At 36.3% G+C, this 61,438-nt stretch overlaps 4 protein-coding genes and 2 long non-coding RNA genes across 6 annotated transcripts; 3 read left to right on the forward strand and 3 right to left on the reverse strand.

Annotated features, from left to right (window-relative positions):
• The first annotated feature begins 3,197 nt into the window (after window positions 1–3,197).
• Window positions 3,198–4,786, forward strand: LOC141655812 (protein ACCELERATED CELL DEATH 6-like). Its single transcript, XM_074462855.1, has 2 exons — window positions 3,198–3,716; window positions 4,114–4,786. Exons 1-2 carry the CDS (start codon window positions 3,198–3,200, stop codon window positions 4,669–4,671), a joined length of 1,077 nt encoding a protein of 358 aa, XP_074318956.1. The 3' UTR covers window positions 4,672–4,786.
• Window positions 4,787–19,469: 14,683 nt separating this feature from the next.
• On the reverse strand, window positions 19,470–30,203 carry LOC141656473 (uncharacterized). Its single transcript, XR_012548509.1, has 5 exons — window positions 30,125–30,203; window positions 24,492–24,625; window positions 23,710–23,764; window positions 23,529–23,606; window positions 19,470–22,549 (listed from the first exon to the last, which is right to left on the reverse strand). It is a non-coding gene; the product is annotated as an uncharacterized LOC141656473 (long non-coding RNA).
• Window positions 30,204–38,075: 7,872 nt separating this feature from the next.
• On the reverse strand, window positions 38,076–39,143 carry LOC141655813 (uncharacterized). The gene is made up of 2 exons (XR_012548192.1): window positions 38,923–39,143; window positions 38,076–38,770 (listed from the first exon to the last, which is right to left on the reverse strand). It is a non-coding gene; the product is annotated as an uncharacterized LOC141655813 (long non-coding RNA).
• Window positions 39,144–39,256: 113 nt separating this feature from the next.
• Window positions 39,257–40,759, forward strand: LOC141657972 (protein ACCELERATED CELL DEATH 6-like; the record flags this gene model as incomplete). The annotated part of the gene is made up of 2 exons (XM_074465361.1): window positions 39,257–39,787; window positions 40,175–40,759. Coding segments are annotated over 2 exons (1,089 nt in total), but the record flags the coding sequence as incomplete, so codon positions are not given.
• A 4,135-nt stretch (window positions 40,760–44,894) lies between these two features.
• LOC141656474 (protein ACCELERATED CELL DEATH 6-like) lies at window positions 44,895–48,898 on the reverse strand. The gene is made up of 5 exons (XM_074463383.1): window positions 48,167–48,898; window positions 46,855–47,466; window positions 45,936–46,444; window positions 45,288–45,833; window positions 44,895–45,167 (listed from the first exon to the last, which is right to left on the reverse strand). Exons 1-5 carry the CDS (start codon window positions 48,804–48,806, stop codon window positions 45,114–45,116), a joined length of 2,361 nt encoding a protein of 786 aa, XP_074319484.1. The 5' UTR covers window positions 48,807–48,898; the 3' UTR covers window positions 44,895–45,113.
• Window positions 48,899–54,576: 5,678 nt separating this feature from the next.
• On the forward strand, window positions 54,577–56,882 carry LOC141657973 (uncharacterized). The gene is made up of 2 exons (XM_074465362.1): window positions 54,577–55,725; window positions 56,058–56,882. Exons 1-2 carry the CDS (start codon window positions 54,577–54,579, stop codon window positions 56,880–56,882), a joined length of 1,974 nt encoding a protein of 657 aa, XP_074321463.1.
• The last annotated feature ends 4,556 nt before the right edge of the window (window positions 56,883–61,438 follow it).

Below are 61,438 nucleotides of genomic sequence, written 5' to 3' on the forward strand. Positions count from 1 at the left end.
AATTTCAACTGGACCCCGCTTCACGCGGCTGCTGTGAGGAGCGATTGTAGTTACAATATTGTTAAGCTTATGAAGGGGGTGTACGAATCATTGGCATTGTCGTATGAGGAGGAAGATGGTCTGGTCAAGCCGTGGTTGGCGTTGACTGCAGAGAATATGACGGCGTTGCATCAGGCTATGAAAGGTGAGAATGAGAATGAAAATGAGAATGAGAAATGTGCGATTGAGATATTGTTAATGGATCCCGAGTTTGAGAGTTGCATTGTTGTTGATGAATATGATAACACGCCGCTCTTCTATGCGCTTAAGAACGGGTTTAATGGTGTTTCTGAGATGATCTTGATGTCTTCATTAGCGTCTTCAGCTCCTTCTTCCGTTTTCTGCGCCAAGGATATCTTGACTCCTTTTAGTTATGCCTCCGACTGCTCAGGTCATTACTTTTCCCTCTTTTTTGTTATTCCCTGTACATGTGATGTAATTAGTTAGAGTATTCCCACCATATATAGGTACGGTTATTTCATAACAATAATCAATCCTATTGGTGGTCTGCAATAATCACTTCATGGTATCAATAATCCCAATTTAATCCAACCTAAGCACCATACATTCTAATAACGAACCATCTGATATTTTTTGTAAGTTTATATTGGAATATTTGATAGTTTTTTTGGACAACCTAGCTGGTATATGTGATGTTTATGTGTAATATTTTTAAGTGATGAATCAAGTACTTAGTTTATTTGATACACATAAACATAAAAAAATATCAACTGGTTCGCTACTAGAAGGTATGATGCTTAGATTGAATTTAATTGAGATTATTGATATGATGGAGTGATTATTGCATACCACCAATAGGATGGATTATTGTTACGAAAATAACCCCATATATATTAGAGTTTTGCTCAAGGTATATTAATGTCTAGACCAACGACCAATAATAATACGTCCCAACTAGGGGTGGTCAACAGTGCGGGTTGGCCTTGCTAACCCGGACCCGATCCGCCTGTGACCCGCTGATGAAACCGGCCCGTCTGACCCGGACCCGCCCTAGATTCGGGCCGGTTACGGGTCCCCAAATGTTAAACCCGGCCCGCTCAAACCCGGACCCGCCCTAGATCCGCCCTTGACCCGCCTCACGGGTCACTTTTGACCCGACCCGCCTCAACCCGGCCCGTCCCGCCCCTTACCCGGGCCGGTTCCGGGTCTCCCAAAACTTGACCCGGCCCGCCCCCGACCCGGCCCGGACTCGGCCGAACCGCACTGTTGACCACCCTTAGTCCCAACATATACTTATTCTAAACCTTGTTCAACCTATGTATTCACTTAAGTTACGTAAATAAGTATTTTCTTTTGTTTGGTCATTTGTTTACCTATTCCATTTTAGAGTATTTCAGTCATTTATTTACCTTTTTATATTAGATTGGTTTTTCATGAGTAATGGCAATCGTGCGCATCCATTATAATCCACTTGTTATCCATTAACAACCACTATAAATGACTCTCCCATTTTCTTAGTCTTTGTGCAAAAGTAACGTAAACAAATAATCGGGTCATGAGAGTATTTAGGAGTATAATTTTGTAAAGAATAAACAATATGGCCAATACTGGGGGTGATAATAAGACGAGACAGCTCGCAAGAAACTCGAGCTTGGCTCGGTCGAAGCTCGACTCGTGTGAGCTCGACTCGGGCTCACTCGAGAGCTTAACAAGTCAAGCCAAGCTAACGCTGACTCGACGCGAAGAGCTCGCGAAGAGCTCGAACTTGTGTAATTAGATACTATATTGCTCGTATATAGTTTATAAAAATATTTTGTCATGATTAATCATGACAAAATATTTTTATAAACTATATAATATTATATATTATATATTTATATCACACTTATCAGATGTCTCATTTATTTTCCAAATATTTGTATATATAACCTCCGAGCCTTGTTATTAAAAATATCGAAAGAAAAAAAAACGAAAATTCAACAATTATATATAGGCTCGATTTGCGCTCAAGTTTGGATCGAGCTCGCGTTAAAGATCACAAGCTTAATAACGAGCACAATTTTTTCAGGCATGTGGGAGCTCGAGAGCTCGCGATAACGAGCACAATTTTTTCAAACATATTCGGGGAGGGAGGGAGGGTTCAAACCCGAGGCTTATTGTCCCCTAGACAATAAATCTATGAATTTCGAATAAAATAAATTCTCCAAAACTAATGTACCTCGTTTCTCACAAATAACATTATACCTTCAGTTGTATAATAGCATTATACAACCAAGTTATATTTTAGCGAGCTTATGTGTAATTTTTTTGAGCTTTTTTAAAGTTAATTTTTTTTTATGTTTAAGTGAGTAGCTCAGAAATTTTAAGATATAGCTCGACTTCTTTAATACAAAACTCGAAAACTTTATTATATAGCTCGGGTTCTAGAGCATACAACTAGGTACAACTGGTTGTAGGATCTATTAACTGCTCGTTTCTTGGCTTCTTATCAAACTCACAAAGTTTGTTAAAAACAGAGGTTGTATTAAGGTTGCTGTTCAAAAAATTTGGAGAATGGTTGGACAAGACAGACGACAATGGATTCACAATACTTCATAAATGGGCAGAGGACGGGGTAGCAAGGCCATGTAAGCTACTTTTAGAAGGCGGCGATGTTGGTGAAGCGAGAACCAAAATATTTAAACACAAGATTTCCGAGAAAGAAAAGAAGGCATCCGACACTCCATTGCATATAGCCGCGAGGAAAAAGGATTCTGAACTCGGCCAAATCTTGATACGTGGTTATCAGCAACAAGTAAATGTAAACGAGGGTGAAAACCAAGAGTCGGTAGCGGCTGTAGAAACACCTCCTTGGGGAGTTAAGAACAATTACGGAAATACACCATTACATTGCGCCTTGTATGCAGCAGCAAAACATCAAGAACTTGCACTAGAGGCCCTCTCAATTGATCCATCTTTGTGTCAGATTCGCAATAACAAGGGCGAGAGTCCTTTCTTTCTCGCTGTCAGGTCAGGTTGTGCTCGAGCTGTGGATGCGATTATGAAAATTGAGGAACCTCGCTTTCAAATGCTTCGTCGTAATGATGGAATCACTATAGTCCATAGTTTATCCTCCTGTCCAGGTACAATTCTTCACTTTCGTATAAAAATAGTTCATCATCGGTCTTCATGTTTCTTTTTGCTAAGATAAGTTAATCATGAATGCAGAGAAAACCGGTAGAAAGTTGCTAGAGAAATACTGGTGGCTAATCAACTTGCGAGATGATTCAGGAAAGACGGCCTTAGACTATGCGAAACAATCAAACGCGTTTTGGCTAGTAAATATGCTGAACAACCCTTCTCTTATAAAAAAGGAAGAGTTTGATTGGATAGAAGCTTGTAAACGAGAAGAGACAGCGGCTGTTCTTGCTTTCGTTGACAACTGTCAGGACCTACAACAGGCTTGTCGCCGAGAAAATGACACCCCATTACACCATATCAAACTACCCACCTATAAAGAATACCTTAATTTCCTCAAAATTCCGTCAATAGCAGAGCTGAAGAACACAACTGATCATGAAGGTGCTACTCCTTTGCACCGTGCAATTGAGAGAAAGGATAAGCTCTTTGCTAAGGTACTATTACTTGATGAAGGGGTCGAGCGGATCATTCAAGACCATTATGGCAGGACTAGCATGGACTTACTCGCCAGGCTTTGTAAGGAAAATGACGACTGGGTATGTTTAAGCAACTTAATTTATGTCTTGCAGAAAAAAATACTGATTGGCGTCACCAGGTAACACCCAATCTCGGCGCCACCCTCTCACATGCAATAAGTGGGGACCCTTCAATAAAGGATGCATGTGAAAGGGTGGCACCAAAATATTTGGTGCCACCCGGTGACGCCCTATCATTATCCGCGTATAAAAAAGGTCTCATTCCATGTGGGATAGGCGGGTTTAAAGGCTCTCGAATCAAGTATTGAAGTTTGAGAAGTAAAAAGTTTCCACATAACATTTTGATAAGACGGTCTTACATGTCAGATCAAACCATCGACCATATTGTTAAATTTAGTACACACGTTAGTATATACTCGGTGTGATTGGAAATAATGATGTCTGAAACAATTTGCAGGAGAAAATGTGCAAACTAATTAAGGTAAACCCGTACCTGAAAACATCATATATTCAACCCGGAACTAACTTGGATCAAATTAGAAATACCCTCTCTGTCGTCGCTGCACTTTTGGCGACGATTACTTTTGCAGCAGGATTCACTCTTCCCGGCGGTCTTGACAATACCACTGGAGAAGCAATTTTTGCAAAGAGAGTAGGTTTCTTAGTATTTTTACTGGCGGATGTATATGCAATGTGTACTTCCATGCTGGTGCTGTTCTGCTTGATCTGGTCTATGGTTTCCGAACCTGACATGTCTCGGCTATTGGTCGATCGAAGTGTGTTCATACTAATGCAGTCTCTGTATGGCACCCTGTTAGCGTTTATGGCTGGCATTTACACTATGATAAAACACAGTGCCTTATGGGCAGCCATAGTTATCTTCGTCATGTGTTCAATCATTGGAGTTTCGGCAAATCGGTCCATTTTAAATAGGTTGATTGTCAAGTTGGTTCCTGCTGCTGCAAATCGAGAAAAACCAGATAGAATGCGGTTGCTCGAAGAGGTAAGAAAATAATAGATTTAAAACAATTCATCTTGATATACAGAGTTGCATTGATGATGATAATAATACATTATTTTTCTCTTTAATTGGATTATACCACTTTCAGGGAAGTGCTGGTGCATCTCCAACAGAGGACATTATCACAATTAAAATAGAGTAAGCCCATTTCAACGGATTTACAAACCCGGATGACGATATCTCATTTACCATAAAGTAAAGAATATGTATCATTTGTATGTTGTACTAAATAAGTGGTACTCCGTATATGTTGTATATATTACGTTATACGGAGTACCCACTTTTATTTTCATCTGCTAGGCCCATGTCATATTACCAGAACAGAGAAGAGGTAGACACATGATTTTGGTCTATGCTATATGTGTGATTTTAGTTTGTAAATGTAAGGCATGCTTTTATAAATAGTTATGGATTTTGAGTGCACACAATCTTATCTTTATTAATTCAGAATACAATACTCAATTCAGGACGTGCCACCTCATTAATTCGGGCTTTTTTCTTTTAAAAAATCATGTTATGGTGGGACCCGTTAGTGTGCAAGGAGTATATTTCTTCAGAATTCCGCTAATACAAATATCCTACAAATTCCATCGTAGAACAAATACTATGAAATAATTTTAAACATTTCGAATAAATGAAATTAATGACACATAAGCGGTATGAATTACAAATCGGAATAAATGAAAATAATACTATGAAATAATTTTATACATTCCGAATAATTTGATAAGACTATATTTATACATATGCAATAAATTTACAGACAACGAGTCCAAAGCGATAATAGCCCAAGCTTTACACTTTGATTTTATTTGTATACGGATTATTAATTTTATTTTAACAATTCAAAATTTTATGATAAATACGGCATTTTTGAATTTCTTAGTTAAAAATAAAAAATATTTAATTATGGAAACAAAATACGAAATATTATTTATCGATCCATGTACTTCATGGTATATGGGCTTACTAGCACACACTAATTTCACCAATAAATCATATAAGCTTTGACATTCTGATGTTATACTAAGCTGTGTTAAAGTAGATTATTAAATTATATTTCTTTATTCGGGGTGTAAAGTTTTTTATGTATGCAAATTTTATTTACAATCCCCCATATAACTAAGAGAATAAGAAGTCTTGTGTTTTTCCCACCCAACTTCTACCAGCCCATATGCTTATTTCACTAATGGCCCATATTCTAAGATACTACCATCCATCATACGTTTCATACAGTTGGCCCATATTTCAAATCTACCCTACTCAATCAAATAAAATCAGAAAATAATATCTGAATATAAAATCATCATAATCCGAAAATAAAATCAGAATATAAAATCTCATACGTTTCATACTGTTTCATTATTGAAGAAAGTGATCCCACCTAAAATTACAATAAAATCAGAAAATAAAATATGAATATAAAATCATCATAATTCGAAAATAAAATCAGAATACAAAATCATCATACGTTTCATACAGTTTTATTTTGAAGAAAGTAGTCCCACCTAAAAGTACAATTATAAATTAAACACTAAAAATTGACTTAAATAAAATAATACAATAAAATTAAATTTATACTCAAATTTACTTCCAAAAAAAAAATCCTTTCCCACGTTCAAACAAGCTCCATATCAATTTAAATATAATCTCAAATTGTTTTTATATTGTTCTTTTAAATATTGCGTACACTTTTAAATTTCATGTTACTACTCCACAACTGCTTTATACTTACATTTCTAATTCGGTAAAACTCAATATACCATAAACTCGGAAATACAGTGCTTTAGCACGGGATCGCCACTAGTAGTATATTACGTTATTTCCTCTTAAACCATTGCATTTGAACACGCATTTGAAACAAGTGTAAACATTAATTATGTAGATCGCTGATTTAGACCAACTAGATAATTACAATATAAATGTAAAAAAAAATCATTAATACCGGCCAAATACATACACGTGTAATTTTGCATGGGTTTAAAACTAGTTTAATTTATAAGAACATCAGATCTCCCTGGAAAAAAGATTCAGGAATTCGGTGATCCGCCTTGTAATGCCTTATTCTTTGTACCACATGGATTCCATTTTTAATAAATGGTAGTATAAATTCCACATTTAGGTGTGTTTGGATAGGAAAAATTGAGAGAAAGGGAGGGGAGGGGAAGGAGGGAAGAGAAAGGGAGAGAAGGGAAGGGGAGGGGGAATGAGGTGTGAGTGTTTTGATACAATTTCTTTCAGATTCTTGCCTATTGTGGAGAGATTTTGATTAGGTTTGGAGGAAGAAAATTGGATCCCTCCAAATATCTCCCCCTACATTTCCCTACACTCTCATTTGCTATCCAAATAAGAGATTTTAAATTCCCTACTCTCCCTCCCTTTCTTTTCCCTCAATCCAAACACACCTTTAGTTAGGCTTGATGACCCATTTATGTAAGTGGGTCAACACGAACACAACACGATATTTAATTGGGTCGGGTTTGGGTTGAAGGGTTTGTGACCCGTTTACATGTGACACGGACACAAACTTGACAGGACCCGATCTATTTACCAGGTCTAGATAGAACCGATTTCCTTCTCCTTTTATTTCCTGAACTAGTTTGAATGCCCGTGCGTTGCAACGGGGTAATTAACTTATTTATAATGAAAAAAAAATGTTATAAGAGTTTAATATTTACATTCTATGTCTAATGATTTGTTTATATATTATTAAAATATCTCTTTCAAAAAAATAAAAGATTAATATATGTGGGTTAACTCTTATTTATAATCATATAATCACCCCACCTTATACTAATCTTTCGATGTGGGACAATTTTACTATTTATAAGTAATATATTCACCAAACTTGGATTATGTTTCTGATGTGGAACAATTCTACTATTTATACGTAGTATATATTCATCGAACCTCCATTGTTTTTCAATGTGGGACAAATAACATACTCAGAATTAGACCATCTTTTTTGCACTTAGTTCGACATCCAACCAGATCCCGAATACCGAATACGGACAATTGCTACTCATTATATATAATAGTTATATTTAAATTTAATAATATGATCAAGTACTCTCCATTAATATTTGTACGTTGTTTTTCTTCATTTTTTTTTTATCATAATTGAGATATGGAAATTTCCCATGGTACCCCTTAATTTTGTCAGATTTTCCATGTTACCCCTATTTTTAAGAATCTGCCTATGACACTACTACAAATACAGGCAACCACAACGGCCCTTTAACAACGCTTATTCACGAAAATCATCAAAACACGTTGTAGAATTTATTCCGCGAATTTTACCAAACTTAATGACAACGGTTATGTGTTGTTAACCGTTGTTATTGCTTTTAACAACGGGTCATACTTAAACAACCGTTGTTAATAAAAAAACTAATAACAACGGTTAAATTTTAACCGTTGTTAATGGTTTGGCGCCAAATTAGTGAAAAGTAATCACAACGGTTATATTAGAACCCGTTTTTAATACGTTTTAACAACGGTTGTAGACTCAATAACCGTTGTTATTAATATTATGAAAATCTTAAGAACAACATATTGCTTTATTCTGCTATACGCTACAAACACAAACACAAGCTAATATTGCTACTATATCATCCTCCATTCCTCCCTGATCGTCTCTCTCTCTGTCTTCATCTCGTCTTTGTTGTCACGTCTTCTCTCCCTCATCGCGCGTGTTTATCAATCCGGTATATATATGTTTCTTAGCAACGCTTATTATAACTAGATATAGGATTTTTTGGGTTATTATCTAATTTGTTGATAATTTAGCTTAATTGCTTTCTTGAATTTCGTTTATTTGTTTGCCTATTATTGTATTTTCTGAATTAGTTGCCTATTATTACGAATGTAGAATAATGACTCGAACTTGGATGATTGATGCAAATATGAGTGACCGCACCTACAAGGATGGTTTAGCTGAATTTTATGAATTCGTTTAGAACAATTTGAAAGGTTCTTCTAGTATTGCATGTCCTTGTGAAAGATGTGGTAATATTAGCTATATGGCTTTTATGGACGTTAAAATACACCTAGAAAAGTGGAGATTTAGTCGATCCTATACACTTTGGATTTTTCATGGGGAATCATTAGAGGAAGAGAATAACTCGGAAGAAGATGATGTTGAGGTACACGAAAGGCTAACTGATGATCCCGAGTTTGCCGAGTTTTTGAGTTGGAAGAGTTGGAAGTAGAGAAGTTGAATGTTGGGTCTATAGATAATGAAGAGAATGATGATGAGTCCATTGCTTTTGAAGATGTAGGTGATGACACTAGTAATTGGGATGACCTTAACAACATGTATGAGAAGTTGTGTGAGTCTGAAGCACCTCTTTATCCTGGTTGTAAGTTCACAAAAATGTAATTTTGTGGTGAAGTTGTATAATATCAAGGGGGCAAATGGGGTGAGTGACACGTGTTTCACTAGTTTTTTAGCCTTGATAAAGGAGTTGCTTCTAGATGGTAATGTTCTACATGTTAAGACATATGAGGCGAAAAAACTAATAAGAGGAGTGGGTATGAAATATGAGAAAATACATGCATGTCCAAATGATTGCATATTGTATCGGAAATTATATCAAAACTTAACCAATTGCCCTAAATGTTTGGAGTGGCGTTATAAGGATAAGGAAGGGATCCGGCTAAGGTGTTGTGGTATTTTCCATTGATACCAAGAGTCATAAGGATTTATGCGAATCCCGATGATGCAAAAATGTTAACTTGGCATGAAACGGGAAGAATAAATGATGGAAATCTAAGACACCGTGCAGATGGTAAGCAATGGAAATCGTTCGACGCTAAGTATCCCGAGTTCGGCAATGAACCTAGAAACTTACGTCTAGCGCGTCCTTTGATGGAATGAACCCACACGGAAACATGAGTAGCCAACATAGTACTTGGCCGGTAGTGTTGGCTATTTATAACTTACCTCCATATGTGTGCATGAAAAGAAAGTATTTGATGTTGTCGTTGTTAATTTATGGCCCTAAACAACCTGGAAATGATATAGATGTATATTTGGAACCTCTTCTAGATGATTTGCGATTGTTGTGGGATAGTGGGATAGAAGTATTTGATGCATATAAGAACGAAACTTTCAATTTGAGAGCGATGTTATTGTGTACAATAACTGACTATCCGGCTTATGGCGACCTTTCTGGGCACACAGTTCATGGGAAAGAGGCTTGTCCATTGTGTGGGGAGGATATCGAGTCTGAATACTTGAAGTCTTCTCGTAAGTATGTGTATATGGGAAATAGGAGGTTCTTGTCTCATGACCATTGTTATCGCAAGATGCAGAAAGCATTCAATGGAAGACAAGAACTTCGTCAACCTCCTAGAATTTTGAGTGGGCATGAAGTTTATTAGAAAGTAAAGCATATTGAGATAGATTATGGGAAGAAGAGCGGCTTTAAATTGTCTACTCGTGGGAAAGTAAAGCATATTGCAGTATGTATTGTTACAGGTTTGGACTGTAATGGAATTACAGTAATTTTTTTAAAAAAAAGAGGTTTAACAATAACAACGGGTATATTTAAATTACCCGTTGTTAATACTTTCAACAACGGGTGTAGTACCTCTACCCGTTGTCAATTATTTTTTTTGACATATTTCATTTTGGCGCAAATTTGGTGAAACTATATTACAACGGGTATATTTTAACCGTTGTAATAAAGTTTTGACAGCGGTTGACTTTTATTGACCCGTTGTTATTAACATATAACAACGGTTCTGCTTTGAGAACCCGTTGTTAATAGTTTGTCTTAATAAAAAACTAATATAGAAACCCATCCAGCATGCCATACACAAACACACACAACATTATTACTCCAACCGTTGGTATCCTGTGTTAATCCTTCTCTCTTCCTCGCTTTTTACATTCTCGTCGCCGGCCGTCGCCCAGTTTCCGGAGCCCAGATTCCGTTGCCTTCCCTTATCATCCTGCTCGTTCTCTTTATCATCATCATCAACAGGTATGTTCACTTTAATTTTGTGTTTCGTCATTAGGGTTTTAAGACGATCATCTTGTTTCTTTTTTCATGCATCTGTTTGTTTTTCGTCTTCTTTGTTATCTTTATCATCCCGCATCATCTACTTTACTCCTCTTATCAGGGTTTAGGATTTTAGAAGCTCAATCTGTTGTTTTAAGTTTTCATTCCTATTAGGGTTTAGGGTTTTAGATAATACTCTGCATGTACGTTGTTAAGTTGTTCATATCCAGCTATATCATTCATATTTGGTTTTTAGGATTATCATGGGTGAAAAACGTAAAAGAAGTCAAAAGAATAATGAGCCTGGTGATAATAAGCCTGGTGAGAGGGGTGCTACGAAGTGCAAGAAAGTCCTTGCAGCTATAGCCGCTAAACAGCCGTTCGAAATAACATGGAGTGAGAAGGGTTTCCCTCTTTTGGTCCAAATGCGGGTCTTTTCTCCAGTTGGATTGGTGCTTGCACAAGACAGTTTGTGCCTATCCATTTAGAGGATGTTAAAAGTTTGAATCCAAAATTGGCGGAGTTATACTTGGCTCGTATAAAGGAAGGCTTTATTATACCCGATGAAAGTCATGATGAGTATTTAATGCATAAGGCGGTGATGTCCTGAGCGGTGGAAGTGTGGCGTTGCTAGGGATTGGTTGTATGTGGACAAGGCAACGGGGGAGATGCGTAAGAGCCCACCGGAAAACAAGTGTCCCACCATCAAGCAGGAAGAATGGGATCTTTTCAAAAAGATGAGAACTACTGAGAAGTTTCAGGTTAAATATCCTCGCCTTTTAACGATTTACCTATCATTTTTTAATTAATGAGTCCTTTATATAATGTTTTTATTATCTCATCTACTTGCGCTTTTATATAATTATTTGAAGGCCGTTAGCAAAAGAAATCGTGCTAACATTTCATGCAAGAAGGGGAAATTCTATGGTTCTCGAGGCGGTTCTGAGAAAGATAGAAGAGGACCTCGTAAGTAGCATGCATTATTGCCCTGTGAGACTTTATTTTTTTAATCACACTTGGACTTGCATTGATACACATTTACGTGTATAAATGTTACCATGTTAATGTGTAGGTGGCAAAGGGAGTGAAAGAGGTGGATCGGCATGTAACTTATAAACATGGGCACACGCCTAAAGGATCCCGATCGTCGCATGACAAATACGATGAGGAAGTTTTGGCCAACATAGTAAGCATTATTTTATTAAGACGAGTTCATTACTAACTTTATTATTTTAGTCACAAATATAATTTGAAGTTTATTTAATATATTATAGGATAACGTATTGAAAGAGGTAGAAGAAGGGAAATTCACTCCCGGTGGTCGTAATGACGTTCTTGCTAGAGCGATCGGCCGACCCGAACATCCAGGTCGTTTGAGGGGCGTCCCCGTTACAAAGTGGAGTAACGAAATATTATGGGAAAACTGCCCAGATAAAGAAGAAAAGGAAGACTAAGTCCGAGAACGCTGACATGGTAACATTTATTCTATTATTTTCATTTAAGTTCAATTCACATGTTATTGTTGGGATAAAAAATTGACACATTACATTCTTGGCAAGCGGCTTTGATTAATGGCATCCGTACTACTAAAGTGAATGCTGGAGGTAAGCTTTCCGAAGAAGAAGTGAAGATGATGGAGGATGTCATTTCTAAAGGGGTAATAATAAGGTACAACAGATTGGTGAAGAGGCCGCTACTACCTTGGCAATACATGAGAAGGAAGTATCGGTCAACGAGATTCAGAAAGATCAGGTACCTAATAATGCTTCGGAAGTTGTAACAACTAAAGCCGATCAGGTACCTAATATATACTTCCTTATTTTTCTTTTGTTTTTTTTTTGGGTAAGATCGGGGGTGTGTTCACCGCCAACTTCTCGACATGGTGCCATTGAATTGGTTAATTTTATTAGGTAAATAATGGGTCTGAAAAGGAGATGCAACTTGATGAGAAGACGGCTGATGGAAAACAAAGATACATCCCCTTCAAGTCGGTTCCCTGTTTTGATAAGGTATGCATGAAGTGTTTAATTAGTTAAATTTATATGAATTTGAAGTTTGTGCAAAAATCGGCCCGAGACAGAAAGCGTTTTTGCAAAATCTTTTGAATTTTGAAGCGTTTTTGCAAAGATATAATAATGTATGTATGTGTATATTCTTCAGGCCGTAAACAATAGGCCGATTATTTCTTGCTGACCCTAATAGAATCGAAAAGCCACGTGTGCGTGTTGGCCGGGGTCTCGTAGAAAACAAATGCAGCGTTAGCGGAAAGCGTAGTTATTCATGGCGAAAAACTTTTGCCGAATCATACAATAGTAGAGATAACTACAGTCTTTCCAGGCCATGAAAACTTTCCACTTTGCCTGTCCCGATTCGTGACGACATTACCATTTCGGGAGATGCGCTTGGAAGTTTCATCCAATGGCCTAATACTCACATCTACTTGGCGAAGATATCTCGCCCGCCTCACTTTGAGCGAGCGGAAAGCAAGTTGGGGTTAGAAGAAATACCTTTATATATATATATGTGTTACATTTTTAATTGTTGAATGTTTTTATATGTTAAATTTATATGTTATTTTTTTTTTTGTAGGGAACAAAAAAGGCGGCTTTGGCGGATAAGCCTAAGTCCACAGACATGCCAACAACCTCGACTTCACAACAACTTGATGAGGTATGTATTTAATTAACTTCTCCATTTTTTAAAAAATTAACCTCGCCCCTTTATTTATATTTTGTCTGTATTTATAAAAAGCATGGTAATTTTGTGTAGGGGACAAAAAAAGACCGATAAACCCAAGTCCACGGTCTTACTGCTACTACTACCTCATCATTGAAAGAGCGGGTTGACGAGGTATTTAATTAAGTACGCTTTTATTTTTATTACTCCAACTAGGATATGTTACCTTTGGATTTTTATTATTTTAATTATCTACTACATGTGTAGGATGGTGGTAGTAGCACCACATCAAAGACTCATTCTTTCCCGTAGTGAAAGTTAGGAGTATAAACTCCACAAAATATAAAGGGAAGGATTACATGGAAAAAGTAAGAACGGGGACGATGATGAGATCGTATGAGGAGGTGGCCATCGCATAGCCTCCGAGCAATCGATAATTATTCCGCTCGAGGAGGATATTCTAGGGGGTGAGCGCCAAGCGCTTATATCATGGGATCCGCTAGCCGTATGGGCAAATTTGGACTAGACCGCATTGATATAGCACACATATTTGTTTGGATGAAGTACGTTTCTTAATAAATAATTTCATAGTCTAATATTCTGACTACTAGGTAGATAGTGTTTTAAATACCGGAATTAATACCGTAATAATGTAGGATATTGCAATTGAGAGTGATCCCCGAGAAGAATATTCCATCTGATCAATACGGATTCTTGTGCCCCTATGTTTTATCTTTATTTATTCTGGATTTCTCGTTCGAAGAACGGGTAGATTATATTGCTCAAAGAATTGACGACAACCAAGAAGCCGATTTTTGGCGCTTATAATGAAAAAGGGTAATAAACAAATTAATATTACGTTTCCCCTACAATTGCATTTTCATAACTAATATATGTACTTGTTAATAATGATGATGTCTCTTGATGTAGGACTCATTGGGTGCTAGCGACCATCATGCCGAAACAAAGAAAAAAGTTTTCGGTTGGACTTATACATCACCAACCAAGCGAGACTTTTAAGCGCTTGATTAATATGTAAGTTTATAATACTGATTTATTTATAATAACATTAAATTTCAATTTTTATTTATAGAAAAAAGCTCATTTTTGCCCCTAAAAAAATGAGTTTCTGCCTCCTTTTTTATTTTTAAAAAAAAGGGCCTTTGAGAAGAAAAGAGCAAACGAGCAGGATCAACCCACGAAAGATTTCGATGTTGGCCTGAATTTATTACGATAACAGGGGTACGTGCTCAAATACAATAACATTAAGTGCAAAATCTGTGTTTAATACTAATACAATACCTAAAGTTCAAGATTCTGATGTAAGCCTTCTCTCGTCTGTTTGTTTTTATGTAATAATAGGCCCCTCGCCAGCCAGATAGCATACAATGTGGATACTACGCTTGTCGGTTCATGTTGGAGATTATTAGGCGAAGATATATCATTATTCCTCCAAAGGTTAGTAATTTAATAATGTGTTTATTACTTTTTTTAAATTAGAGCTAATGTTGTCTTGCTTGTCGCTATATATGCCATGATGTTGCTATGTTGTCTTGCTTGCTGCTATATATACCATAATGTCTTCTCTTTGTTTTTCCAAGATGCAATCAACCCGTCGTAACAGTTGAGCAAGACTCAAATATAGATATAGACGAGGTAAGAGACATGTGGGGCAACTACGTCTTAGAATATATTTAGAAATGCATGATACTCAGAGTTTAGATCAACTTATTAGTAAATTTTTTGTTGAAGTTAGGGAATGATTAGTTCATGTAAATTCAACTCCTTGTAATTATATATATATATGATCATTCTTTGTTGTGGTTGAATTGAATCTATTGAGTTCGATGAACCCATTTGTGATTTATCTTTAGTCTTTGGTATATATGCAGGTTTTTGAATGGCATGAAACAAATTTATTTTTTCAAAACAATAGGAGTTCGTAATAAAAACGGTTACTAAAAAAAACCGTTGTCAATACCTTTCACAACGGTTAATAAAAATAACACCGTTGTGAATGACATTCACAAATACGCGCGCATAATATTCAACAACAGGTTTTAATCAAAGAACCGTTGTTAAAACTCTTCACAATTTTGGAGGTAAAATTACAACAACGGGTATTAAACAAAGAACCGTTGTTACAAAAACTTTCAACAACGGGTATTTACCATAAACCCGTTGTCAAAATACTTCACAATTTTGGAGGGAAAGTTACAACAACGGTTATACATACGACAACCGTTGTTATATCATTCCCTCCAAAATTTTGAAACACTTTCCACAACGGAGAACACCCAACAACAACGGCTTTTAACCGTGGTGAATACTTTAGACAACGGTTTCACTAAATAAGCAAACCGTTGTAAATACCTTCTACAACGTCCGCTTTAACAACGTCCGCTTTTTTATTTTACAACGGTTTTTACCCGTTGTTATAGGCTGTATCTGTAGTAGTGTGATACCCTTAAGGTTCCATTTTTTTGCCTATGGTACCCCCTAATGTAAAGGCTGTTAAATGGACGTTAAGTTTGATGGCGTGGCAATAAAATAACAATTAAAGAATAATATCCTCTTTATTGTTCTATTGGTACATATATCTCTCTCTTTTAAATGAAAATTTAATTAACTATATCATTATAATATTTGAAATTTCCCATGGTAACATTGAACTTTGATAGATTACACATGATACCTCTAATTTTAAGTTTCTACAAATGGTACCCCTGTGTTCACCTTTTTCTTTCCCAGAATATCATTTGACAACTTTCGTCATTACTCTTATGACTTGTGACTCTTTTTTCTTTTGTTATCTGTTACACAAACACTTCATCATCTAATTCCTAATTCCATATTTTATTTAATAAACTAACATCTAATACCTAAATAATAAAACACAAATAGCATGGCATGCTCAGTTACTCATCTAGTTACTCATAGGAGTAACGACATTATGAAAAAATTAAACACAAGGGTATTATATGTAGAAACTTAAAATTAGGGGTATTATGTGTAATCTACCAAAATTCGAGGGTACAATGAAAAATTTCCGTTATAATATTTACCATTTTATCGCTATTTCTCCCACCTAAAAAAATGTTACAACTTTAAAAATTTAACATTTAATTCAAGATTATATTTAAAGTCTCTTATATAATAAGTATACTTTGAGAGATTCAATATATTTGGGGTGATACCTAAGTTCCAAGGATAAATCCTATTTATAATCATAGGATCACCTCACCTTATGATAATCTTCTGATGTGGGACAATTCAACTATTTATACGTAGTATATATTTATCACACCTACATTATTTTTCAATATAAGACGAATAACATATTTACAAGTACACCATATTTTTTGAACCTAATTCGACATCCAACCTGATTTAATAATAAGAAAATACTATATTATCTATTAATATTCATACGTTTGTTTTCTATTTTTTTTATCATAATTAAAATATATGCAAATGATATGAACCTATACTCTAATAATAGAATTTTTTTTAATCAATTCTAATTATATTATTTAAACGTAGTATATTTACCACACCTACATTATTTTCAATGTGGGACATATAAAATCTATAGGTAGAAAATAATGATATAAACTTTTAAGAGCTCTCCAAGACAATACTTAACAAACTCAAAAGATTTTGGGTTATGACTTCTATTTATAAATATAAGATCACTCTGCCTTATGGTAGTCTTCCGAGGTGGGACAATTCTAATATATATACATAGTATATTCACCACACTTACATTACTTTTTAATGTAGGACAAATAACATACTAAGTACACCATTTTTTTTTCGCACCTACTTTCACATCAACTCGATTTAATAATAAGAAAATACAATAGAATCTACACTCTAATGATAGCATTTTTTTGTCACCATCTAATTATATAATTTTCATACGATACTTTTTTGTCAAATGAAATATAAAGTTTTTATATCAAAATTATAAACATCACTTTAATATAATATAGGAAATGTATATATATGAGACAATTCTATTATTTATACATAATATATTCACCACACATACATTATTTTTCAATGTGGGACATATAACATACTAAAAAGTACATATCTTTTATATATAAATTTTTTGTGTTAATACCTAAGTTTCAAAGATGCCTCATATTTAAATTTATAGAATCACCCTACTAAAAAGTACATATCTTTTATATACTATTCTTTCGATGTGAGATACATAATTTAATTATTTAGACGTAGTATGTTCATCATGCCTACATTATTTTTCAATGTGAAAGATATAACATACCAAGAAGTAATTGTCTCTTCTTAAAAAAACCATTATTGTATACGTATTATTTTTCTTTGAAGGTAAAACCACTTAGTCTCGATCGACGATCATTAGATAGGGATCTCTATATCGTACATATAACGACACATTAACGCTCTATTAGTGTATTCAGAAGACAACCATTAGTAAAATCTTTAGTTTTGTACTGTGTTAGGAGACAACCATTAGTAAAACTCTTTGTTTTGTATTGTGCTTTAACTTTGTGTATGTTGTAATGTTGTTCATTATAGGTTGCCTATGTGACACCAATATTATTAAGTGATTTTTGCTTCTCTTGTTCATGTTCTTAACTATTTCCCGAGTAGTTATCATCAATCTCCACTTTATTTTTTATATCATATCGTAGAGATAATAGTAGAAAATCTTAAGAGAGCTCTTTAAAACAATATTTATGAGACTCAAAAATTTTTGGGTTGATACATAAGTTCCAAATATGTCTCCTATTTATAATCATAGGATCACACTACCTTATACTAATCTTTCGATGTGGGACAATTCTACTATTTATATGTAGTATATTCACCACACCTACTTATTTTCCAAAGTGGGACAAAACATACTAAAAAGTACACAATTTTACATATTAAGAAGTACACCATCTTTAATATGTGCAAATAATATGAAATTTATACTCTAATGATAGCATTTTTTACCACAAAGCTAATTATATTATTTTCATATTTTTTTTAACGATATTTTTTTGCCAAATGAAATGTAAAAGTTTGATATAAAAATTAGAAATATCACTTGAATATAATTTAGAAAATATACATATTATAATAATTAAAAGATTCTCTACTTTATTTTTTACATCAAAAATTATACTTTCCTAAATTGATTTTTGATGATGTGGACGCTCTCAGAACGCTCTTATTTTCCAATGTGGGACAAAACATACTAAAAAGTACACAATTTTACATATTAAGAAGTACACCATCTTTAATATGTGCAAATAATATGAAATTTATACTCTAATGATAGCATTTTTTACCACAAAGCTAATTATATTATTTTCATATTTTTTTTAACGATATTTTTTTGCCAAATGAAATGTAAAAGTTTGATATAAAAATTAGAAATATCACTTGAATATAATTTAGAAAATATACATATTATAATAATTAAAAGATTCTCTACTTTATTTTTTACATCAAAAATTATACTTTCCTAAATTGATTTTTGATGATGTGGACGCTCTCAGAACGCTCGAAAAAACTCTCTTTTATATATATATATATATATATATATATATATATATATATAGATTTGTCCATATTTTTTTAGCTTTGCTATGCGAAACATACAATCAAACAAAAGTCTAAGCCAACGGTTGATACAACATTCAATCAACAATGGTCTTCCCTAGCGTCTTAAAAATAAAACGGGTTAAATAATACTCCACTCGTATAGATGAGACAAATCTTTTATTAATCTCGATACATTCTGTTTCTGTATTATTTGAATTGACCCTGCCTCAATGGCTCCCGCAATTTGCGGGGTAGGGGGAGGGAGGTTAGATATATGAAGTTTTACCCTTGTGTTTGCAACACAAAGAGACCGTTTCCAAATAGCCAAGAGAATCCTTTAATATCCCTCAGTTGACAATCCTTTAGGCAAACTAGGGACATCAACGTGATCTGAATTAACACCATATAAGAGAATCATTAAAACCTAGATAATGGTTATGAACAAATCAAAGTTTTAGTATATCTATATTCTATAGTACTATATATACATTGATTTCTTCCACTTTTTTTTTTTTTTTTTTTTTTTACATATTCGTGCAAAAGGAGAATATATATCTTGAATGGATCAGCAAGAATAATAATACTACGTACTTAGCAAAAACAAAGGACTTTGAAACAATCTACCTAAAATTCAATGCCAGCAAAGGAAAGCATGTCTGTGATGGATCCAGCACTAAGGGAAGCTGCGATAATCGGAGATGTGAACTTCCTTATACAAGCAATATCTACGAAACCTTCTGAATACTTCCTTGCTCAATCTTCCAAGGATGACAACAAAGATGGCATTGCAGGAAACATCTTTCACCTCGCCGCAAGGAAGAACAAGGTGGACTTCTTCAAGGAGGCTATGAAAAGTCTTGACAAAAAACATAAGAAACAACTCGTCTTCAAGACAGACGAGAATAAATGGACACCTCTCCATGTAGGGGCCCTAAAAGGCAAGAAGAACCATAAGATTGTTCAACTAATCCTGGACTATTATGTCACCTTGTCCAAAGATGGTAGTGTTGCTAAGAAACCGTGGATGGCGCTGACTTCGGGTAAGAGGACGCCGCTGCATGTTGCCTTAAAAGACGGTAAGGAGAATGAGAAATCTGCAATGAAGATATTGAAAATGGATGTGGAATTACTGAGCGGAATGGTTGACAAGAAGGGTATCAGCCCGCTTTTTCATGCACTCAAACATGGGTTCAATAAAGTAGCTGAGACCATCTTGGCGTGTCCCTTGTCCTGTATTAGTTTCAGCGGCAAATATGGTGCCACGCCTCTTCATTTCGCCCCTAATTGCTCAGGTATGCATGCCCCTTTGGTTTACAATCATTAAACCTATTCGTTGTTTGGCTGATCAACAAACTGCAATTTCCTGTGAAAATCCAATTCGCAGGAATTAAATTTGTCAACCAAATTCTAATGAATATTAAACTAACATATTTGGAAATGTAGAGAAGGTTTTCAGGTTGCTGCTTAATAAACATCCAGAGTGCATTGATACAATAGATGACCGAGGATTCTCTGTGCTTCATCAATGGGCCGAAATAGGCGAGGCCTGGCCGTGTAAGCTGCTTCTATCAGGTGGTGACTATCCAGAAGTGAGGACAAAAATCTTCAAGGACTTGCTTTGTTCCGCAGACAAAAAGAACACCCTTACATATTGCCGCAGAAAACAAAGAAACAGAACTTGGGCAAATCTTGGTACGTGGGTACCAGGAACAAGTGACCGCAGGTCAAGGGGAAATCCAAGAGTCGGTGTCAACAGGATGTCCTCCTTGGACCATTAAGAACAAATCTGGTAACACCCCGATACACATGGCCTTGTACCCGAGGGCCAAACATGAAGAACTTGTACTGGAGATCTTGTTGATTGATCCAACATCGCATAAGACGCGTAACAACAAGGGTGAAAGTCCCTTCTTTCTTGCTGTCAAGTCAGGATGTGAAAGAGTTGCGGAAGAAATATTGAGGATTGAAGATCCTCTTTTCGACATGCTTCATCGCAATGACGGAGTTACTATTCTTCACAATTTGTCCTCTTGTTCCGGTGAGTAGTTTTTATGATGATATGACACTATTAATTCCCCCATTATAATTCTTCCAACAAGTACTAATAAATAACTCGGGTTTTTCTTAAAGAGAAGTTTGATTTTGAACACAGAGGGATTTGCTAAGAGATTGCTTAAGAAGTATTGGTGGATGATCAACTTGGCGGACGACAGCAGAAAAACAGCCCTTGACAGAGCCAAAAAAGCAGAAGCTCTTTGGCTAGTAAGTATGTTAAAGGACCCTTCTCTTATAGTACAAAAAGAGTACTTAGATTGGATTGCTGCATGTCAAAGAGACGAAATTCCCGCTGTTCTGGCCTTCATTGATCATTGGCAAGACCTTCAAAGGGCTTGCTGCCCGGAAAACACCACTCCTTTACACCACCTAGAGTTACCAAGTTACGAAGATCTGAATTTTCTTAAAATTCCGTCAATTGGAGAGCTCAAGAACAAAACTGATCATGACGGTGCAACGCCTTTGCACCGTGCACTGGAGCGAAAGGATATACTTCTTGCTAAGGTACTTCTCCTTGATTCTGGGGTAGAGCGGATCATCAAAGACCATAATGGTAGAACTGCGATGGACTTGCTTGACGAGCTTTGCGCTGAGGATGCTGACTGGGTATGTTTAACCATACTAAATTTTATGAATGACAAGTGTTATCTCAGCTGATTGTGATTGATCAATTTGAAACAATTACTTGCAGAAGATAATGTGGAAGCAAATCAATGTAAATTCGCACCCCAAAACATCATATATTCAAGTAATTCAACCCGGGACCAATTTGGAGCAAATGCAAACTACCTTATCAGTTGTTGCTTCACTTTTAGCGACAATTACATTCGCGGCAGTCATTACTGGTGGCTTTAACAGTAACAACAATGGGGGTTCCCTTCTTGAAAACTCACCACGTTTCTTAATATTTTTACTGGCAGATGTGTATGCAATGTGTGCTTCCATGTTGGTCCTCCTCTGCTTGATAAGGTCTATGGTTTCTAACCCCGACATGGCTCAGTTATTGGTGGATCGTAGTGTGTTGATACTCATGCATTCCTTATATGCCACTTTGGTAGCGTTTATGACGAGCATCTTTACCGTGATATATCACAGTTCCTTATGGGCAGCCATACTTATCATTGTCATGTGCATTATCATTGGAATCTTATCAACTAGGACCATTTTGCGTAATGTGACTGCCAAATTAATTCCTGCTTCAAAGACTATTACGAAAGATTGGCTGCAGTTGCTTGAAGAGGTAAGTTATCTCCGAAGACCATATATTTCTCTTTTTTCTTTTGAGAAATTTCACATCAGTGATCTCTGCTAAATGCGAGTCATCCTCCAAAATCCTAATTTTTTTTTGAGTTACTAAATCCCGAGTATTGAAGGGGAATCTTGGCGCACCAGTTAGGGTGCTGCTTTGTGACCGTGAGGTCATGGGTTCAAGTCCTTGGAGCGGCCTCTTGACAAAATGGCAAGGGAAGGCTTGCCCTATTACACTCTAGTGGTGGGACCCTTCCCTAGACCCTGACGCCATTGTGCAACGGGCTGCCCTTTACTAAATCCTGAGTATTGAGGGCATAGAAAAACATAAAACTTTTGAATTTTCTGAATATCACAGAAATAATGAATTAATGACCAATCCTAAGTTTTACTTTTCGAAAATTCAAATAAATAACCATAGTTTGCTTAATCTTCTCGTAAATTGATTATTTTTAGAACATCAAAAACACAAATTGTTAGAACTGGTATCAAAAAATTTTAGTCTATAACCCAAAATGACTTGAAACAGTTCAGAATTTTGGGGTCAGGGTCCGATTTATAAAACATGAAATTCGAAAAAAGAAATGTTGAAAACTTGTACTATCATATATTCATATGTATAAACATGAAAGACAAAATAAAAAATTAAATGAGAAAAAGAAATGATATATATGGCAGAAAATTAATGTTGATAGTTTCGGGATCATTTACATAAGCTACGCCTCAAAAAATTTCTCTATCCCCAGTTGCAGTTTTTATTCACAAAGTCGTACTCTGTAATGTTCATGTAAATGATTTGACATTAAAAGAAATTCTTCTTGATCCATATGATAATATCCCATCTTGAATCCGCGATGATGATAATGACGCATTTTAATTGCCTTTTAATTATATTGTTTTACAGTTTGTAGAGTCTAACCGGCACATCTTAACGAGAAATGACAACTTTTAGAAGCAGCAAAAACAAGCAAATCTTCATGAATATGGATGAAGCTTGAAGTTTAATGTAAGTTGTTGGAATTGTGGCCAGATCCAATTTTTATATAATGTCTTAAACATACTCCGTATTTCATATGGCGTACTTTGATTATTGCCAAGTGTTAATACAAAAGATAATTTCTTGATTAAACTGATACATTGATTTGAGACCGTCTGTTAAAAATACTAATTGACTAATTGCCATGAGTATGGACTGCTTCTGTATTTTGTCTACAAAATTTTCTCACAAATTCACAGATTTAACAAGAACTGTCCATCAAAGATGTTAAGAGCAAATAATACCTGCAGGCTGCAGCTGGTTAACTTGATGAACCAAATAACAGTCAGGTACAGGTTTTTTTGAAGGATGTCGACTGAGCCCTGGAAAGTATAGAACACCACACAAGTTATTTTCATTCGAGACAAAAATGCAATCCTGAATAAAGCACTCATGCAAACATGCATACCATAGAGATATACTCACCAGGAGACTGTTCCTTCACAAGCGGCTCCGACTGTAAGATCTCATTGTCAACACTCTACAACAAAATCGACAAAGATTAGAGCAACGCTTATATTACTGTTCAGAAAACTTGCTGAATTTTTAGTTATGAGTTTCTGAATAAATCTACAGGGTGCAGTAAGTTGCACATATATTACAGAGAATTGTGATGTACTTCACTTAAGATGAACTAGTCTCATATTCAAATAAACCAACTTCAAACATTTCTCCACTTTCGTTAATACTCCGTAACAAGTTCTCCAATAAAAACTACTCAAAGTACAGCAACATCAACATTCATCCAATGTAGCCTAATGCCTAGAATTCAGAAAGAATCTTCCGCTTACGCCGAGGTAAATATGCGCATTGAATTGGGTTTTACAAGACCCATCAAACCCTATTTACCCAAAAATGTGATTCCACAATATGAAAGATTACAACCATGATCATAACCCATTATTCCATACACTTAATTACTGCAAAAGATGAAATCTTTAATCAATTTAACTTCTCAGTAATCACAACAAAGTAATAATCAAACACGGTAACAATCAATTAACCTCAACAACTGAAAACCCACTAATCTATACACTTAATTACTGCAAAAATGAAAACTTTAATCAATTTAACCCCTAAATAATCCCAGCAAAGCAATAATCAATCATGGTAACAATCAATTAACCACAAAAACTACAATTGAGCTAAAAAGGTAACCACCCATGTTAATTGAACAGTAAAAATATGGAAAAGTGAATAAAAGTTACCCGGTAACCACCCACAGTAGCGAAGAGATTGTAAAAACGGGAATTAATGAAGTTGAAAACGACGGCGTTTACCTCAGTAAGTACTAAGTTGATTAGTAACTTTGAAGTCTTTTTATTTTTTAATTTTTTTTTTTCTGGTTGATACGGGTACGGATCCGAATAACACTACTCCAAATGACACTACTCAAGTCTCGTTATTTTCAAGCTCGGCGTCTCGGTTCGTGAGCTTGGTTTCATACGTTGGATTTGCCTAGTTACAAGATTCCTACAATATTCAAGTTCCACTTTAAATTTAGTTAATTAAGGGATTGTTCTCCCTGTTTTCGTGAGTGTTGTTTATGCGTGTTTAATGGCCTTTAGCTGCTAGAATTATGGCCTAAATTAAGGATTTGTTTTGTCTTTAGTGGCTTTTGTTTATAGCCTTGTACGGCTAGTTGAAAGGCTATTTATAGTCTTCAATTTCATGGTTTTTCAGATCATTCAGAAGTTTAATCAAAATTCACAAAATTGCTTGTTGGCATTTGTTCTTTGTTAATTGTTCAAACGCGTCTTTGAATATTTAACTTGTTCGTACTCAATAGGTCTTGAGTTCGTTCGTCGTTGTAGAATTATAGGTCTAATTCTTCAACTATCTATCCGTTCCTTACAATTATTAAACTCAAACTCTGTTCGTGTATTTTATTCCGCTTCCGCATATTATAATTCGTATCATTTGTGGTATCAGAGCTTCGGCTCTTGATTTTCCATTAAAATCGAGACGATCCTAAGTTTCGATTCTATTCAAAAAAAAAAAAAAAAAAAAAAAAAAAAAAAAAAAAAATTACTGTTCACGTGTGACGGTACTGTTCATCAAAAAAAAAAAAAAAGGCACATACTGTTCTAATGGCAGACTTTGATGATGACATGCTTCTCAATCAAGTTCGTGACCTGCTCCGCAATCACCCCATCGAAACCGACTTCGCCCAAAAAAACAGACGAGTTCAAAGTCTCGTAACTTCTCGAGTTCGTTGGTGGGACCAACCCGGAGGATTATTTGGATTGGGAAAGGAAGATCGATCGCTTGTTCGATTTTAAAGATCTCAAATGACGAGAAGAGATGCAAATATGCTATTCTCGAGATTAAGCAAAGGGGCGTCACTTTGGTACGAGGGATTGAAGGCGAAACGATCTCGCTACTGGGAAGGACAAGATTTCTTCGTGGGATTCCCTAAAGCGAAAATTGAGAAAGAGGTATGTACCACTACGCATAAACCGAGTGTTTATCGTAAAATTGCGGATTTTATGCAAGAAAAATTGAGTGTTGCCGAATATATAGATGAGTTTGAAAAATTAATTTTAATGGGGGAATTAGAGGAGAATGAGGAACAAAAAATGTCACGATTTCTTCGTGGTGTAAACCGTCACATAGCCAATACAAATCGAGTTATACCCGTATTGATTTTGATACCCTATGTACCTTATGCCTAAAAATCGAAGCCCAAGGGAAGTTCAAAACAGGAGGGTCAAGCAAAGAATACAAGAGTCCCTATACTTATTCCAAACCCGTTTTTCCCCTAAAACAACACCTACTCCAAATTCAATAAATTCGCCCAAAGCCACTCCAAAACCACCGAGTCGGGGAAGGAGACGAGTTTGTCGAAGGTTCGTTGTTTTAAATGTCAGGGGTTCGGTCACTTTCAGAGTGCGTGCCCGAATGAAGGGTAGTGACATTAAGGGAGGCTAGGGAGTATCTAGATGATGTGGCCGAGGAAGAGGAGCGGCTGGGTGACATATTTAATTTTGATGAGGGTGAGGGAGAAGAAGAGGTGGAAGAGGGTTATGAGGCTCCGATATATGACACGTTGTTAGTTCTCCGTTCGTTGCAAGTTCAGGTCGAGTCTATTGATTCGGATCAGCGGGAACAATTATTCCACACCAAATGCCAAGTCAAAAACAAATGGTGTAGCGTAATTATAGATGGTGGAAGTCGTACTAATGTGGCCTCGGAGGAGATGGTTTCTAAGTTGGGTTTAACCACGGTTGCGCATCCTAAGCCTTACGCGCTACATTGGTTGAACGATGGAAACAGCGTGAAGGTGACTAGGCAGGCTCGGGTGGGCTTGTCGATGGGTTCTTATGTCGATGAAGTACTTTGTGACGTCATCCCTATGGATGCTTGTCACGTTTTACTAGGGAGACCGTGGCAGTTTGATCGAGACGTTGTGCACCAAGGGAGAAGCAACGAGTATGTGTTGAGGGACAATGGTAAAAAAATTGTTCTAAAACCAATGTCTTCTCAAGCTATTCGTTCCATGAGCACCAAAAAGAAGAAGACAACGATGTTGGTTAAGGAGCGGGAAATTGAGCAAGCTATTGATCGAGGGGAGCTTGTTTATCTCCTCTTAGCCAAGGAGGAATCGGTTTTGGACAGGGTTCTGTCGGTTGGCAGTCCCGTTGATGGGTTGCTACGGGAATTCGCGGATGTCTTTCCCGACGATTTGCCACCAGGGTTACCTCCTATTCGAGGGATCGAGCATCAAGTCGATCTTGTTCCCGGGGCGCCATTGCCAAACAAGGCGGCGTATAGGTGTAATCCAGAGGAAGCTAAGGAGCTTCAAGGGCAGATTAATGAATTGATGGAGCGTGGTTATTTGCGTGAAAGTATGAGTCCGTGTGCGGTACCGGTCTTACTTGTACCAAAGAAGGATGGGTCATGGCGTATGTGTGTTGATTCAAGAGCGGTCAACAACATCACTATTAAATATCGGTTTCCTATTCCACGACTTGATGACTTGCTTGATGAATTACACGGCTCTAAATTATTTTCTAAGATTGATTTGCGAAGCGGATATCATCAAATCCGTATGCGTGAGGGTGACGAGTGGAAGACTGCGTTCAAGACAAAGTACGGGTTATATGAGTGGACCGTCATGCCGTTCGGTCTCACTAATGCTCCGAGTACGTTTATGCGCCTAATGAATGAACTGCTGAAGGCGTTTTTGGGCAAATTTGTGGTCGTCTACCTTGACGATATTCTGGTTTATAGCCGGAATTTACAAAAGCATCTAGAGCATCTTAGGATGGTTTTCGAGACACTTAGAGAGCAAAAACTATATGGGAAACGCGAGAAATGTTCCTTCTTGGAAGAAAAGATTTTGTTCTTGGGTTATGTGGTGTCGGGAGATGGAGTGGAGGTCGACCAATCCAAGGTCGATGCAATACGGACCTGGCCGTCACCGTGTTCAGTCACTGAGGTAAGGTCTTTTCTTGGTCTTGCTTCGTTTTATCGCCGTTTTATTCATAACTTTAGTACCATTGCAAGTCCAATGACGGAATGTCTCAAGAAGGGTACGTTTATGTGGGGAGAAGCTGCCCAAGCTTCGTTCGAATTATTGAAAGAAAGATTGAGCCAGGCACCCATTTTGGCTTTACCCAATTTTTCGCAACCTTTCGAGGTTGAATGTGACGCTAGCGGGGTCGGTATCGGGGCTGTTTTAAAGCAAGGGGGTCGGCCAGTGGCCTTCTTTTCAGAAAAATTGGGGGGTGCTCGTTTGAGATATTGTACCTACGATAAGGAGTTCTACGCCATAGTTAGAGCGCTCATGTATTGGAGTCATTATTTACGGCCTAATCATTTCATTTTACACTCCGATCACGAGTCTTTAAAATACATCAACGGGCAGCAAAATTTAAGTCCTCGTCATGCCAAATGGGTTGAATTTTTGCAAGCTTTTCATTTTTCTTCCAAGTACAAAAATGGGAAAACTAATATCGTAGCTGACGCATTGTCGCGACGGTATTCTTTAACTACCATGCTTAATGCTAAACTACTTGGGTTTGAAATGTTGAAAACTTATTATGGAAAAGACGTGGATTTTGGGGAATTATTTAGCAAAGGCTTGGTTGGAGTCAATGGTGAGTTCATTTTACAAGATGGTTTCTTATTTAAGGGGAACCGTCTTTGTATTCCGAGACATCCAATTCGGGAACTGTTGGTTCGGGAGGCTCATGGGGGTGGTTTGGCGGGACATTTTGGTGTAGCTAAGACCATGGAGTTGCTTAAAGAACATTTTTTTTGGCCTAAAATGTTCGGGGATGTGTCGAAAATCGTAGCTAAGTGTGTGACGTGCAAGGTAGCCAAGAGTGCGTTCAAACCAGGCCCGTATATTCCATTGCCGGTCCCTGTAAGACCTTGGGAGGACGTTTCTATGGACTTCATTGTTGCATTGCCCCGTACTCAAAGAGGTAAGGATGCGATTATGGTGGTTGTTGATCGGTTTTCGAAAATGGCTCACTTTATTCCGTGTCACAAGACCGACGACGCTGGTAATGTCGCGGATTTGTACTATAAGGAGGTGGTTCGTTTGCATGGTATTCCCAAGACAATCGTCTCCGACCGTGATTCTAAATTTTTGAGCTATTTCTGGAATACTTTGTGGAGAAAGGTGGGTACGAAACTTTTGTTTAGCACTTCACATCATCCGCAAACGGATGGGCAAACCGAGGTCACAAACCGAACCTTGGGTACTTTATTGCGTGGGTTGGTAAGTAAGACACAAAAAGATTGGGATATTAAGCTAGCTCATGCCGAGTTCGCTTATAACCGTGCCCCTACATATGCGACAGGTCGATCACCATTTGAAGTCGTATATGGTATTAATCCTTATTTGCCCCTCGATCTCATTCCAATGCCGAAAGGGGAACTAGTGCATAAGGATGCTGATTCTAAACTTAAAACTATGATGAAGCTCCATCAACAAGTCCGTGACCGAATTGTTGAAGTTAATCGCCTACCAACGAAAGGCCAATAAGCATAGAAGGCCTCGTGTTTTTGAAGAAGGTGATTTAGTGTGGGTCCATTTACGGAAAGAACGATTCCCGAGTAAGCGGAAAAATAAGCTCATGCCTCGTGCCGAGGGACCTTTTCAGGTAATTTCTCGTGTTAATGACAATGCTTATAAGGTCGAATTGCCCGGAGACTACGGTGTTCATGCCACATTTAACGTGGGTGATTTGTCCCCATATGTCGATGATGACGGTCTTGAAGAATTGAGGTCAATTCCTTTCGAAGGGGGAGGGGATGATACGGGTACGGATCCGAATAACACTACTCCAAATGACACTACTCAAGTCTCGTTATTTTCAAGCTCGGCGTCTCGGTTCGTGAGCTTGGTTTCATACGTTGGATTTGCCTAGTTACAAGATTCCTACAATATTCAAGTTCCACTTTAAATTTAGTTAATTAAGGGATTGTTCTCCCTGTTTTCGTGAGTGTTGTTTATGCGTGTTTAATGGCCTTTAGCTGCTAGAATTATGGCCTAAATTAAGGATTTGTTTTGTCTTTAGTGGCTTTTGTTTATAGCCTTGTACGGCTAGTTGAAAGGCTATTTATAGTCTTCAATTTCATGGTTTTTCAGATCATTCAGAAGTTTAATCAAAATTCACAAAATTGCTTGTTGGCATTTGTTCTTTGTTAATTGTTCAAACGCGTCTTTGAATATTTAACTTGTTCGTACTCAATAGGTCTTGAGTTCGTTCGTCGTTGTAGAATTATAGGTCTAATTCTTCAACTATCTATCCGTTCCTTACAATTATTAAACTCAAACTCTGTTCGTGTATTTTATTCCGCTTCCGCATATTATAATTCGTATCACTGGTCAACCTATCACTGGTTCACAACTTCACATCTCCTATTTTCGCCATTTTTATTTGATTTTGCTGACAAATTTTTTAGCTTGAGTTCGGGATCGAGGGGGCTTGATTGAAGCTTGAGCTCGGCCCAGAAAAAAGTTTGAGCTCGGCTCGAGTTTGAATCGAGCTTGTTTTGTCGTTATATTATTTTCACTTTCTCCTAATTTAATCTAACTAAATATAAATATTTGTAAAAAATAAATAAAATTATAGAATACTAAAAAATATTATATTATAATATTATAAACACCTAAATAACATATAATTTGAAATAAAATTAATATTACAGTAGAAAAAGTATACAAAAAATATGATAAACGAGCCCAAACGAGCTTCCAAGCCGAGCCTTGCTGAGCTCGGCTCGTATTTAACTAAGCTCGGCTCAAGCTTGTTTTGACCGAGCATGAGCTGATCTTTGATCGAGCTGATTCAGAGGGCTCGACGAGTCGGCTCATATCATTTACAGCCCTAGTACTTTGACACAAGCATCAAGAAAAGTGGAGATGGTCAATTGTTAGATGGCACATCTAGGCCCTGTTCTTTTGGACTGAAATTGTCTGAACTGAACTGAACTGAACTGAACTGAACTTAATAGAGCTGAACTGAACTGAACTGAACTTAATAAAGCTGAACTGAACTGAACTGAACTGAACTGAACTGATCTGAACTGAACTGAACTGAAATAATAATAATAAAAAGATTATATTAATAATAATAATACTAATACTAATAAATATTATAATAAAAATAATACCAATAATAATAATAAATATTATTATAATATTAATCATTAATAATAATAATATACTAATCTAATCTAATAAGATATATAAAAAATAAATATAGTAATATAATAATAAATATAGTAATAATAATAATAATAATATATTAGTATTATAAATGATAACATTAATAATAATAATAATATAATATATTAATAATAATAACTAAAAAATAAATAATAATATAATAATAATAGGTCTAATATAATAACTTATTAACATAATAATAATAAATATAATAATAATAATAAATATGTGATTAATAATATTAATAATAATAAGTATATTAATAAAATAATAAATATAAAATAATAACTTATTAATATAATAATATTAAATATAATAATAATAATAAATATGTTAAGAATAATATTAATAATAATGAATATATTAATAAAATAATAAATATAATAAATATAAATATAATAATATAAACAATACGAATTAATTATTAATAAATATAATATTAATATAATAAATATAAAAAAAATAATAATAATAATATAATAATATAATAATAATAATAATAGTAAATACATTAATGTAAAAATAATAATAATGATATCAATAAGAATAATAATAGTAATGTTGAAATAAACTAATATGAAATGAACTGAACTGAACTGAACTGATCTGAACTGAACTGAACTGAACTGAACTGAACTTATTAGAACTGAAATTAAGTCCAAAAGAACAGGGCCATATAGAGCTGATCAAGTGCGGGCCGACCCGTTTGGCCCAGCCCGTTCGGCCCGCTAAAATAGCGGGCTTGGACAAGAAAAATAAAAAATTAAACGGGTAACGGACAAGAAAACTAGGCCCGCTAGAATAAATGGACGGGCTTGGACTAAATAAAATTGCCCATGGGCGGCCCGCTATTAATAGTAACCTCATAAAAGTCCTCAAACCCTCAATCCTCGTACGTGCTCATTCCATTTGCAATTTGTACACTCTAGACCAATTACTTAGGTAGCGCAAATTAATACTTATGCTTTACGTATAAGTGGAAGATTGTCGGTATTTACACTTGTCGTATAAAGATTCTCCGAAAATGGACATGCTAACGGGAGTGTATGTAACCGCTAATAGTGCCGCATAAATACCGAGGCAAAAATGAACTTTTGATGTTTGGAGTAGAACATTGCCAAACTTGTGTTTTTTCCAAAATCTAGTAAACTTATCTTTTGAAAATTAGTATACTTTTTTAAGAGTAAGTTTTTAAAGACAATTGTTAAGATTTAGGAGGATGTAGCGATAACTAACTCGTGTTTTAATAGAAACACTAATTTTTGTATTTTTTTAGTCAGGCCCGTGGGCCGGCCCGCTCTCTTGAAGTGGGCGGGTACGAACAATGAAAAATGGCCCGTTTAGCGGGCTCGGGTTATAAAATACGGCCCGTTGGACACTTTTTTAGCAGCTAGGCCCAACCCATGTCCGGCCCAAGCCCGCTTTTGATCAGCTATACACATCTACCTAATTGAGTGCGAAAAATCAAATTGTCAATCAAATACATTTCTAAAATAGAAAGATAAATACTTAACGTAAACAAATAACGGGACAAAGGGAGTGATAGTAGGAGACGAAAACAAGATTTGTTGGGTGTAAATATTTGTGTTTTTGGTGTTTTTGATGGCGAGTTTGAATTACGTTATAGTGTGGCTCGTAACTAAATTGTGTCTATTTTAAAGTTTCGAGTTAGAGTCTAACTGATTTGATCAGGGAATGGAGATTGTAGAATGTGTTGACAGGAAAGTCGGTTTTCATATTTGGGTTAGAGTTTTAATTAGGTTTGTTGTAAAACTGTTTATGGGTCGTCTCGTCCATTGAATTTGATTCATCCTGTCCGTTAAAAAAGCGGGTATGGGCAAGGCATATTAAGAAAAATACAAAGGCCCAGCCCATTAATCCGTCCCGAACCCGCTAACTCACTTGTCCGTGGGCCAAAAATTAAACATGAGCCCGACTCATGTCCGGCCCAAACCCGCATTTGAATACCTCTAGCTACTTTGTTGTGTGTATAAATTTGGAGAAAAATGATTACGCATCTGAGGTAGTACCTCAGACCTTGTAGTTTTTGAGCATATACACATTTTTTCTGAGCATATTATCATTTATAAATATAGTTTTTGAGCAATATTATATTTTTTTAGTGTAATGTTTTAATGAATGTGCTCAAAAACTTTATACTAAAGCAGAACTCAAAAATTTTAAAATAAAACTCAGAAAATAAACAATAAGAGGTACTACCTCAGATGTATAGTCTATGAATTGATAAATTTGTGTTTTGATGTCTTATTAACGGCGGGTTTGAATTAGGTTATAGTGTGACACGTTACTATATTTGTTTGTTTGGAATGTTTGAATTAAAACTAAACTAGTATATATATAGACCCCGTGTAATATATGCACGGTATATATTTTTTTTTTTTTTTTTTTTTTTTTTTTTTTTTTTTTTTTTAACCTTTTTAGAGTATTATTTATAAAGTTTAAATCTACAATTTATTTTTCAAGTTTCTTTTCATTATATTTTGATTTGAAAAATTAAAGTTAAAATCTTAAGAAGTCACAAATTGAGTATTTTTAATGAAAATTTTACTTTTACCGAGAAAGTAAGGGTGAGATTATCAGTAATACTCTCCCAAGTCTTAAGACTCTCCCACATCAGTTTTTCACTAACTTTTATTATTTCTTTATTGTTCGGACTCACCTCATACTCACCTCAGACTTTATACAGTATCCGTCAGACTCACCTCTTTACTCCTTTTTTTCACAAAAAAGAAATAACACATGGAATTCACTCATTGGTTAATTTCTCTTTAATAAGATGAGGTCAACACTCACCCAAAGTCTTAAGTTGAGTTTTGGATTTCCAAGACTCAACTTAAGACTTTGTCAAGACTAGAGTACGTAGATTATTGGTAGTCTTGAGTAAGTCTTGTCTTAAGATTTACCAAAGTCTTGTCTCAAGACTACCAATAATCTTACACTAATAATGTCATTGTAATTTTTTACTAATAACATATTTTTTAGCCACAACTTCTTAAAATGTCAATGAATTTTTATCGTAAATTTTTTATTTTTTATTTTTTTAAAAAAAGTTCTTTGTATCATAAAAAGACTGGATATAAATTTATGGGTAATGTAAGATATTGAATCTTATAAATATTTACATTTTAAAAAGTATGCTTATTTATAACTCATCATACTTAGAGTATATGCCAAAAATACTAAGCCCAATTTTAGGAAATTCTTTTAGGTGGAAAAAATGAGAGTTTCACCTATTCATTTAGTAGATAGGAGATTAGTCTTTTTATTTTTGATGTAAAGGGAGTCACTTATTTACAAGGGCGATTACGGTGATATGACTGGGTTCAAACCCAGTTCATGAGTATCACCTCTCATAACTTTACTAATTACCCTAGTTAACATCTGCACAGTAGTCGTTGTCCCTGACGGCGGAAATTTTCAAAATTCTTAGTTAAATTTTTCGAATTTATTTCGAGTGTACTTTATATTATTACCCATCCGCTCTCTCTAGCCCCTTAAGCTCAAATCCTGACTTCATCACTACATCTGCAACTATTGGGGATTCGAGATTATAAAATGTGTTGATAGAAATGTCTAGTTTCACTTTAATATACGAGGCAAGCTGGTATAAATTTTAAACAAAGATTAAATAAAGGTTTTGTTCTTTTCGACTTAAAAAGATGCGATTGAAGTACTGAACTGAAGAGAACTGAACTGAATTGAAGTAAAAATTAATTTGTATACAGATGAGTTAAATCGAACTAATAAAGCTGAACTAAATTAAATTAAACTAAACTGAAGTGAGTTAAATTTAAGTAAAAAACAATAAGGACAAATAAAGTCCAAAAAGATGACCATGTCAAATTAAGGCGTTAAGTTATCACGTTGATGAAGTTACATTAATGGATGACATCATACAGAAGTCAAACCCAATAATTAAGGATTTTTAAATGGTTATGAGTTGTAACTTGTAAGACTTGGAAAATGATATTACCATCTAGCAGACATCCCTTACCCTGGTTGATTGTTACCATTAAGGTTGACTATAAAAAGACCAAATATTACTTGGTACTATAGAGTATAAACCCCACGTTTTTCCTGGTGTAAGGGTGATTGTGATGCTAACGGAATTTATACCTAGTTATGAATATCACTATTAGGGTTTATAACTTTACCAATTAAGTTGGTTCACACCTACAATATTTATGTATATATGTAAGGAATTTGACGAAACTATCCCGTATATAAAAATAATGTAAAGAATTACGTAAATCAACGAAATATATATTTGCTTATTACGACCAAGAAACAAAAAGAAAATGACTAGCAAGTAGTGCAAAAACAATTATAAGGTCTACAACGATTAGAAAAGTAGTAGAAGTTGCTTCTCGGCAAAAATATATGGAATAAAGAGTTAGCAATTGGTACTTGTAGTTCACATAACATAGTATACAGTGTAGGAGCATTATTATGCAAAGAGTTGACAAAAAAGATAATAGCTTGAGGTAAGTAATCGATCTATTCTATCGCTTCCGCATTCAATTTATACATATTTATTATGAGACTAAAACATGTTAATTTAGACTATAAAACTTTCAGAAACTACCCAATATATAAAAACAATGTAATCGATGAAATATATATTTGTTTATTACGACCAAGAACAAAAAAAAATGACTAGCAACAAGTGCAAAAACAATTATAAGTGCCGTTGTAGACGATTATAAAAGTACTAGAAATTGCTTCTCGGCAAAATTATACGGAATAAAGAATTAATAGTTGGTACTTGGTAGTTCACATAACATAGTAAAAGTATATAGTGTAGGAGCATTATTATGCAAAGAGTTGACAAAAATAAAACAACCAACCTTAAGGAAGAAGAAGTAAAATTATTGTTGTAAATGGATCCAGCGTTGAAGGAGGCGGCTACAAGCGGAGATGTCGATTTCCTGAAGGAGGCATTTTCAAAACAACCGTCGGAGTACTTCCTTACTCAAGCCGTGAAGGCCGAAGACGAAGGGCTTGGTGGGAACATATTTCACCTGGCGTCATGGAACGACGAAGAGGCGTTTATCAAGGAAGCTATGAATATATTACCGAAAGATATTCTAAAACAGCTTCTTTTCCAAGTCGACGAGAATTTCAGCTGGACCCCGCTTCACGCGGCAGCTGTGAGGAGCGATTGTAGTTACAATATTGTTAAGCTTATGAAGGGAGTGTACGAATCATTGGCATTGTCGTATGAGGAGGAAGATGGTCTCGTCAAGCCGTGGTTGGCGTTGACCGCAGAGAATATGACTGCGTTGCACCAGGCTATGAAAGGTGAGAATGAGAATGAAAATGAGAATGAGAAATGTGCGATTGAGATATTGTTAATGGATCCCGAGTTTGCGAGTTGTACCGTTGTTGATGAATATGGTAACACGCCGCTCTTCTATGCGCTTAAGAACGGGTTCAATGGTGTTTCTGAGATGATCTTCATGTCTCCCTTAGCGTCTTCTGCTCCGTCTTCCATCTTCTGCGCCAAGGATATCTTGACTCCTTTTAGTTATGCCTCCGTCTGCTCAGGTCATTACTTTTCCCTCTTTTTTTGTTATTCCCTGTACATGTGATGTAATTATTTAGAGTATTCCCACCATATATATTAGAGTTTTGCTCAAGGTATATTAATGTCTAGACCAACGACCAATAATAATACGTCCCACCATATACTTATTCTAAACCTTGTTCAACCTATGTATTGATTTAAGTTACGGTAAATAAGTATTTCTTCTGTTTTGGTTATTTGTTTAACTATTTTATTTTAGGGTGTTTTAGTCATTTATTTACCTTTTTATATTAGGTTTTTTTTTTTTTTTTATGAGTAATGGTGATTATGCGCATTATTATAATCCATTTGTTATCCATTAAGAACCACTACAAATGATTCTCCCCTTTTCTTAATCTTTGTACAAAACTAACGGTAAACAAATAATCGGGTCATGAGAGTATTTAGGAGTATAATTTTGTAAAGAATAAACAATATGGCCAATACTGGGGGTGATAATAAGACGAGACAGCTCGCAAGCAACTCGAGCTTGGCTCGGTCGAAGCTCGACTCGGTCGAAGCTCGACTCGTGTGAGCTCGAGAGCTTAACAAGTCAAGCCAAGCTAACGCTGACTCGACTCGAAAAGCTCGCGAAGAGTTCGAACTTGTGTAATTAGATACTATATTGCTCATATATAGTTTATAAAAATATTTTGTCATGATTAATCATGACAAAATATTTTTATAAACTATATAATATATAATATACAATAGGTCTTGGTATAGACGGGTGGGGCGAACAGACGGGTAAAAACCTCTAATAAAATGGATAGGGGGGACAAGGTGGGACACCCCATGTGCTTCCCATTTTATGGTAAATGGGTATTTTGTGAGGAGAAATGGTATCCGTCTATACGTATAGACGGATAGTGCCCGTCTATAATGAGAATTTGTGTATAATATACTCCCTCCTATTCCAGATAACCGTCTCATTGTCCATTTCCGTCTATTCACAATAATGTCCCATTGTTCATTTTTGGTAAGTGTTGTGTGGTCCAAATTCAATTTAATTTCCGTCTATTCACATAACTGTCCCATTATCCGTTTTGTGTGGTCTAAACTCACTTTCTTAATTCTTGTGCCATATTCACAATGGGACGGTTATCTGGAATAGGAGGGAGTATTATATATTTATATCACACTTATCAGATGTCTCATTTATTTTCCAAATATTTATATATATAATCTCCGAGCCTTGTTATTAAAAATATCGAAAGAAAAAAACGAAAATTCAACAATTATATATAGGCTCGATTTGTGCTCGAGTTTGGATCGAGCTCGCGTTAAAGCTCACAAGCTTAATATCGAGCACAATTTTTTCAGGCATGGGAGAGCTCGAGAGCTCGCGTTAAAGCTCGCAAGCTTGATAACGAGCACAATTTTTTCAAACATGGTAAGCTCGAGATCGAGTTTTGCTTTACAAGCACGAGCCGAGCAATCGTTACTACCCCTAGCCAATACAATATTCGGGGAGGGAGGGTTCCAACCCGAGGCTTATTGTCCCCTAGACAATAAATCTATGAATCTCTAATAAAATAAATTCTCCAAAATTAATGTACCTCGTTTCTTGGCTTCTTATCGAACTCACAAAGTTTGTTAAAAACAGAGGTTGTATTAAGGTTGCTGTTCAAAAAATTTGGAGAATGGTTGGACAAGATGGACGACAAAGGATTCACAATACTTCATAAATGGGCAGAGGACGGAGAAGCAAGGCCATGTAAGCTACTTTTAGAAGGCGGCGATGTTGGTGAAGCGAGAACCAAAATATTTAAACACAAGATTTCCGAGAAAGAAAAGAAGGCATCCGACACTCCATTGCATATAGCCGCGAGGAAAAAGGATTCTGAACTCGGGCAAATCTTGATACGTGGTTATCAGCAACAAGTAAATGTAAACGAGGGTGAAAACCAAGAGTCGGTAGCGGCTGTAGAAACACCTCCTTTACCTCCTTGGGGAGTAAAGAACAATTACGGAAATACACCATTACATTGCGCCTTGTATGCATCAGCAAAACATCAAGAACTTGCACTAGAGGTCCTCACAATTGATCCAACTTCTTGTAAGATTCGCAATAACAAGGGTGAGAGTCCTTTCTTTCTCGCTGTCAGGTCAGGTTGTGCTCGAGCTGTGGATGCAATTATGAAAATTGAGGAGCCTCGCATTCAAATGCTTCGTCGTAATGATGGAACCACTATAGTCCATAGTTTATCCTCCTGTCCAGGTACAATTCTTTACTTATGTAGTTATGTATAAAAATTGTTCATTGGTGTTCATGTTTCGTTTGGAAGTTTTTTTTTTTTTTTTTTTTTTTTTTTTTTTTTTTTGACAACGATAAACTTGTATAAATAAAAGAAATTCTACATACCATTCAGATACATATTACCCATTTTCAAATGGGCGGGTACTTTTCTTGAATGGTGGGTAGTAGTCGTCGAACAGAATTGGAAAATCTTCGCACCTTTTAGTCTTCCTTACTCCAATAGTAGTCTTGGTGTACCTGCAAGAAGAAGATAAACGGGTGACAGAAATCGAAGTTCTTTTCTTCAAATTAATAGTAGCCTGAACCACTTGACCACAAGCAATGGAACGGTTGTTTTTACAGCAGACTCACTCACTTGAATGCGGCTGAACTACTTCAAATTTAAAGTGGACTATAGGAGTATATCTTTTCGCGGAATGATTTTTTTTTTTTTGAATAATATAAGTTCATCACTAATGCAGAGAAAACCGGCAGAAAGTTGCTAGAGAAATACTGGTGGCTGATCAACTTGCGAGATGATTCAGGAAAGACGGCCTTAGACTATGCGAAACAATCAAACGCGTTCTGGCTAGTAAATATGCTGAACAACCCTTCTCTTATAAAAAAGGAAGAGTTTGATTGGATAGAAGCTTGTAAACGAGAAGAGACAGCGGCTGTTCTAGCTTTCGTTGACAACTGTCAGGACCTACAACAGGCTTGTCGCCGAGAAAATGACACCCCATTACACCATATCAAACTACCTACCTATAAAGAGTACCTTAATTTCCTCAAAATTCCGTCGATAGCAGAGTTGAAGAACACAACTGATCATGAAGGTGCTACTCCTTTGCATCGGGCAATTGAGAGAAAGGATAAGCTCTTTGCTAAGGTACTATTACTTGATGAAGGGGTCGAGCGGATCATTCAAGACCATTATGGCAGAACTAGCATGGACTTACTCGCCAGGCTTTGTAAGGAAAACGACGACTGGGTATGTTTAAGCAACTTAATTTATGTCTTGTAGAAAAAAATACTGAGCATTGCATAAAGGAAAATGAATTGGCACCACCAGGTAACACTCAATCTTGGCGTCATCCTCTCACATGCAATAAGTGGGGACCCTTCAATAAAGGATGCATGTGAAAGGGTGGCACCCTATCATTATCCGCGCATAAAAAAGGTCTCATTCCATGTGGGGTAGGCGGGTTTAAAGGCTCTCGAATCAAGTATTGAAGTTTGAAGTAAAAATTTTCCACATAACATTTTGATAAGACGGTCTTACATGTCAGATCAAACCATCGACCATATTGTTAAATTTAGTACACGTTAGTATATACTCGGTGTGATTGGAAATAATGATGTCTGAAACAATTTGCAGGAGAAAATGTGCAAACTAATTAAGGTAAACCCGTACCTGAAAACATCGTATATTCAACCAGGAACTAACTTGGATCAAATTAGAAATACTCTCTCTGTCGTTGCTGCACTTTTGGCGACGATTACTTTTGCAGCAGGATTCACACTTCCCGGCGGTCTTGACAGTACCACTGGAGAAGCAATTTTTGCAAAGAGAGTAGGTTTCTTGGTATTTTTACTGGCGGATGTATATGCAATGTGTACTTCCATGCTGGTGCTGTTTTGCTTGATCTGGTCTATGGTTTCCGAACCTGACATGGCTCGGTTATTGGTCGATCGAAGTGTGTTCATACTAATGCAGTCTCTGTATGGCACCCTGTTAGCGTTTATGGCTGGCATTTACACTATGATAAAACACAGTGCTTTATGGGCAGCCATAGTTATCTTCGTCATGTGTTCAATCATTGGAGTTTCGGCAAATCGGTCCATTCTAAATAGGTTGATTGTCAAGTTGGTTCCTGCTGCTGCAAATCGAGAAAAACCAGATAGAATGCGGTTGCTCGAAGAGGTAAGAAAATAATAGAATTAAAACAATTCATCTTGATATACAGAGTTGCATTGATGATGATAATAATTCATTATTTTTCTCTTTAATTGGATTATACCACTTTCAGGGAAGTGCTGGTGCATCTCCAACAGAGGACATTATCACAATTAAAATAGAGTAAGCCCATTTCAACGGATTTACAAACCCGGATGACGATATCTCATTTTCCATAAAGTAAAGAATATGTATCATTTGTATGTTGTACTAAATAAGTGGTACTCCGTATATGTTGTATATATTACCTTATACGGAGTACCCACTTTTATTTTCATCTGCTAGGCCCATGTTATATCACCAGACGTGGTAGACACATGATTTTGGTCTATGCTATATGTGTGATTTTATTTTGTGAATGTAAGGCATACTTTTATAAATAGTTATGGATTTTGAGTGTACACAATTTAATTTACAAGAATATCAGATCGCCCTGGAAAAAAGATTCAGGAATCCGGTGATCTGCCTTGTAACGCCTTATTCTTTGTACCACATGGATTCCATTTTTAATAAATGGTAGTATAAATTCCACATTTAGTTTTTGTCTTTCAACATGATTTTTAATTTTAAAAAAAAAAATCCGCAATCTAAGCAGATCAACCAGCAAAATTGACTAAATCCGCAATCTATGCATGTCAGTTATGTCCTTCCCTAGAGAGTGAAGTTCTTAATCCCCTTTAGATATAGGTGCCAGCGAAATTGACTAAATCCGCAATCTACGCAGGCCAACCAGCTTGAACCACACAATGGTTGCTCTTAACTACGGGCTTTGCCACATATCTCTCACAAGCCCTGGCATTTAAGAACTTGCACTACAAGAAATCTGCTCTCGGACGACTGAATTACGCGACAGAAAATAGTCGCTAAAAGCTCTCGGGCGACTACAGTCAGTCGCCAATTGGTCGTCGCGCAACGCTTAGTCGCCTAAATTCACTCGGGCGACGGATTTCAGTCGCTAAAATGGCGACGGATAAAATAATACTCGCCAAATTAGCGACGAAAGGTGGTCGCCAAAATGGCGACGGGTAGCTGGTTAGTCGCCAAACTAGCGACGGATTGGGGTCGCTATTTTGGCGACGCATTTATATCTGTCGCCAAATTCGTCGCTATGTTGCAAAAACTGAAAAATATAATTAGAGGGTTTGCGACGGGGGTGGTCGCTGTTTTGGTCGCCAAATTGGCGATGGGCCTTGGTAGTCGCCATTTTAGCGACGGATGTCGGTCGCTAATGAGCCGATTTCAGTCGTTATTTTTGTATAGATTTGACCTGAAATTTTCATTTAGCTCGAGCCAAATTGCTACAATTTGAAAATTGCTACAATTTGAACCTGCAATTAAAATTACAACCCAGCAGCATACACAACGCACACGATGGCCAACAGCGTCACATTTCATACAAATGAAATCCGAATTCAAGTTATTACAACCAACGCAACAAGATGGTTCGTGTCCAAGTCTAACTAAACAAAGGATAAACAAGTCTCATGCATCTAACTAAAACATCCGACAAGTAAAAGGATAAACAACCAAGAACTGGGTCAATGACACGACAAAGCAGATCCCGCTCCACTACCACCTCCTCCGGAAGGATCTTTAGGGTCTTGATTTTGTGGACGCCATCCCGGATTGCAAAACGAGAAATAAGTGGTCATCAACTCCATTTGCTCCTTCATTCTCTTCAATTCTTCATCCCTTGCGGCCTCCCTTGCTTCCCTTTCCGCCTTCCTTTCTTCTCTTTCGGTCTCAAGTGTAGTTTGAAGTTGAGACACGATACTCGGCATATATGTTTGGCTTTGAGGGGTTCCCGAAGTAGGTCGGTCGTAGAAGAGTTCTCTTACCGTTCCGGTTCCATACACCCCCCCCCCCCCATTGAAACCATTCACTAAATCAAGCCAAAGCTCATTATCGGAGATGTCGGGATTCCTCTATTTTCGAAGTCGAAATTTAGCCTAAAAAATTAAGCGTTAATGATTATATGTTATACTTGTATAATAATATATATGTAATCAAAACATTTGAAAGGAATTGTATTATATACATATAAATTGGCGTTCTTCTTCGAATTCCACACCCTTTTCCCCTTAGCTCCTTCTTTGGTATGCGTGTCATAGAAAAGCTCCGGAACCGTAGGCATCTTACCCTTATTCTTGGCCGTCTTCCGAAAATGAAAAACAAAGGTTAAATTATAAAGATTAATTAATACTTTAAATAATCTCAAACATAATCTAACTTATATATAAAATTAAATATACGACGTACACTTGACATTGCTCAGTCATAGAATGATTGAGAACCTCCGTAATGCGTAGCATCAATGTGGGCATCCTTCTTCCCTCCCCTTTTATTGATCGCTGCTCGAGGTTGAACAACTTTGATTCGTTTAGTCATGTAAAACCAGTTAATAATCGAAGTTGAACAACTTTTACTTTGTTTATTAACTTAACAAACCCAGCCTCGAAACCGAAAACGCAGAAATAGTTTTGCGAGCGGCAATGTTGTAGGTTATTTAATTTGCAAACTACGAAGGTAATAACTCAAACAAAGGTGTGTATTTGATAAGGGGAGTGAGAGGAAGATAATGTTGGTTGTACTTCGTGAATTGGTGGAAGGAGCAAGGAGAATTGAAATGCTATTTTTCCGTTCTATATACTCATGACTTGATTTTCAGTGACACATCATCCGCCACCAATTGAAATGCTATTTTTCCTTTGTTATGAAATTCGAACCAATCAGCATTCTTGTGCCTGACATGGTGCATTCCTATGTCCATCATATGTACCAAGTCATGATTTTTATGTCAATAGAAATGCAAGTTTCTGTAATATCTATCTACATTTTTTAAGATTGTCATCTATATTCGTTCAATAGGGTGATTTGTATGCATTGTCTTCATTCTGATCCTACCCTCCAAATTGGAATCACCCTAGACTGTAAGTTTTTTTTTTTCTTTGGATGAAAACAGGAATCCATTTTTGAAATAATGGTCAAAAATAAAATATTTGTCGTTTTGGGTCGGTTTTGAAAATATTTGTCAAAATGGTGTCCACGTAGGCTCGGGATTTCTGGACCTAAAACACGCCACTACAAATGGCGTGTTTATAATGAGTAGGGAAAGAAACTTCATTAAAAAATGGACTAAAACAAACACGCCATTGGGAATGGCGGGTTTAGGAGGGGAAACACGCCATCCCCTATGGCGTGTCTTGTGTAAATTTTTGTTTTTTTTTTTTTTTTTTGTTTTTTTAAGTTTAGTCAGTTGAGTAAAAAAATTGTTGTAAAGACACGCCACTACTAATGGCGTGTTTCCTTCACAAAACACGCCATTAGTAGTGGCGTGTTTCAGGTCTAGAAATCCCGAGCCTACGTGGACACCATTTTGACAAATATTTTCAAAACCGACCCAAAACGACAAATATTTTATTTTTGACCATTATTTCAAAAATAGCAACTAATACTTGGTCGGGTTTACAATTGTGGATTCACTGTTTGTCAGTTGTATTTTTCAGATGGTTGGGCAAAAAAATTGCGGCAAAAAGATTGCGGCTAATCCAAATTGGAATCACCCTTTTTCCTCTTTAATTCCAATTCAATCAGGCTGCTGTGTTCTACCGGTGGGCCGGCTGCCGGCCTGCCGGCAGAACACAGCCTACAGCATTCCTCTTTCTTCTACTTTGCAAAGTGAGGGGGTGTTCTGCCGGTGGCCAGACCGGCTGCCGGTCTGCCGGCAGAACACAACTCTCAGCCATTTTCACCTCTTCTTCATGTAAAGGCATTGGAATGCCTTCCTTGCCCCAATTCCTCCATACTCGACTCGATTCCTGCAAGAGGATACATCAAATCACGGGTACGGGGATTGGGCACAAAATGCAAGGAAAGACATATAAAACCGACTCGACATGAGTCGGAATGCGTAAAAGAAAGAGGGAAATTCGGCGCAAATTAATCGTATATCAGTGGGCCAATTGAAATGTGAAAAAAAATTACAAAATGCCATTTTCGAAAATAAAAATGTTACCTTTGTGATTTTATCTAGCATTTGCTCACTCCATTTCAATTTTATACGGTTGTTCAAAATTAGAATTTTTTTTTAAAAAAGTAAGGAATTATATTAATAAAATGGATTCAAAGAAGAGAAATAATATGATCAAAAAAAACTTTTAGGACTTTAGAAAAAAGCTAATTCGTGAAATCTGATGCGTATTTCACGGTCATATTTATTCTCCGCCTTAAATTAAAGACGAAAAACCATACTCAATACATAAAAATTGTATGATTACCACTGCCGTTTGCCAGGGTTTGTAGACGAGTTCATCAAGCCGAGATCGATTTGGAGTACGATATCAACGTCTCTGAAATCGATTTACTCTGCAATACTTGATGCATTCCTTTCTGTTAAAGGGACATCAACACTTCCCTGAAAGTAGTACAAATACAGTTAAGAAAACTAAAAAAAAAATCATTGGTTCACCTTTATAAATTTAAGCTATTTAGAAGTTCAAACAAGAGTAAATGTATTTAAATAACATATTCTTACCTCTTCGAGCAACCGGATTTGATCTTGATTTTCTTCTCTATTTGCAGTAGGAATTAACTTGGCAATTACATTATGTAAAATGGTCCGATTTGCGGCAATTCCAATGACTGAACACATGACGAAGACAAGTATGGCTGCCCATAAGGAACGGTGTGCTATTACAGTGTAGACGCCAGTCATAAACGCTAACAAGGTAGCATATAAGGACTGCATTAGTATGTACACACTACGATCAACCAATAATCTAGCTATGTCGGGTTCAGAAACCATAGACCAAACCAAGCAGAACAGGACCAACATGGAGGTACACATAGCATATACATCCGCCAGTAAAAATACTAAGAAAACTGCTCTTTTTGCAAGAATTGCTTCTCCAGAGTTACTATCAAGTCCACCAGGAAGAGTGAATCCTGCTGCGAATGTTATTGTTGCTAAAAGTGCAGCAACAACAGAGAGCGTGTTTCGTATTTGATCTAAATTAGTTCTCGGTTGAATATATGATGTTTTGAGATATGGATTCACTTTTATTTGCTTGCACATTTTCTCCTGCAAGTCGTTTCAAGAGCGTTAAAACCCGCCTACAACATGTTTAATGGGGCCTTTTTTTTTTACTCGAGAAATCACAGAAATTAAGTTGTTTAAACATACCCAGTCTTCATTTTCCTTGCAAAGCCTGGCGAGTAAGTCCATACTAGTCCTGCCATAATGGTCTGGAATGATCCGTTCGACCTCATCATCAAGTAGTAGTACCTTTGCAAGAAGCATATCCTTTCTCTCCAGGGCACGGTGCAAAGGAGTAGCACCTTCATGATCAGTTGTGTTCTTAAGCTCTGCTATCGATGGAGTGTTGAGGAAGTTAACGTAATCTTTATCCGTGGGTAGTTTGATGTGGTGAAGAGGGGTGTCATTTTCTTTGCGACAAGCCTGTTGTAGGTCCTGACAGTTGTCGATGAAGGCAAGAACAGCAGAGGTCTCTTCTCGTTTACAAGCTTCAATCCAATCGAATTCTTCTTTTTTTATACGAGAAGGGTTGTTCAGCAAACTTACTAGCCAAAGTGCGCTTGCTTGTTTGGCATAGTCTAAGGCCGTCTTTCCCGAATCATCTAGCAAATTGATGATCCACCAGTATTTTTCTAGCAACCTTCGACCAGTTTCCTCTGCATTCATCATGATGAGTTTATTATCTTAATCCGAAGAATTTACTCAATCCACGAAAACAAACACCCAATTCTAAACGAAATATCAATAGTTCAATACCGATGAACCATTTTTATACACAACCTAATGTATTTATCTGCACTAAAATTTTTCGCTCTTTTAGGTTATTCCCTCTGTCCCGGTCATTTGTTGTCCTTTTCCATTTTGGGGTGTCTTAGTCATTTGTTGTCCTTTCTATTTTGAGAATGAACTTGATGAGTAATTTGATCATTCTCATTCAATTTGTTCCACATGTCATTTAGTTATTGGCCTATTCCCCTTTCCTTGGTCTTTGTGCCAAAACGAAAGAACAACAATTGACCGGGACGGAGGGAGTATTAGTTTTCATTCTAAAGTTATATAATTGTACCTGGACATGAGGATAAACAATGAAGCACAGTAGCTCCATCATTGCGCCGAAGCATTTGGAAACGAGGCTCCTCAATTTTCATGATTGCATCCACAACTTTAGCACAACCTGAAGTGGCAGCGAGAAAGAAGGGACTTTCACCACTGTTGTTGCGAATCTTACACAAAGTTGGATCAACTGAAAGGATCTCTAGTGCAAGTTGTTCATGTCTTGACGTTTTATCCAAGGCGATATGTAATGGCGTGTTTCCATGACGGTTCTGTAATCTCCAAGGAGGGCATTCTACAGGAACTAACTCTTGGATTTCACCCTCACCTGCACTCACTTGTTGCTGTTGATAACCACGTATAATGATTTGTGCTAGTTCTGAATCCTTGTTCCCCGCAGCTATGTGCAATGGTGTGTTCTGAATCTTATTTTCTTTAACGAAAACCGTACGTTTAAAGATTTTGGCTCTTGCTTCACCAACAACGCCGCCTTCTAAAAGTAGCTTACATGGCCTTGCTTCCCCATCCTCTGCCCATCTATGAAGTATTGTGAATCCTTTGTCATCGTCAACGATCTTGTCCAACCAATCGGGATATTTCTCGAACAGCAACCTCAATACAACATCTATTTTTCACATTCGTCATTTAGTTAGACAGGCAGAGACAAACATGATTTTGGTACGTACAATGTTTAATGTAATCATATGTCAGAAAATTATTAAGGAATATAAATTTTCCTAGGCATTAATTATACTTTTTATATGGCTTGTTCTCTGTTTTAGATGCTATCTACCAACGAGTAGAAAATAATCGACTATCCTATTTTTTGTTGGAAAATGAGTTGGCTCCACCCGGTGACACCCAATCTCGACGCTACCCTCTCACATGCAATAGGTGGGGACCCCTTCAATAAAGGATGCATGTGAGAGGGTGACACCCAATCTCTGCGCCACCCGGTGGCACCCTATCATGTGCACAATCCGCTCGCTTAAAAGTGGGTACAATTTGTTAGCTAAATGGGTAACCTTACCAAAAATGGAATAAGATAACTATTGACTTATACACTGCAAAATAGAAATAAATAAATATCGAGCAACATATCTTAAAATGAAAATAAATAACTACGGAGTACTCAATAGGTGCAAGAGATTAATACATTTGTCTTAAACAGTAGGTTAAAATGGATATAATAGGGTTGAATTAAGCCGGGTATTGCGATAATATCGAAACTGATTCACTTACTTATTAAATCAGTGGTATGGTTTTGTTTCAAGTTTTATAACAATGTACCTACAACCAGTTGAGTATGAGGAAAGAGTAATGACCTGAGCAACGGGCGGCATAAGTAAAAGGCGTCGAGTCATTGGTTGAGGGGAAAATAGAAGATGAAGATAAGGGAGACATCAAGATGGTTTCAGCAACAAGACTGAACCCCTTCTCGAGTGCATAGTATAGCGGAGTGTTACCGTCACTATCAACAATGGTGCAGCTCTCAAACTCAGTATCCATAGTCAATATCTCCATCGCACATTTCTCATTCCCATTTGTCAAAGCCAAGTGCAACGGCGTCCTCTTGTATACAGTCAACGCCAACCACGGCTTGACGAGACCATCTTCATCATCCTCGTACGACAATGAAAATGATGCATACATTTGTTTCATAAGCACGAATATGTTGTAGCTGTCGTAGCTCATCACAACAGCAGCATGGAGCGGGATCTGGCTGTAATCGTCGACTTGGAAAAGAAGCCGTTTTTGTATGTCTTTGGGTAGTATACTCATAGCTTCCCTCATAAACTCTTCTTTGTTGTTCCGTGCGGCCAAGTGGAAGATGTTCCCAGTATTCGAGTAGCCGTCGCCTCTCGGAGATTGAGTCAGGAAGTACTCCAAAGGTTGTTTCGAAAATGCTTCTTTCAGGAATTCCACATCTCCGCTTATTGCTGCTTCCTTCAACGCCGGATCCATTTTGCAGTAACTGTTTTTTCTTAGTCTTTGTTTTTTCAATTCTTTTGCTTAACTCTCCAAATAAAAGCTACACGTACCATTCATTTATGAATACTGTCAAGGCTTCACCTGATCCACAGACTCAATATAAGTCTTAACAATAGTAAAATAATATTATTTTATTCTAAAGACTCAACTTAGACTCTTTTATTTCTTCCACTTTATCCCTCATACTCATTAAAAATCTCAACAACAATAAATAGGACTCACTTTTACACACACAATACTATTTACGGGCCACCCTCAGATTTTTCTACAGTAGAGTTGCCTTTATCTCTACTTTTAGTTGAGAATTTGCTTTTTAGTGTTGCTGGTACCCCATCTTGGTACCCCGTTAAACTTAGTCTTAATTAAGAAGAAAAACAACACTCTTTTTCCTTTTTTATGTTACGATAAACTGTCAAGGACAAAATTGTAGTTCACACGCTACTAATTTAAGTTTGTTTCTAACCCAAAAAAAAAAAAATCAATCTTTTTTAAAAAAAATCTAACAAAAATATTTGTAGTCGTTATCCAAGTCTTTTTTTTGCCAAAAATTGGTTCACGGTAAGTTTCTCGGCCACTCAGCGACTTTGGTGTTTAGTCGTTGTTTGTCCTACGTGAACCTATTTTTTACTTCTAATTTGTTTCAGTCCCGTAGTAAGTATAAATCGTCTAAAAGTCACTACTTTTTGTTTCTTAATCGTAATAATAAAAACATTAGTTTGCGATTCGTTTATGTAGATCGAGTATGGATTAGATCAGTTCGAATGTATGACAAATTAAGCCAAATTTTCACAAATTCTAATAACACTGTAAGTGAAGTAGTTGTGGGAGTAATGCATAAGACAAGGACCTCAACTATCATATTTTTTTCCATCAAGGACCTAAACTATCTGAATTTTCCGTTAAGGACCTCAACACTTAACTCTGTTAACTTTCCGTTAAGTAATCATAACTTGGCATAAAAATAAGATATTCACTGAAAAATAACAGTCTGGTTTTATTTGCTTGAATTTCAGAATCCTAATATCAATAAAATGTTTTTCTATTTACTACTCCCTCCATTTTTTTTATTTGTCGTTCTAGTAAATTTTGCTTTTTTCTTTATATTTGACGTCCTAGCTTGCATCTGGGACTTGTTTAATTTTCCAAAGAATATTAGTGGGACTTCTATTCTCTCACCCAATAACAAGACTGCAAAAAAAGGTAAGTGACATGCATCTCGCTCTTCCCTATGACAAAACTTCACACACAAAAAATAACACATGTGGCAAAAAGTAGACGAGCAAAGAGAAAAAGGGAGTAATAAATGCATTTCTTAATCTTTGTGTTTTTACTTAGAACGACTTATTATAATAAAAAGTGGAGGGAGTATTCCTTCGTTTTACCTCCATATCATCTTTCAATATCAAAATCTTTTTTTCCACCAACAACAATCTCCCAGCAAAAAAAGCACCACCATTTGTGGGTGGATAGAAACAATGACTATGATTGTTATTTTGTCCATAAATCCATACAAGTAATTATTATGTAGGGTTGTTTTGCTTTTCCAAATTTCAGGATTTGTATCAGGGGCGGATGCAGGAATTTTGGTTTTGGGTGGCACAATTTTTTTAACCGTGATTCTAATATTACTTTGCGCTTATTTACACACGTGTACTCTTTTATAGCCATACATACACGATCAAATATCGCAAAAGACTACATATATGTTAATAGAATATTTGAAATAAATATAAATCTTACATATATAATATACTAAACTAGGTTTGTGACCCGTGAAATTCACGGGTTTATCTGTTTTAGTTTTGATATTTTTATCGTATTATTAATATTTGTTCGAACAATTAGTTGTTGATCAATTTAAAAATATACAGCCTTGAAATACATAGAAATTAGTTAGTTAATATCTTATTAATTTGACAATTTTGGTTTATTTTTTTAAATCGAATCCTGTCAGTGACAATGTGGTAGGCTGGTAGCTACTAATTTTGAGAAACTTGACAACGGAGCAATGACAAAGACGACTCGTTATATATACGTGTGTTTTACTCCGCAATATAATAAAGTGAGTTTTTTAAATATTAAAAGTTGAAACCATCCGTATATAATAAATTTCGTATGGAAAAATCTTCAATAACGCCTTATAAGGTTGTAAACTCAATACCTCAGTATAGTCATCTCCAAATTATTTCCAGACCTCTCCATCAACCCTCCTACAGAAATTTCTTTGAAGTCTTATCACCACGTGCATGCTTCAAATATTATTTACATCCAAAAAAAATTTATTATATCGATAGAAAAATATTAGATACGATTCAACGGTATGGTCGGTATCTACTCCATATATTACGAATTAAATTTTCATTTCAATTGCTCAATAATCTAAAAAACTATATTCCCTAAATCCGAATTCCAAAAGGTTCATAAAATTTTTTAAGTTCCTTATTACTATTTCAAGAATTTGATTCATTTCTTGTTATACTTATGTCCACAATCCTATATAAAAATAAAAATAGTATTAAAGACTATAAAATAATCTATTCTGGTTTTGAAAAAAAAAATACATAAACTTAAAAATATACGGATTAGAATTTAGAAACCATACTATTTAATATTTATCTGAAGGTTCACTTTTGCTTCCTTTTAGTACGCTTCATTTTAGTACATGCCTTGATAATAGTTCATATGAAATGAAAAAGAAAAATATATGTTAGAGATGATTATACTCATGAATACAAAAATACAAATTTAAATAGGTTGATCGGGAAAGCATAATAGTAAAATTACACAACAATATACGCTTAATAACAAATTTAAAGAAATATTATAACATCTTCATTTTGAGATCAACGATCATCTTATAATGGTTAAAAAAACATAAACCACTTAAAAAAGTAAAGTAAATTTTATAGAAAAACAATCAAAAGGTGGGAGTTGGAGAAAACTTAAATTGGAAGAGGAAATGACATAATTAAACTGATTAATTATTGTCATGATGGTTCAAAAAGTAAATTGTGAAATTTAAAGTTTTTTTATTCAATTATTTGTACTTATTTATTTACCATAATTATGAGAGTAGGTTTTTTTTAAGGAAATTATGAGAGTAAGTTTATGTGCTATTCCTGTTTTGACAAAAAAACATATAAACTTAAAAACATACGAAGTAGAATTTAGAAATCATACTATTTAATATTTACTCGAAGGTTCACTTTCGCTTCCTTTTATTACATGCCTTGATAATAGTTCATATAAAATGAAAAAGAAAAATATACGTTAGAGATGATTATACTCGTGAATACAAAAATACAAATTCAAATAGGTTGATCGGGAAAGTATAATAGTAAAATTACACCACAATATACGTTTAATAATAAATTAAAAGAAGTATTATAAGACTTCTATTTTGAGATCAACAATCATCCAGTATTTATCAGTTTCTACCTTATATTTTTTTACCTTTAATTTTACCTCAGTTTCGTGCCTTTTGTATTTCTTCCCTCTTCAAATTACCCACGTGATGGTTTGCCTTATCTGCATTTACATACATTTCATGGTGCTTTAAAGTTATATAAAAAACACATTGACCAAAAGATAAAACATCAACCTGCTAAGAACTTGACAAACGAATCAAAACATTGTCACATGTAAGTCACTTAAATTAAACCAACTGGAAACCATGAATTTAAATATAAAGCAAACGATTCATAAAACCAACAACATAACAAATTAAAATATACTTTATGGGACACAGCAGCAGCAACAGCAGCAGCAACAACAACAACAACAACAACAACAACAACAACAATAACAACAACAACAACAACAACAACAACAACAACAACAACAACAACAACAATATTCAACAATATTCAACAATAATACTCGACAATAATACTCAATATACTCAATATAATCAAATAAATAAATTAAACCATAAAATACAATCCACAACTTGGAAACTTATGACAAATGGGCATATTTTAAATAAATAAAGTGAATAAAAACTATTATAGGTATTGTAGGTTTTATAGTCATTACACAACCATAAATTCCCATATTTTAATTTAATTTTTAATTTATTTTGTGGTATTATTAAATTAGATAATTGATTGTCGAGGAGCTCAAGAGATGCATTAAATAGGACAAAATGTTAATGAAGATTATGGGTGTTAAGTAATATAAGGAGTTTTAATAAAATTATTAACATATTATATTTCAAAAACTAATTAAATAGGAAAAACTTTTAATTAATTTGGTGTGTGTTAAGTATTATGAAGAGTTTTAATCAATTTATTACCATGTTTAATTAAAAAAAATGAAATAGAAAAATGTTAATAATGGTGGGTGTTCAGTAATATGAATAGGTTTAATTAATTTATTAACAGGTTTTATTACAAAAATTTTAAAAACAATGAATTAAATAGGAAAATGTTAATAATGGTGAGTGTTTAGTAATATGTAGAGGTTTAATTAATTCCTTAACATGTTTTATTACAAAAATTTCAATTAAAAATTCAATTTTAATTATAAATTATGAAATTTATTAACATGTTTTATTACAAAAATTTCAATTAAAATGTCAATATTAATTATAAATTGTGAAATTTATTAACATGTTTTATTACAAAAATTGCAATTAAAATGTCAATATTAATTATAAATTATGAAATTTGATGTAAATTTGTAAGGGTTATATAAATTTTGAAAAACAATATATTTAATATACAAAATTAATTTAAGAATAATAATAATATCCTTTAATATTATAGATATAAGTGAATTAAATTAATTTATAGATAAATGATTTAAATTAATGTCATGTAATAATAAATTGATAATCCATGTCACATTAATTCGCCATGTCACATTAAAAATATGCAACATCACATTTAAATATGCCATGTCACATTAAGTTTTAATCTAGGTGGCTTTTTGGATCCTACGTGGCTTTGTCTAGGTGGCATTTATTTGTCATTTTTAGGGTTACCTTTTAATTATATTTTATAGATATCGCAAAAGACTACATATATGTTAATAGAATATTGGAAATAAATATAAATCTTACATATATAATAAGTAGTAATGAAAAAAATTATAACGTCAAGTCATTTTTGCATAAAAAATTGGCACTTTTTTCATTGTTGAGTAACCTTTCTCCTATTTTTAAAGCTAATAAAGACCAAAAAGCAAAAAATGTAGCTAGTTGGAATCAAACGCGGAGCTGCATGCAAGAACTCCTTTACACTTACCACTAGACTATTAACTTTACATTGCATATAAAAGGAACTAACTGATATACATAACCGAACTTTTTGGGTCACGTGATAGCACTTGCCCTCACTTCCCCCTCCCCCCCCCCTCCCCCAATCCGCCCCAGATTTGTATATTGTTTCTTCAAATAGCATTTTTATTTGTACGAGGGTCTCGATCTTCCTACTTAAGTTCTTTTATACGATTTACGTTTCCTCATTTATAAATTACAATTTTCATCTTTCCCAAACTTGCTTTTACGAGAAATTTTTGCTCTAATATTAGGCCTATTAATATTGTATTAGGCCTAGGTTTTATTATTATTTACAAAGCCCGTTTGTAATCTTATATAAACCGTTTGCTAAACGTAATACAAACACAACTTTCCCTCATATTGTTTATCATGGTATCAAGGATTCCTTTCCACACAAATCTCCACCACCAAACCCTAATCTAATCACTTACCGTCACAACGAAAATCATTCGTCATTCTCTGATGGCGGGTGACGACACAGAAATCAAAGAGCCACCGAAGCTCGAATACTCTAACCCCTTTTATCTTGGTCCTCACGACGTTCCCAACATCAAAATATCCAACGTTGTGCTTCGTCGCAGAAATTATGATGACTGGAAAAACTCAATTTCAATGTCTCTCAAATCTCGAAGAAAATTCGGCTTTATCGATGGCTCAATCAAAAAGCCCACAGATGAATTTTTTCTCGAGCAATGGGTAGTCGTCCATTGTACCTTGGTACAGTGGATCCGGAATACGATTGATGACTCTATTCTTGATACGGTTTCTTACGTCGATAACGCCGCCGCTCTCTGGTCTGAATTGGACTCACAGTTCAACGTGGTCGACGGTACGCTTATTCATGATCTCAAAACTCAATTACACGATTGTAAACAATCCAAAGGTATGGATGTCACTGCTTTTTGTGGGAAAATGAAATCGCTTTGGGATTTGCTTATTATTCATGAACCTCCGTTTGCTTGTAAATGTGGTAAATGTGAATGTGACATTGGCCCGGCTGCAATCAAACGCCTCGACAATGAAAGGCTTCATCAGTTTTTTATGGGTCTCGACTCTACCCTTTATAGCAATATCCGGTCTCAACAATTTCAGTTGGATCCTTTGCCCACCCTTAGTCGCGCATACCATGCTGTACTGCAAGAGGAGCGTTTACGCGCGCCTAAGGAGCCCACCGTGGATGTCTCTGATGTTGTTGCATTTGCCACACCTGCTGCCCCATCCTCGGTAGATTGGCGTGTTTTACGTGACAACGAACGCGGGGAACGTCGCCAATACTTCTGCAATCACTGTGAAACCCGTGGTCATGTCGTGGGTCACTGTTATTTTAAAACTCTGTGTTTTCCGGAATGGTGGGGCGATAGGCCTCGCACCTTGGCTGAATATTGCCGTTCTAGAACAGCGGGCAACCGTGGGGCAGGTTCTGGTGGTAGCAGCGGGTCCTCCGGTCAATCTTCAGGTTCTGCCGGTGGTTCTAGTGCAGGGACTTTGTCCTCCGAGAAACTGGTCCATGCTAATTTGTTAACCTCTGGAATTTCTACAAATTCCGTGCTCGCTTCATATCGTCTAAGTGGTAAGTGCAATTGGATCATTGACACGGGGGCCTCCAATAACGTAACGGGCAATTTGTCGTGTTTGGAGGAGCAACGTGTCATTTCTGCTCGTCCCGTTGGGCTGCCGAATGGACAACGGATCGAGTCGACTATTACGGGAACCGTTTTCATTAATCATTCGCTTATCTTACGGAATGTTTTATTTATTCCGAGCCTCAGACCGTCAAAACTATCCGTAGCGATAATGGAACTGAATTTAATTGTATGGCTGGTTATTTCTTTCAAAAGGGCATTCCGTTTCAAACTTCTTGTGTTGGCACACCTCAATAAAATGGGCGTGTCGAACGCAAGCACCGTCATAATTTAAATGTGGCGCGTGCTTTTCTTTTTCAGGCTCATTTGCCTAAACGTTTTTGGAGCGAGTGCATTTTAACCGCCGCTTACTTAATAAATCGCACGCCTTCCCCTTTAATTGATAATAAAACCCCGTATGAATGCCTCTTTGGCGTGGCTCCATCCTACAACAATTTACGAGTTTTTGGTTGCTTATCATTTGCTCATAATCAAAATACCCGAGGTGATAAATTTGAGAAACGGGGTCGCAAATGTGTTTTTGTTGGGTACCCTCACAATAAGAAAGGTTGGAAGTTATATGATTTGGAGACGGAAACTTTTTTCGTTTCCCGTGATGTTACTTTTTATGAAACACATTTTCCTTTTGCTTCGTCTTCGTCTGTTCCCTCTACCCCGCCTGACTCCTCTGCCACGTCAGCCCCCGTCACCTCGGATGTTCCCTTCAACGGCACATTTTATGACGGTGCTGCCTCTGGCCAGGGGGGGCGTTCGGACGAAACAAGGGATACGGGCCCTTCTGCATTTGATACGGAACATGGGACTTCTTATAATAGTGAGACTACTACTCCAAATATTTCAAGTCCTCTACCTAGTGATCCTCCGGAGGTTTTAGGCCGTGGTCAGCGCCTTAAAATTCCAAATTCTCGTCTCAAAGGTTATGTTCTTGGCACCGCCCAAAGTCCATCCTCTTCTCCCGACTCACCGAGCTCTCCAACGTCGCCCTCAGGTACGCCATACTTAATTGCAAATTATATCAACTGTGATAAATTTTCGGCCAAGCATTGTAATTTTATTGCAGCTGTTACATCCGGGGCGAACCACCATCCTTTAAAGAAGCTTTTCGTGACGAAGGCAGGTGCTTAGCAATGAAAAATGAAATTGATGCTCTTGACACGTGGGAGCTCACTGATCTTCCTTCTAATAAGAAGGCCCTTGGATGCCGCTGGGTTTATCGGATTAAATACAAGTCGGATGGTACTGTTGAAAGACTCAAAGCTCGCCTGGTCGTGTTTGGTAATCATCAGGTTGAAGGTCTCGATTATGGGGAAACATTCGCTCTGGTTATCAAAATGGTTACTGTCCTTACTTTTTTTGGCTGTGGCGTCTATTAACAACTGGGAATTATACCAGATGAACGTTCACAATGCTTTTTTACACGGTGATTTGGCTGAAGAGGTCTATATGCGGCTCCCTCCGGGCTTTGTAAATAATAATAAAACCTAGGCCTAATACAATATTAATAGGCCTAATATCTAAAATGCGAATCTTTTCAATCTCATGCTCCATATTTTTTTCATGTACAATTTTATGGTTCCCAACTTGCTTGTAAAAGTAATTACATAAATTTTTCCCAAAAAATTAGTTTAAGATGCTGCCAGTATAACGACTTTGGAGAATTGATGGAGTGATTTGATGTGTTGCTGACATAGGAAGGAAGAAATTAAATAGAATGAGCAAATCAATTTTATAAAATCACAAATTTCAACAAAGTATATGTTAGACGGCAGAACTAACAGAATTAGGGATGAGGTCCTTAACTGTAAAGTTTAATAGTTAAGGTCCTTAACTGGAAAAAAAGTAATAGTTAAGGTCCTTATTTTATCCTTAACTCTTTACTGGGGGTTAACGATTGTTCCTTGTTAGTATGTGGTCCTTATTATTTTGGACGAAGAAGTGTATTTTGTTGACAATGTCAACTAACATCAAATGATAGGAACGTATGAAGGAATAGTAGAACCAACAGCTCATTGTGGAAAATGATTGCTGCAATTATAGTCTTCTAGCGGCTGTTCACACACAAAGACTTTGGCTGTAAATTCTTTCCTTAAATGTTTCCTTAACATGTGTTCATTGGGTACATGATAGAAAAACCCCAAAAAGAAACACCCATTTTCAAACGAAACATGAACACCGGTGAACCATTTTTATACTCCCTCCGATCCAGACAAATGGTAACACTCACCTAAAATGGACGAACCACACCAATAGTAACATACCATATTTGGCATGAAAAATGACTAAATTACCCTTATAACCACTACCTATTTACAACTTTACCCTCCACTCATCTACTCACCAACTATCTATTTAATCCACCTAAACTCATGTGGCCCCAATCAAACTTTTCTAATTTACCCTTTACTTTTCCACATTTTCTTTAATAACCCAATTTTCCCTATATTAGCATATGTCTGAGTCGGAGGGAGTACATAAGTAAAGAATTGTACCTGGACAGGAGGATAAACCATGGACTATGGTAGTTCCTATAAGAGATATAAGTTTGAGAATAAAAGTTGTATTTAACATTGAATAGGGTACAAGTATTTATAGTGTACATAGGTTAGCGATTATGGTAAGGAGATAATCTACAGAATAAAGAAAACTATATTTTCAATATTTACTTGATTACTTTATACAATTTCCTAATTGTGAGATATTTGGTTAATACGCCCCCGTGATGGTATCAAGCTATACCTCGCAAGTGCACGATTCTATCGTTGTACACTATTAAGGGTCGATCCCACAAGGAGTTGAAAAGATTACTAATTGTTCTAATCCGATCGTTTAGCTAAGTCGAAAATAAGAGAGGATGGTTGTTATACTAATGCTACCTAAAACAAAATGAAATGCAAACTTAACAAAAAAAAACAAGGAAAATAAGCAAGAACGAAGGATAGGTTGTAATTCAAATGGTTAAAAGGTCTAGGACTCGGTTCTTCCCAAACAATTCGCAATTCCACATAATTAAATCCCTAGGCTAATCACAAAGGTAGTTAGGTGAGGAGGTGACGGCTCTAATTCGCCTAAGACCTCCCTCTCGGGTTCGAAATAGGACACTAGCACTACCCACCAACCCCCCTCTCGGGTTCGAAGGTCGGAATCCCTAACTCAATACCCCACTACCCCAAAAACATGCATTCTCCCGAGGTAGTCCGATATTCGCTAAGGTCATTAAGCCCCATCAATTCCCGGGTCATCCCACTCCCTCTCTCGAGGGTCGATTTCAAACACTAATTTAGAGGTGTCCTACCCCGGTTCTCCCTTTCGGTCTCAACCGAGGTCAACAATAGGGTCAAGTCTCGGGCACCCAAATCACAACCTAACCAACTCTCGTTGGTGGTCAAGGGTCGTAAGTCAACACTACCCAAGAGTCAACCCATAACCCAAGTCATTCCTCTAAACTACCCTCACCAATTTCTCCAAATAATTAGCCTTTATGAAATTTAATTAATGAAATTACTCATGTCGGGTCAAGCCGAGCCCTAGTGGAAGACTACTCACTAATCATGGTCCTAATTGCAAAACTAACAATAAAGATGGAAACTTTGGTCACAAACATGGTGAGAAGATGAAATTCACTACTAAACATGCAACAATCTAACAATGGGTGTAAGGAAAGATGATTTAATCTAATAATGAGAGTGATTAAACCTAAAGACACAATCTTTAATCAAATCAACTCAAAGATTAAGTCTTTGAGGACAACTACCCGAGGATGAACAAAAGAAAGAGGAACAAAGGAAAGATGAACAATGAAAAGAGAGACAATGATGGAATTAACAACAACAAACAAACAACAACAATAATTTCGACATAAACAATCAAACAAACATAAAAGAAGAACAATAATGTAAACAAATGAAAATAAGGAGAGAATTAATACCAACAAAATAGTGAAAGAGGAATTTGGATAGAAATAATAAAGAAGGAAATCCTTCAATCTTCTTACAAACCCCAAATTCAATCACTAATTGATTGAAGAACTTCTCTAATTAAAGAAAGATTAACAAAGAGATTAAGAAAGTTTAAAGCTTGAAAGGGTAAATATTCTGGATCTAGGGTTGTGTGTAAAAGGGTTTAAGGAGAGGGGTATATATAGGTTATACAAGGATTAGGACCGAAATTGGAAATGGGCTTTGAAACACGTATATGCACTCCCGGCCGGTCAACCGGCCGCCGGTCATTTGACCGGCTGGGAGTTTCCTGGATTTTTGGTTGAAGTTTTGAAGTCATCAGGTGTGCACGGCCGGTCGGCCGCCGTCACCGTCCTGCCGGTGAGGCACCCTTGACTTCAATCTTGACTTTGGCATTTGGAGGAACTCCCGGCCGGCTAGCCGGCCGCCAGGTCATTTGACCACTGGGAGATTCTGTAACCTTCTTCACTTCTTTGCATCTCCTAAGCTCAAATGTCCTCCCAGCCGGTCAGCCGGCCGCCGGGCCACCGGCTGGGGATGCTTCTTCACAATTCTTCCTTCATTTCCTTGTAGATGTACTCCCAGCCGGCTAGCCGGCTGCCGGCCTACCGGCTGAGGGTACTCCTCAGCATAATCCCCTTCATCTTTCATGCAAAGCTTAGAAATCCCGTCTTTCTAGCTTCGTTTCGCCTGTTCCGCCTCAATTTCGCAAGGGGGCCAAAGTGTCATAGTAAAGGGAATCGGGACTAGAAACGAGAGTAAAGGGGGTACAAAACCGCCTTAAATGGGGTCGGATATGCATGAAAATAGAGGGAAAAAGAGTGCAAAATGGTCCTATATCAAACCTCCCCACACTTAATCCTTACTCGTCCCCGAGTAAGTCCTTAAACCAAATGTACAAAGCATTATTATGATAGATATGGAGAGTGGATGCACAATATAAGCATCACTCAACTAAACTACTACTTAAGCCGATCGAGTATTAGCGCACTCAACGCCCCTTCAACTCACAATTCGACACCCATGAGGGGAGAGTGCCCTATTGCAAGGCAAGTTGGGTCTTGCTACAAAACTTTTGACACATTCGTCATGAAAGCACATAATCAACAAATAGAATGCATCTAACAAAATGATCCACTTTCCTCATCTAAGTGGTCGGATTTTTCAAATAACAAAACATGGTCTCGGTCGGAGAGTACGAGTCTCGGGAGTGCCAATTGAGGTGCCAACCCCTAAATGTGACAAAAGCAACCCTTGTGTGACCAATGCTCAAGAAACTAATTCAAGAGCGGGGAAAGGGAAGAAAGGGCAAGTCCGCCGAGAATTACAAGGCCGACACAAGATTCGACCAAAGGACCCATGACTAAGGGGACCAAGGCAACGACATCCTCACGGTTTTCACTCGTCACTCAATGAAAGAACAGGGTGATTTTTGTGACAAAAAGTAACCAAAATCACTCAACTAACTCGACTAGCGAAAACGTGCCCGCAATCTAATGTGTAAGACCGTCCTATGTCCAATGAAATGCAAACAATGATAAAAATGCATAAAATATGAAGCAAAGGGTTATAACGGGGCTAAGGAGAAGGTCAAAACGGGATTGGTGCAAGCACCGTTTGGATATGTGGAGCTCAAATCAAGAATCGTCGACACATCACATCCCATCTCTTATTGCAACACATGAGACACGTCTATGCCCTAACATAGCAATGATGACCAAAACT

Source organism: Silene latifolia, chromosome 5 (genome assembly GCF_048544455.1).
Source record: "Silene latifolia isolate original U9 population chromosome 5, ASM4854445v1, whole genome shotgun sequence".
NCBI classification, from domain to species: domain Eukaryota; kingdom Viridiplantae; phylum Streptophyta; class Magnoliopsida; order Caryophyllales; family Caryophyllaceae; genus Silene; species Silene latifolia.

Excerpts from the sequence above, each read along its gene's own strand:
- LOC141655812 (XM_074462855.1), top strand. The coding sequence starts at position 3,198 with ATGAATGCAGAGAAAACCGGTAGAAAGTTGCTAGAGAAATACTGGTGG. Across the intron at positions 3,717-4,113 it reads GTAAGGAAAATGACGACTGG|GAGAAAATGTGCAAACTAAT; the intron begins GTATGTTTAAGC and ends AACAATTTGCAG.
- LOC141656474 (XM_074463383.1), bottom strand. The coding sequence starts at position 48,806 with ATGGATCCGGCGTTGAAGGAAGCAGCAATAAGCGGAGATGTGGAATTC. Across the intron at positions 46,445-46,854 it reads TTGTTTATCCTCATGTCCAG|AGGAAACTGGTCGAAGGTTG; the intron begins GTACAATTATAT and ends TGATGAATGCAG. Across the intron at positions 45,834-45,935 it reads GCAAGGAAAATGAAGACTGG|GAGAAAATGTGCAAGCAAAT; the intron begins GTATGTTTAAAC and ends AACGACTTGCAG.
- LOC141657973 (XM_074465362.1), top strand. The coding sequence starts at position 54,577 with ATGGCGGGTGACGACACAGAAATCAAAGAGCCACCGAAGCTCGAATAC. Across the intron at positions 55,726-56,057 it reads ACACGGGGGCCTCCAATAAC|GCTCATTTGCCTAAACGTTT; the intron begins GTAACGGGCAAT and ends TTTCTTTTTCAG.